Raw genomic sequence first — 71,694 nt, 5'->3', positions numbered from 1 at the left:
ACTAGAGCGTGTCCAAAGGATGGCAACTAAAATGGTGAAGGGTCTGGAAACCATGTCCTATGAGGAACGACTTAGGGAGCTGGGGATGTTTAGCCTGGAGAAGAGAAGGTTAAGAGGTGATATGATAGCCCTGTTTAAATACTTGAAGGGATGTCATGTTGAGGAGGGAGCAAGCTTGTTTTCTGCTGCTCCAGAGAACAGGACCCGGAACAATGGATGCAAGCTACAGGAAAAGAGATTCCACCTCAACATTAGGAGGAACTTCCTGACAGTAAGGGCTGTTCGACAGTGGAACACACTCCCTTGGAGTGCAGTGGAGTCTCCTTCCTTGGAGGTATTTAAACAGAGGCTGGATGGCCATCTGTTGGGGATGCTTTGATTGGGAGTTGCTGCATGGCAGAATGGGGTTGGACTGGATGGCCCTTGTGGTCTCTTCCAACTTTACAATTCTGTGATTCTATGAAAGCAGAGACTAGAGCAGGGTGATCAGATGTCATACAGTTGGCTCTTGCCATCTGTGGGCTTCCCATTTGTGGAACTGAGAATCCGCAGATGGCACTGCTCCATTCATCCCAATGATGGCGTGAGCACATGGCCTTGCGTGTGTGGCATACCATCATTACAAGCATTGGGACCTGAGGTCCCACATTTTTTGTTATCCGCAGGGAGAGAGGTATTTAAAAGAACCACTGCAGATATGAAGGGCTGACTTTAACCGCAAAGGAGGATAAGACACTCAAAATGTAGGACATTGAAGAAATACGCAGGACACTACAAAATAAAAGCTAGAAACTCAAATATAAAAATGTAAATGCATGCTTCTTGATGATGCTCAAAATGGAGGACATTTTGGAATCCCTGCTGGACCAGGATGGTCCTCCTTTTGCAGGATATGTCCTCCATTTCTGCCTTCTGTCCAGGAGGAACGCCCAAATGCCCTCCATTTTGAGAATCACGAAGAAGCAGGCATTTACAACTCTATGGGTGTTTTTAGCTTTTATTGGGTCATGCCCTCTATTTTTTTCCTTGAATCCCTTTCCTTTTGCAGCGCCATGTCCTCCTTTGCAATGAAGACACAGTTGGTCCCCCTGTCCTGGACAGAAGCTTGAAATGTAGGAGGAGAGGTCCTGGAAGAGGAGGATGTGCCTGGCCACCCTGTCCTGGACAAAAGGTTGAAATGTAGTAGGTCGGGTCCTGGAAAAGGAGGACGCCTGGTCCACCTGTCCTGGAGAAAAGGCTGGAATGCCCTAGGAAGCGGAGGAGGCCTGCGAGGGCTGCCTGGCTCCCTGCCCGGCTGCCCGTGGCCCCTTCTCCTCCTCCTTCCCATAATGACAGCCTCCCCGGAGGAGGGTTTTAAATAAGGGCCAAACTGGCGCGGCGGCGCTCCGTGCGGTTTGCTGCCTTTCCCTGGCTCGGGATCCTCCTTCCTTGCTCCCTTGCTGCCGGGAGCCCCATGCAGCCGGGCGGTGACTCAGCCTCGGCCGTGGCTCTCCCGGCCATGGCTCCCTCCGACGCTGCCTCAGTCCCTCAGGGCCTCCTAGACCCTCTGGCGCACCTGGGGACCGGAAGGGAGCCCAGCAGGGAGGCGGCAGGACACGGCGGGCGAAGGGCGCCCTCTAGTGGACGCCTGCCTCTGAGCCAGCTGAGCTGACTGAGGAGGAGGAGGAGGAGAACCTCTCGGGTGGGAAGCCGCCCCTCTCGCCATTTCCGCTGGGGTCAGGGGTCACTATTCTTTTTACCTGAGAGAACACCGCTCTAGGAATCTGCAGGTCCTCCAGGGCAACTCCATGGTCAACATCTGCCATAAGTTGATCATAGAGTCATGCTGGAGGGCCTACAAATGCCTAGAGATAGAAGGGTCTTCTCTAGGAACTTTTAGCTCCTCCAGCACAACTCTATGGTCAACTTTCATCAGAGCTGCACTAGAGGGATTCCTAGAGAGAACATATTAATCAAAACTGCAACTAATCAAAGCTGCAAATGTGGAGGGCAAACTGTATACTGTATACACTCATCCCTCCATATTTGCAGCTTTGATTATTCACAGATTTTATTGATATGTTCTTTCTAGGAATATCTAGGTCCTCCAGTATAACTCTATGGTCATCTTTAACCAAAAGTTGCACTGAAAGACCTAGACATTCCTAGAGAGAACACTCCACTAGGCCTTTGTAGTTCCTCCAGTATGGTTCTATGGCCAGTGTCTGTCAGACATTGACCTCAGAGTTGCACTGGAGGACGGACCTAGAGATTCCTAGGGAGGTCTCCTCTCAGGTAAAAACATGGTGTTTTTGTTATTTGCGGTTTTTCCATATTTACAGGGGTCTTGTGCCCCTAACCCTAGCGAATATGGAGGGACAAGTGTATATTTGTTTTATTTCTGTCCTGGCTTTCTCCCATGAATGGAGATCCAGGTGACTTACAATAGGGCATTATAAAGACAATTCAACTAGAAAATGAATTTAAAAGCACACACAAACTTTTTAAAAAAATTTAAATTTAAAAAAAAAATTATTCCACCTTTTTCCCAAAGTGGGACCCAAGGCAGCTAACAACATATATAAAACACATTAAAGACAACATTTTATTTTATTTGTGGTTCTTCTCCTAACTGAGATCCAAGGCTCCAAGTGACTTATAAGGACAATTCAAACAGAAAATTGATTTAAAAGCACTCACACATTTTATTTTATTTTATTTTATTTTATTTATACATCCACATTTCTCCCAGAATGGGATCCAATGCTCTAGGTGACTTACAAAAGAGTTTATCACACGTGAGGAATTTCTCTTAATTTCAAATAAAAAGAAAGTGGGGCCAGAACGCATTCACGTAAAGTCGCTAGTTTAGCGAAATTACGTGAATGCTCATTGCATTCGAACTGGCTCCCCATTGCCCAAAAATAGCATGCCATTGCCTGAATTTGCGTGTGGCAGTCTATCACGCAATAACGTGAAACCACATGATTGCACTCAGACTGACTTCCCATTGCCCAAATTTGTGTGTAGTGGGTTATCACGCAATAACATTAAACCCCATGATTGCGTTCAGATTGCCATTGGATTATACTTCCAATTTCCCTTGTCTGATAAACTCCGAAGACAATTCAACTAGGAAGTGGATTTAAAAGTACACACAACCATTTTATTTTATTTTATTTATATAAATATAAAACCCACCTTGAATTGTAGGGAAAAGACAGGATATAAATCCTTGAATTAAATAAATGAATGAATACATAAATGCTACTTTTTATCCCAAAGAGATCATTCAAATAGAAAATAGATTTAAAAGTGTACACATCCAATGCATTTTATTTTTTAAATTTTATTTATATGCTGCTTTTGGCCCATAGTGGGATCCAAGGCTGCAGTTGACTTATAAAGACAATTTTAATAGAAAATATATTTAAAAGCACACACACCCAATTTACTTTATTCTATTTTATTTTTATTTACATGTCGCTTTTCTCCCAGAATGGGATCCAAGGCTCCAGGTGACTTAGAAAGATAATTCAAATAGAAAACAGATTTAAAAGTGTAAATACCCATTTTATTTTATATTTATATGACAAGTCACACACTCTCAGCCTCAGAAAACCCCAAGATAGGGTTGCCTTAGGGTCTCTGGAAGTTGGAAATTACTCGAAAGCACAGATCAACAACAACAAAACAGGCACATAGCCAGACACTTTACTGCCGTTCCCCAGCTCTGCTCCAGCCACTAAAAGGCTGTGGAGGAGATGACAGCAGGAGACAGTTGGGTTTTGGTCAGTTAAGAGATTATTGCACAAAGGAGGTAACTAATCTCCAACAACAACACAGAATGTATGCCAATATACACAGAACAACATATGCCAACATTACATCGGCATAGTTGAGTAATAGGCTGTCAACCATAAATGCAACTGCAAGACATCCCAATGCCTGTTTGTGCAAACCCCACCATTTCAGAGATGAATTCGTCTTTGTGGGTGCTTGCAGTAGCAAGGTGTTGATTTGAGTAGGACAGGTAGTCATTCCAAAAAAGGAATTCATCTTTGATAAGTTGAGTCTTGCAGAGAAACAAGCAGGCACTTGAGTTCACTTTGGATTTTTGCAATTTTTTGTGCCTCCCCATCCATACGGCCGTACCATGAGGTCAGGCAAGATGGCTCCCACAAGTAGTGAATGTGGTATCTCACAATCATGGCAGACATAGTATCTCTGCATGGGATACATTTAACTAGAAAAATCAAGAACCTGTATGGCGTAGTGGTTTGAGTGTTGGACTATGACTCTAGAAATCAGGGTTCATGGCCATGAAACCCACTGGTGACCTTGGGCAAGTCACACCAGCCTCAGACAATGGCAAACCTTGTCTGAACAAACCTTGCCAAGAAAACTTGGAGATAGGTTCATGATAGGGTTGCCATAAGTCGGAAATGATTTGAAGGCATACAACAACATCAACAACAAGCTTGTAGATAAACCCAATTGGAAAAAAAATAAGTGGAAGTTGTGAAAGAAAATGACCCCCTGAATGGAGACAAAGGCCATTTAGGTTTTCCATTTGGATTCCACACAGTTTTAGGAGTTTATCACACTAGCAAAGGTTAGCAAAGCACAATCACAGGAAAACAATAGCATCTCCAACAGGTGCTTTTCACATGATAAGTCTGTCTTGCTGCTGCTTTGCTTTTCAATTGGTGAAGAAAGAACACCTTATCATTGATGTTTTTTCCCAGGCAATGCAAGGGTGTGCTCCACCAACATGTGAAATGAAAAGCAGTAACAGGAGAGACATGACATCAAAGTTGTGTAGTAAGTACCTGCCAAAGACATTGTTACCCTACTGTAATTGCATTTTACTAGCATCATATAATAATAGTCTCACCTCAGCCTATTTCGATTTAGTCACAATGACTAATGATTAATAGAGACTAGAATGAATTTGTTTCAGTGTGTCTTTATGACAGTTAAGAAAGAAGATAGGAACAAAATTAATTCATTCATGATGTGGAGCTGGAGGAGGGTGCTGAGGATCCTGTGGATAGCCAAAAAGACAAACAGATGGGTCCTAGGGCAGATCAAGCCAGAAATCTCCCTGGAAGCCAAGATGACAAAACTTAGGCTGTCATACTTTGGACACATCATGAGAAGGCATGAATCATTGGAAAAAACAATAATGCTGGGAAAAGTGGAGGGAAGTAGAAAGACAGGAAGGTCGCATACTAGATGGATGCATGGACTCTTAAAGAGATCTCAAGTATGGTATGTGTTTGCAGGAGCTGGGCAGAACAGTGGAAGACAGGGTGTCTTGAAGATGTCTCATCCACAAGGCTGCCATGGGTTGAGATTGATGCAAGGGCAGTTAACAACAACAACAACATGTCCCAATCCATGCTAGAATGGCAGCTGTGAGAGCCATTTGTGGAAAAACAGCTCTGCCTCCAAGGGCAAAACAACTACGTGATTAAAGTATAAAGCAGTCTGGACTTCAGAATTGCAGTGTCATATTAGCAGGGTCTGACTGTTGCCCTGCTTCATAGAATCGGGTAGTTTGCACTACATAATCCATCTTAATCCTGTTCTTTCTGTATCTGGGATTCACATTAAGCGCCCAATCCTGAATATAAAATGGAAGACAGTATACAACAGATGAGTTGATATGCATAGGGCTGGCATGGACAGCTGTGCCACCCCAGCTGTTGTTGGACAGCAGCTCCCATCCACCCTAGTCAGCATAGCCAATGATGAGGCATGCTGGGAACTGTAACCCAACATCATCTGGAGGTTCTAGTTTCCTATTTCACTCATAGTTCATATATCAAATTTAGGGAGATTGATGACAGCAGGCACACAGAAACAAACTAGGATGATAAAGGATCTGCTCAAAAGAAACAGCTTCAGAATTATTTGGGTATGATGCCAGATAGGTCGTGATCTGATTCCAGTCAAAAGTTCTGAATTTTTGTCATCAATTTTGTCTAGCCATTTTCTCAAAAGATATCAGCTATTTCTCTTCAAAAGGCAATCTACTCTCCTATCTTCTTCTGTGGGAGGGATCTCTTGTATTTGCAGTTTTGTAAGAATGTGGAGGCTAGAACAGCTGAGTCATAAGACTTCAACAAAAAAGGTTTCCTAAGTTTTTTAAAAGAATAACCAAAGAGCAATTAAAGAAAGAGAAGAACAGTTTAGATGAAAAGCCCTCCCCCTCCAAAATAAAAGTCTGTCACAATAAATACATCAAAGATAAAATTAAGAGAAAAGCAACATATTTTTTAACCAACAAAGAAACACAATTTGCCAAGTCCTTTAATTTCAATTGGGCAGACAAAGAGACTAAAGGCTAAAGTATTTTTTTAAAATATTTAAGCCAAGAACAGCCACAAAGGGATGTGTGTCCCAATTTTGGCAGAACAATGGTGTTGAGGGAGAGGAGGTTAATTATCAGTCCCATGCTATTTCCCTGATTTATATTGCCACTCCAGCTTCTTTTAGCCCCCAACCATAGCAGAAATGTGGGGCTAATGATAGCTTGAATGATAGGATCTTTACAGTTTGCTTTCTCTCATGTTCAACCTTTTTAAATCTGAAGTTCATTCTGTACTGAATATGAAGAAATTTGTGACTTATGTTATATTCTTCAATTATGAACAGAAATTAATATTTTCCAGATCTTCACTATGACTATTCCCAGCAGGAAGAAGGCCATGTTTGGCCCACCTGGCACATAGTTGTTAAAGGAATGGATATTTCCCAGATCTTCATCAGCCAAATTCAATAGGTAAGGCTATTCTTAGAAGGGAGAATACATGCAGCCTGGCATGTAGTTGTTAAAGATAAAGGAGTCTGTCAGGGGGAAAAAGTGGTAGCAACCTTATTTCAGCATCAAATTTGGTTGGATATACAGGGACTTGAACACCGACTTTTAAGACCTATGCACTCAAAGCTTTCTTTCTGATGGAACAAGTCTATGCATTTGGTTTTGTCCCAGATGTGAGTTTATAAAGTCTGACTTTTCTCCAGCACTATAATTGAAGAAATTTGCCAGTTTTGGAAAGCTCTGAAAAATTCTGCAAAATGGTTCAGTGGTTCCCAAACTTTGGTACTCCATTTGTTTTGGACTTCAGCTCCCAGAAGCCCCAGCCAACTTGGCCAACACTTAGAAATTATGAAAACATGTGGGGGTAGCTGTGTTGGCCATATAGCAAATCCAGTAACATCAAAAATCCAGTTTTTGATAATAAGTTGGAATAAGTTCCATAAATTGGAAATGACTTGAAGGTACACAACAAGAAGAATTCTTATATGAGGAACAAAGCTCTTATTCCCTCTCCCTCGCTCAATACCTACACCTTTGAACACACCTCCAAAGCTCTTTGGTAAAGATGACAATACAGTATTTTCCCTCTCAGCCTGTTCTCAGTCTGGCCAGCTGAACTGAAAGGACTTGGTGTTTTTCTGCTGATTGGAACACATTTTGTTTTCTATTTTAAATGTACTGGTCAATGTATTTGGTATGAACTACATGTGTCTCTTGAGGCTGTCCTTTTCCTCCCTTTCCTCTACTCTATTAACAGCATCATTCCTTGGCATTAGCCAAATAAGACCAAAGAAGAGCATGGGAGCAGGTCAGATTGTGCTTCTCTGACCACTTAGCATCTTTATACTTTTTCTTCCATATTTTGCTGTATTTATCCTAATCTATAGAGATTCAAATCTCTTTTTGAGTCCATGTGAATATACTATCTTCTCATCTTTCATGTTAATTGTTAGAATGCACCCTTTGTATTGAAAATCTTTCAATCACAATTTTGTTGCATTTACCCCCTGAATCCCACCTGCCTTTTTCTTCTTAGAATCATAGAATCATAGAGTTGGAAGAGACCACAGATGGCAAGAGCCAACCGTATGACATCTGATCGCCCTGCTCAAGTCTCTGCTTTCATAGAATCATAGAATTGTAAAGTTGGAAGAGACCACAAGGGCCATCCAGTCCAACCCCATTCTGCAATACAGGAAATCTCAATCAAAGCATCCCCGACAGATGGCCATATGGCCTCTGCTTAAATTCCTCCAAGGAAGGAGACTCCACTACACTCCAAGGGAGTTTGTTCCACTGTCGAACAGCCCTTACTGTCAGGAAGTTCCTCCTAATGTTGAGGTGGAATCTCTTTTCCTGTAGCTTGCATCCATTACTCTGGGTCCTAGTCTCTGGAGCAGCAGAAAACAAGCTAGCTCTCTCCTCAATATGACACACCTTCAAGTATTTAAATAGGGCTATCATATCACCCCTTAACCTTCTCTTCTCCAGGCTAAACATCCCCAGCTCCCTAAGTCGTTCCTCATAGGGCATGGTTTCCAGACCCTTCACCATTTTAGTCTTGTTTCTTAGTGGGTTGTGAGACTATTTTTCCCCACCAGAACTGAAGCCACATTCCTGATATATTCCTGACTGACTGAGAATGGAAGCTAACAACTCAGACTGGCTGTTCACATGAAAACTGGGAATCTCAGTGTTCCCAGAGACAAATGTCTTTCAACAGAGAACTTGAAGTTTGAACTTGGGGAAATGGTTGTGTGTCATACAGATGGAGGAAGGAACTGGCAACAACACCTCTGAGTATTCCTTGCCTAAGAAAACCCTATGAAATTGATGGAGTAGCCATGGGTCAACAGGCAACTTGAAGGAACATATATACACACACTATTTAAATAGTGGATGCAGAGCACCATCCAGTGGCTAAGGGGAAAGTGCACACTTTTCTCTGGATACAGTTTTTTTCTTGAGTGATCCTTGTGCCAGCAAAAAAAAAATGTTCAAATACTAGTTGACTGTGTTCTCTGATCATTCAAGATAAGTCTGTTAGTGCTTTGAAAAGGTAGTATTATTACAGTGGACACATTTTAAGGGAGCAGAGCTGGCCAAAGACATTTTTCTGACTGAGCAAATGATACCTGCCACCAGTTAAGTCAGAGCAACTAACACCAGTAGATTTATTTTAGTACCTGAGGTAAGCACTCCCATAACTGCTATTCCCCACCACGGGCACCGAGGAGAAAGATAGAAAACAATAACAAATTAATTATCTCACTCAAAGATGAGAATCATGCAGCTGTCCAGATGTTGAACTGCACCTCCCAGCATCCTTCACCATTGGCTATGAGGGTTAAGACTGTTGAGATTTTTAGCCCAGTAACCTTTGGAAAACCACATGATTTCTACCACTGATCTAACTATACGATTCCCCTTTGTGACACTCAATGGGGTGAAACAGACAGGCAAAATAAAGTGGTTTCCTGCCGCTTTGAAGGTGAGGCATATAGACAACACATGCCTCAAAGCGGCTGGGAACTGGACTGAAGCCACACTCCAGGGCTAAAAACTGGAACAAAAAGAAACCAGGATAGTCTGACTCAAGGCGGAAAAAAATGCACGTCTTTGTGCCTGCATATAAATGCCCCGGCACAAGTGCAAAGCAAAGAAATGAAAGTGCTACAACTCCAATGGATGTAATTGCAATATACACAAACCAGGCAGTCAAAAAGGGGGCATGAGGTGAAGGGGGTTGCAGGGGGCATGTATGGGGGCCTCCATGATGGTTGTGCTTTGCCAGTGTGTCACTTGCACACTGAGGAACTGATGCCCTGTTCCAGCGGAGCATTGCAGGTGAATGAACCTTTCAGCACAGACATCCAGACTACACAGAGCTGGCAAATACAAACATAACTGGAACTCTTCTTTTTAAAGGAATACAAATGACATCCTTTGTTCAGCATCTGTCCTAGGCCTCTATGCTGGGAGAGGCATAACACACAGGGCTTTCTGTAGACCTAAGCTTTTAGCAGAAAAGACAGACTGGGCTCCTCCACTCACCAACACTACTTTTTCTCAGGAAAGCAGCAGAAAGCAGATGGATATGTAAGAGACAGAGTGCCCCATCCAAATATCATAATTACCACCACTACCTCTGGGTCTGAGCTCTGATTCCACACAATCCTTCCACATCAGAAAGACATTCTTGCAAGTATCTGTTATATCAGGGTGGGAATCATACAGCCCTCCAGATGTTGTTAGACTGCAAGTCCCAGAAGCCCTTGCTAGCACAGCCAATGGTGAGTAATGCTGGGAGATGCAGTCCAGCAACTTCTGGAGGGTTGCATGATTTCCACTTGGAGGGTTGCCCTTTTTGGGGCCTTGCTATACTAAGTGTGGGTAAGTGTCCACTTTCAGGGTCAGCTCAAGACATTTTGTTATCTATGGCAAAGAACAAGATTCCATCCTCCTGATGTTTTATCATGGTAAACCATTTTACCATGGAAAACTTTGGCCCTCCAATTATTTCAGTCTAAAATCCTCATCAGGCCCACTCAGCATGGCCAATGTCTAATGAACTGTAGCTCAAAAACATCTGGAGGGACAAAGATTCTCTATCTCTGAAGTAAAGATTTCATGATGGCACACAGCAACTGGGAAGGTGGCATGTGTGTTTACCAAGCTATTTGGGCTGGTAGGATGAAAAAGGGCCTTGTGCCAGAAAAATACTTGAGTCGTGAGGATAGCCCCTTGGGATGTTATTAAGACCCAAGCATAGTTGCTCACAGATTGTCACTGAAACACACACACATGTTTTCCTGTCTGGAAATTAAAAGAGAAAGCATCACTAAATGGGCTGCTCTTAGATCAAAGTGAAATGAGGAGATTATTCTTTCTTGTCTGTTTAAAGAGATGGGATAAGGAACATTTAATCTAGTCAACCTATTATTAGGTTTTTATTTTGCAATTATTGCACTATTGCACAGCTGTGCAAAAACATTGAATGCTCTAGTGCTACTGCTGCGTTAGTTTTCACTACCGCGATTATTGCTGAATTGGCCCTGGTGTGATCATCTCCTTTGTCAGTGGCTGGAAGAGCATCTGCAGAAACTGGAGAGTCAGGGCCAGGCTCTGAGATCCAGGAACTCAACATAATACTAACACTAACACTATATAAATTCCAAACATGGGTTCTCTCTTAGGAAAAATGGAGAAAGTGTGCTAAAGAATAAATTCCAAACTCTATATTATGGTCACAGCTTTCAAAAACTTGCACAAAATTAAAAAAAAAAAGTGCCTTTTTGGTTGGCCTGTTACAGATATTATCTATCTTTTTTTACTTATTTTTGAGCCAGCGTGGTGTAGCGGTTTGAACGCTAAACTACGATTTTGCAGATGAGGATTCAAATCTCCACTCAGCTATGAAAACCCACTGGGTGATCTTGGGCAAATCACACTCTCAGCCTCAGAGGAAGGAAGGCAAAAGCAAAATGCCTCTGAACAAATATTGCCAAGAATAGCCTCACAGGTTTGCCATAAGTTGGAAATGACTTGAAAGCACAAGCAACAATAAAGATACTGTATTACCAAAGTTCCTTCACTTCTGGTGGAATTGGTCTTCTGGTCTAAATGGCCACCCCTGTATCTGTATATGATAGTTCGGATTCCCAAAATGGAGGTGGGAAACCAGCTGTCTCCCAGATGCTGGATTCCAACTAATTGTTTACTGGCCAAGTTGGCTAAGGCTGATAGGAACTGGTTTCTACAACTTCTGGAAGGCCTCATGTTTCACACTCTCACTTTAAAATAGATATTTCAAAGAGGCCTCTTTGTACTTCTGTGGTTTCTATGTTACTAATCTTCAGCAATCCAGCTAGTTTTGGGTGCTATGAACAAAATGATCATAAACTTTCCTTGGTATACCTTGCATATTGATCAGAGACAATACAGTATTTGCAAGCATACTTAATGCTCTTTATTTTCTTAGTCACCAGAGATGACTTTGTAATGTAAGGTTGAGAAACTTTTACCTCTCCAGATTAATTGACTACAGCTCCCACAGTCCCTTACCATTGGTGATGCTGGCTGGGCTGCTGTGAGATAAAGTCTAAAACATCTAGCAAAAGGTGCCCTGCGTCTGGCATCATGCAATAGGCCAGAATCAATTCAATCACTTTCTGACCTCATGTATAGCTTTTTAATCTCTCCCTGGGTACAACATTATTTTTGCTTAAACATCCTATCCTAAAGGGTTCTAGTGAGCTTAAAAACTTGCTTACTACCTTCTATAAATTTAATTAACTCTATTTGTTCTTTGTGCTTTTAAGTCATTTCTGTCTTATGGCACCCCTAAGGCAAATCTCATACGGGTTTTTCTTGGCAAGATCTGTTCAGAGAAGGTTTGTCATTGCCTTCCCCTAGGCCAGTGATGGCGAACCTATGGCACGCGTGCCAGAAGTGGCACTCAGAGCCCTCTCTGTGGGCACATGTGCCGTCGCCCCAGCACAAAGTTTGCCAGAGTTGGTTACTGGAAAGCCAGAGGGACACGGCACTTTGCAATAAATAAGTGGGTTTTGTGTTGCAATTTGGGCACTAGGCTTCTAAAAGGTTCACCATCACTGCCCTAGGCTGAGAGCATGTGACTTGCCCAAAGTCACCTAGTGGGTTTCATGACTAAGCTGGGAATCTCTATACAGGTATTTATTCATTTACTTTACATTATGTTTTTCTCCCATAGGAGACTCAAAACAGCTTACACACAGTACACTAAAACTGAATAATAAAATAATCTGTAATACAAAAAAATTTAAAAAGTATTTTAAAATCCATTTAAAATATTAATTTAGAATAATTAAAAACACATTTAAATAGCTATTACATATTAAGAACAAGCACACCTATTGCACTGCACCAAACAGTTAAAATCTAAAATCCTGTTCAGAGAAGAAAGTCCATGCCTGCCAAAGAAGAGAAAGCAAAGGGGGGGGGGGGGGGCAACCAAGAAGGATCCATAGCCTGGGAGCAGCCCCAAGAAAGTTCTGCAGTTTAGCAACAGCCCAAGAAAAAATCCCCCTCCCCAAGATCTTAAAACTCAGACAGGTATTAGGCTTCTATGGTTTCTTCTATGGTAAAGCTATAGAGAAATTTAAATTTTGAAAACAAAATAATAATAATAATAATAATAATAATAATAATAATAATATTTAAATTTTGAAAACAAAATAATAATAATAATAATAATAATAATAATAATAATAATAATAATAATAATGTAAAAACCAGAATCTTTTGCTGCAATTCTAGGAGCATGCCCAACGGTCTTACGTTTAAGTAGACATGCATATAATTGAACTTGTTAATTATTCACAGAACTAGAAAAATTATTATGCACACTACTCTAATCAAGTTGTATTTATCGTGCAATTCTATATGAGGCTTAGCAGCTTGGATCCTTGAACAGACTTTGAGAGAATGGACACGTACAACAACAAGCACTTTTGTACCTATGAGCATCTCTGATGCAAACATGAACAAACCAGGTAGCACAAATAGAAGATGAATAATTAAACGTAGACTCCATCTCTCAGCTTCTCAGATTCACATAACTTTATTATTATATTCAGAATGCATAACCTCGCCATTTCTGGATGCCCTGCACACATAGATTTTCTTAAAAGAACTGTACGGAAACAGAATCAGAAAAAATGTCTTGGCAGGTTTATTGTTCACTGCAAACATCCCTGCTATCTCAAAATTTGCAATCAGGATCAACCCAAAAGGAGTCCTTACTCTCATCAGGCAATACTAGTGTCTGCAGCTAAGGCCAGGCAGGGAGGCTTGCTATTGTAAGGTACTATGGTGATGGCAGATTGTCCCTAGCGTCTAATAATCAGAGGTTTATTGCCCTCTGACTGCATGTGGGATCCATTCTTAGCTATTTTACTACAAACACACAGACAGGACACTGATGTGAGAAGGCCAGGGATGTAGCTCTGAAGGGGGAGGTATTAATGAGGGTATTGCCCCCCGCAGCAAGAATTCTTCCTTCTAAAATGAAATTTTCCTTCCATACACATATTTTTAGCATTGTAGTAACTTAAACGTCAGCTGAGCAAACACAGCAAATATTCTAGGTGTGAATCATTACTCTGCAATGCTAGAAATTTGGGGATGGAAAGACAATTTAATTTGAAGGGGCAGAATTTCATACCCTCCAACCTTTTAAAGATAAAACTGGAACATATGTGGCCAAGCAACATCAGAGAGTAGTCAATATGGCAAAAGTTAATGTGGAAGAACACACAAACTAGGAGAGGCTGTAGCTATTTGCTTTTACCTGAGCCTACTGAGAAGGATAAGATACTACCCTCTCCTCTCCCCACTGCTGAGTTCATTGACTGAAAATTATTTTTGCACTTTGCACTCAGTTTGCAGCAATTGAAGCTGAGCACAAAAGGGGAAAGAGGAAAAACATTTTAAAAGCAGCTGAAACAGTGTTATAACAGAAGGGTAATCAGGACTGTCCCTGCCAAACTGGGACAGTTGAAGGGTATGGAATTATTGGGGTGGGGTGGGGTGGTGCAGTGCCTTCATTTTGCATGTCCCCCATGGTTACACCTCTGGAGAAGGCTTACCACTATATATATATATATATCTCCTTTCTAACCCTACAGCCCCAAACACCTCAGTGTCCCTGAGCTTCTAGCAAGGGGGAGTGGGGAGAGGCATGGGGATACCAGGCACTTGGGAGAGTGGGGTGGGTGAGGATTTCATATTATTTCACAGTCTTTTTTCACATCTGTCTTCATGGTTACGGCATCATCTGGATCAGGTCCCCCACGGGGAGCGGTGTGGGAGTGGAATTCCCTGGCACCACAGTGGCATTGGAACTGCTGCTGTCTAGGCTGCTGCTGCTGCAGGACAGAGCCCCTTCATTCAGCCCCCTTTTCCAGTCCACTGGTTGCCCACAGACTGGCTCACATTCTTTCTCTAGCTCCTCATCCGTATCCGAATCTGGAGCCGTGTGTCGGCGGATCCTTGACATGGCTTCCTTCAGCTCCAGGGCATACGACCTGCGCTGTGAGGGAAAGATGGGTTCTGGTTCTTCCTCTCGTTGTGGTAGGCCAGAGACACTTTCCTGGCATGGAACTGTTGATGCTCCTGTATCCTCAGGGCAAGGCAGTTCCTCCTGTGTATTCTCAACCTGGAAATTATTGGGAGTTGGGAGTGGCAAAGCTTTCCTAGGGCTGGCCAGAGATGAAGGAGCCCTTCTAGGCTGCCCTGTTCCATAGTTTTCCTCAGCCACGGCCACCTCAGCTGCAGAGCTTTCACTAACCGTTTGCCGAGGACTCCCTGGCCCCAATATTTTACTTTTTCCTGCCTCTGTGAACCCCAACTCACTCACTGATAGACCCAGGATGCGAGCAGCTCGCTCCTCCATCGAGACAGGGGCTGGAGAACCAGGGGAAACGGCAGCTTTGACCTTGTCCAGGCCCTCTTGGCCCAGGTAACGGACATGCTCTGTCCGGGGAGCCGGGATGTAATGGGCCTGGATGACCACACATGTGGCATCAATGACAAAGAGACCTCCACGCCGCCGTGGCGTCAGCTTTGACAATGATCCCTGGCTCCCCCCAGCCTCCCTAGTATGGCTTGGCTCCTTCCACTTGGGCATGAGGTCTCTGATGTACCTGTCTCCTGCTTTGTTCCCACCATTCCTTACAACTCCAGGGGGACAACCCACAGCATGGCTAAAGCCCCAGCCTGCAGGGAGTGTGTGTTGAGGGGGACAGGCCACGGGCACCCCCTTATTACTTTTACTTATCCGAGGGAGAGTATAACTACGGTCTTGGGGGCTCATGTCCCAGCTGGGCACCAAGCCATTGATGGACTCTGCACTTTCTGGCTGCCTCCGAGGGCCGCCCCACGTGCTTGCTCCAGAAAGGTAGCTCCAGCTACCTGGGATTTTAGCCTGGCGCCTCCCTGCCTTCCTCCCAGGACCGTGACTCTGTGGTCCCCTGGTCTCATAGGTCCCTGCTATTCTCTCCCCACATTTCTTGGGCCCCATTGTTTGGTGCTGCTTTCCTGTTAAAGCTTCTTTGCATGGACTCTGGCACATTGGTGGTGGCTGTTGAGGCTGGACTGTGCGGTGGGGTGCCTCATAAGATGGGGGAGCAACATAAGGTGGAGGATGGGGCCAGTTTTCTTTGCGGGGGCCCTGCCCAGCCCGGAGGCGCAACAGCATATGGGCTTCGTAGCTTGGAGGGGCCCGGACAGGGGGATCACACCGGCTTTTAGCAGAAGCTCCTCTGGGATACCACCAGCAGCTTGGAGTGGCAGTAAAAGAGCCTCCGGTGAGGAAGTCTGTGGGGCCATCCCTTCCCAGGTGGCTGACTGCTCCCCAGCTCCCATCCCTCCTATGGACTGGATGTAGGCCACCATAAGTAGGGCTACGTTGTGGTGGCAGTGGCAATGGTGGCTGCCATTGGGCCTTTGGGGAGGAGGTCACCCTGCTCAAGTCCTTCCCAGAAAACCACTGGCCCTCCTGCTTCAGCAGGCTCCAGCGTGATGGGAGCTGGGCATCGTGCCAGTTGGTGGAATCCTGGAGCACCCGGGGGACGAGGCGACGCCGGTAGGGGGACAAATCTGAGACAAGCTGTTTCTCCAAGAGCCTGGGAAAGACAGAGAGAGGAAAAGTCTGTGAGTTCAGCAGAAATGACACAGAAGTAAAATAAAGCCCATGCTGGACACTGGGATGCCAGCGTTGACCTGAGACTTTTTGTTGCCTAAACCACTAAGCAAGACAGCAACTCTTTCCCTCACCCACCCCCTTCAGAAGCAAACTAGATTGGCAATAGAATATTATTTCAACACTGGGAATGGGACAATATCTTTTACTGCCCATAAAGGCAGATATTGATAGAAGATTTGATTCACTGGTTTTGCAACTATTTGTAATTACCTGGGCCATCCGACGTCAGCTCAAAGTGAGGCAAATAGTTGCAAAACCAATGAATTGAATCTTCGATCAAGTGGCCTGGGCTGCCACTTATGTCACTGATGACGCACAGATGATTGACATGCATTTTGAAGCAGCACAATCTAGTGGGGATGACAATCATGCCAAAAAAGAAGTGATTATAGGGGGACAATGAAAAGATCCGCTTTCATAGTGGTCATGATGGACCTTTTGGAATTGATTCACCAACACAGAGCGAAGGCGAATCGCAAACCAGTTTAAAAGTAAGTGGGAATTAACCCTCTATGTCCCTCCCACACTTTCAGTAAAGCTGTGTGTACTGAAGTTCCCACTGCATTTAAAAAGAGAACCTTTTTCTGGTGTCACCTGTTTCTCCCTTGCAATATTGTTCTTGTGTGGCTGTTATTAAGGCTTTCCAACAGTCATTTCCATTCCCTCCAGACCCATTAACACTTCACCTAGCTTTAATTCAAAATGCACTGGGATTACTTGAGTACTGGCAGGCAGTGGAGTGATATTCTGTCTTTAGTTGCCAACTAGTATTGTTGTTGCTTTAATTTAAGGTAGGCTTCTTATAAAAGGGGAGAGTAAAGTGGTAGGAAAGTATAATCTAGTCCCTACAGCTTCTGTTCCTGACTGATAACAGCACATTGATAAGACTCATGGTAGACCTATACTCAAAAGTACACAGGGCCAACAAAGGTCCTAGTCTCCACTGAATAGGTTGAAGACTTCTAAATGCAGCACAACTGGCTTACTAAATACTTTAAAGGCACCAGATCCTATCTGATCTTGGAAGCTAAGCAGGGTCAGCCCTGGTGAGTACTTGGATCAGAGACTGACAACAAATCACAGGTGCTGTGGGCTATATTTCAGAGGCATTGACTGTCCAAACCACCTCTGAGTCTTCCTTGCCTAAGAAAATCCTCTGAAATCCATGGGTCGCCATATGCAGGGTGACTAGATGTCCTCCTTTCCCAGGACATGTCCTACAATTTTAAGCAGGGCTAAGAAGCATGGGTTTATATTTATACGAGTGCGTCTAGGTTTTATTTTGGAACACCCTCCTTTTTTCTTGAATGCCCTACATTTTATGGTACCTTGTCCTCCTTTGTGGTTATGACATCTGGTCACCCTGGCCATATGTCAACAGGTGACATACACACACACAAAGTGAAGGAATACACAATGCCACATACAGGGATGTGGGGAGGGGGACATAAAGCCATTATGGGGGAAAATGATCTAACTGCACCACAAGCACAACCCCCATTTTCTGTTAGCAATTAGGAAGCAATTAGCATTTGCTGAGCAGAATCCGAGGACAACACTGGCGTTAGGCAAGTGCCTTGGTGGCAGATACTGGGGGGACAGTAGTGGTATTACCCCTGAATGGTGTGGCTGTTCCCTTGTGGACCCTTCTGCACTGCATTATTACAGCACTATGATTCCACTTGTAACTGTCATGGCTGCATCCTATGAAATTCTGGGAGTTTTGGTGAGAGGCATCAGAGGAGCTTTCCGGATGAGACTAGTAAAGCCCTCTCCCTCAGCTGCCAGTCCCAGGGAGTTCCATAGGATGTTGCCATGGCAATTGAAGTGAAATCATACCACTATTGCAGTGTGAAAGGGCCCTTTGTTGGAGGGCACAGCTGCATGTGCCATACAAACTGTCATGGGTACCCTAAAATGCTCTAGAGACTCAAGTCTGTTGGGTTCAACTGTTAGTGCAGTCACCTTGCTTTGGCACTTGGGTAGGAGCACCATCTTGTTTTTTGCCTCATAGACCAGTCTTGGGGAAACTGATGGCCGTGGAAGGAGTTCAGCATCTCTCTTCCTGCTAATTCTTCTTTACACGTTAACTCTGCTGTTACCATAGCAAACACACGAGTTGGAGCTGCATGTTTGCTGAACTAACTTCTGGTTCATTGTGGAGAAATTATGTTTATGCTTGAAAATCATGATAACATGGAATATTGCCCCCCACAAACATGAATCTTATTTTACATTTTATGATGCTCATTGCTATTAAAATTGGTGTACTGTACAGAATGTGAATTGATCCCCCTACAGGATACTTTGAAGTCCTGCTATTTGCAGGGTAGGAATCATGAGTCTCAGCAGATGTTGTTGAACTACAGCTCCCATCAGTCCTAGCCAGTGTATCCAGCGTATCATTTCTTGGCCTTCAAAACACTTCACACCTCTCTTTAGAACCTGTAAATTATTTAATTATCATCATTATCTGACTTCTATCCTGGCTTTCCCCCAAAACTGTAACTTGAGATGGCTCACAATAAAATTTTAAAAACAAGTGAAAATAAACACATAAATAAAACAACAAAACTAATGATTATAGTTTTAAATTAATTGAATTAAAAGTGGTATACAGTGACATAAATAAGGAATAATATTAAATATTATTATTCACTGATCACAGTATGGACAGAATGGGCTTGATACAATTTTGGTTGATGCTAATGGCCATTAAGTCAGCTTCAAGTTATGGTGACCATATGAATGAAAGACCTCCTGCTCAGGTCTTCAGAAGTCAGGGCTGTGGCTTCCTTGATTAACTCAAACCACCTGTAATACACCTACTGCCTTCCACTTTACCTAATATTATTGTATTTTCTAATGAGTCTTCTCATTTCATGATATGTCCAAAGTATAACGGTCTCAATTAATCTTCTTAGGAGAATCTAGACTTGATTTGCTCTTTGACACATTTATTCATCTTTTTGTCAGTCCATGATAGCTGCAGAACTCTTCCCCCATCACCACATTTCAAATGAGATGATTCTTTTCCTATCAGCTTTTTGACACATTGACATAATAGTTCCCCATACTGTTAGCTAACACATCTGGACAGCTGGGGAAGGCAGCCATTGTGGCTTGCATCATGCAACCTAATGAGTTCAATGACTCCATTTGGTAAACTTTGAACCAAGAGATAGTCTTGAAGCCATATGCAATACCCATATGCATCCTCCTGACCAACACTAATCCAGCCTTTGATGCCTATTAATAGTAGTGCTGTATTGTGTGTATTCATAATTTGCTCTTCAGTATTTATAATTTGCCACTCTTCTTCCCACCATCTCTGGTGAGATCCATGTCCTCTGCTAGTCCAGCAATGGCAAATCACCAGCATCACTGATGCCCTTCTGTTCTTCCCTTTTGATTCCATTTCACTCCATGTCCATCCAGGACAGCTAGCACATTTCAGTAGCTTCTCTTCCTTCTTTACAACAATTTTTTAAAAGTATTTTTAAGTGTGCAGTTGGACACAAAATGTGCAGCTGAGAGGTGGAAATGTGCAGTTGACAAAGTGGGAGAAAAAAATTAGGCACATCTTATGCATGTAGATTATTTCTCTACATTGGAATAGAAGTTTATAGCTACATAAACTTGGGAAAACTCTTGCAGAAACTTGGAAAAAAAATAATCCAGAATTATTGTGAATCTAATGGTAGGAAATCAGTGTTTTAGTCAGACCTGTATCAGCAGTGTATATTAGATAAAATAGCTGGAATAACTTCATTATTGAATTAAGGCATCATGGAACTAAGACAGATTCACATATGGATTGTTGCAATGCAGCCAGTAAGAAATATGGCAAAAGCACCACTGACACAGGGTGCAAGCAAGGAGTCAAGCACTCCTTCTACTCAGATGTTTATTTATATTTTAGTGTGGGGTGAGTTAGAAAACCTGCTTTTAACTGCTTTATAGCCCTTTCCTCGTCAGGCAAGGTCTGTCAGCTGGACATTGGAAAGGCTCCATCTGTGTCACAGTCTGTCACGGCCCTATTTTCTTTCCTAAAAATATAAATATACAGTGATTTTTTGCCTTTCCAGTAAGTTGACATTAGTAGCAAGCAGTGCAAAAGAGGACCCAGCTAGGTGGAGGAACGAAGTATCCCTCTGGTTGATTTATTTCTCTTGCAGAACCTTCTGACTTTCATTTCTTACAGTTCAAGCCTTGAGCTGAACCCCAGTTATGCTGACAGATAAAAACAACATAAAACCCAACAACATTTAGATCCTATATGGGTCTCCTATAGCTAAACTTGTATATATTCCTTGAACTAGATTAGTCTTCAGATAAAGTGAAATGGAAAAGAAGAGTGCCTCTGAGCATGTGCACAAGAATGCCTATCTATCTGCCTGCTTGCCTTGAGTATACAGTCCATATGTTTTAAGGAAACAGAGTTTCCAGAATTGCATATATGACTTCCAGATATATTTGCATCTTAGTATTTATCTTTTTGGAAATTAAAATGCTGATCCAAACTCAGCCATCAGTCCAAGCCAATATACTGCCTCCAAAATAATGTAGTAGTTAAGAGCATGTGCAGTGAGCTGCCAAGTCCCTAGTTCAAATCTCAGGTCAATTATTAGCCAATGTCCAGCCACAGCCTTCTAGTCTATATTATGGGCATTATACTATACTACTTTGTTTTCCATTGCTGTTGTAAAGATGCCTTATACTAATGCCTTATAATAAAAAGATCATAACGGGAAAGAGCTTTAAAAATAGCAATTAAAAATATACTGTAAAAATGTTATTTAACTTCTAGCATTTTATCTTTTTAGAATGCAGTGCCTTCTATTACTTACAATGCACCCAAATCCTAAATTAAATTCCTTCCCCACCTCCTCCAACAATCCAGGGGTGACCTTTCACTTGATGCAGCCCAAGAACACTGTGATACCAACCCATACATTGCTCTCTATTGGTTCACCAGTGTCAGGAGTTTAATTTTGTCTCCCTTCTCTTCAAGCAGCACCCCCTGCAAAAGAGTATAGGACTCACGTGTACTGCCCGGCCACACTGTGGTGCATCCAGGGGGCATTGTAGCCTTGCCCAGTCCATGTCCCCCCTGCTTCCATGGTGCTCTGGCTGGAACAAAAGACTGTGTTAAATTCAACAAAGAGCAGGGTTGTTCTCTCGAAGCCCCGAAGGCACCTGAAATCACCTGGATTCAAACATTCAAAGATCATCCTGGTTGCCGGGACATCTAGCAGCTGCTGGAGCCAACCCAGCAGCACCAAGAGAGAAAGTCTGGGAGTGCATTACACCCACATGCAGCACACAACAAGCAAGTCCCTTGTGCAGGTGGAGAGGGTAAGGATTGCTGGCAGCAAGTAGCACAAGGTGAGGTTCACTCAGTTAAGCCCACTGCTCAGGGCCAGGTGGCTGCAAGTGACACCAATGGAGAAAAAGAGAGAGAGAGACTGAAAGAAACAGAGACACGTGGATATGCACACACGTGCATAGTGCAAAGGCACATCAGAAAAACAGCTACGCCCACTGAGACTCTCTCGCATTGCTACACACTCTGTTCTCTACATAGAGACTACATAGGCACACACACACATACAAAGCATCTCTGCCACCACAAGCTGCTGCAAGAACAGTTACACAGCTACAGCTATACAAGACACGTCAGCACACTAAGGACACACCACATCACACAGGCAAATGCTGCATTCTCTCAGTTTTTCACACACAGAACAAACACACATGGCTTCCACACATCACCTCATGCCCAGAACAGAACCTATCTCAGCCCATGTCCTCCCTTCTTTGCATTGTTCCCATGAAACCCTTTGTTGATAAATTATGATAAAGAAAAAACATGGGTTTTAATTCTTAAATGCTTTCTGCTTCTGTGTTACTGTCTGTTGTAGGTGTCACACCATCCTCCTGGGTATTAGAATGAATTGTGTCATTGTTGGTATAGTACTGAGAAAATTGTGTATGAAATATAGGAGATGTTGTTTTCACTTAGATTTCATTGCAGTATTTATCTCAATGGTTTAAACTCTTCTACTGTCTGTTTTTGTTTTAAATTTATCTTGGGATAAATAATGATAAAGAATGGTATGGAAATCCACTATATAAAATGAATAAATCTATAAAATTGAACTGTGTTCATGTAGGACAGGAGCATAGATTTGTTGCCTCTTTCCCTTATGACTTGCTGCATTGCTGTGGGCCACAGACATGCAAGAGTTTGTGTCATCCACAACACGCTGCTTTCTGCCAGGGCTCAGCTGTACTGTGTCACTAGAATCTACTTCCTGCAACATCCCTGTTAAGTGTATCCTTGCAGTATTTAGCCATCACTGAGATATAACATGTCATGTCACCTCACTGGGAAGGAATTATAACTTTGTGACAGAGCACATGTTTTCCAACAGAGGTCTCAAGTTCAATCCCCCGCATTTCCAGGTGTGTGTGTCTGTGTCTTCAAGTTACCTGTTGACTTATGACAACCCCATAAATTTCTTAGGGTTTCATTAGGCAAGGAATACTCAGAGTTTTTTCCAGCTCCTTCTTCTAAAATATAGCCTGCAGCACCTGGTATTCATTGGCAGTCTCCCATCCAAGTACTAAGCAGGCTGATCCTGCTTAGCTTCCAAGATCAGGCAAGATCTGCAGCCTTTATGGGACTTAGCCTTTAGCATCTCAAGGTAAGCCTGGGGAAATGCTCTTGTCTGAAATTTTGGAGAGCTGCTGCTAATCAGTGTAGAGGCAGCCCAATACTGAGCTAAATAAATAGACCAACAATCTGACTTGTTATAAGACAGTTCCCTGGCTCTCCATTTTGCTATGTGTCCAGGTCACAGTTCAGGTTTCTCATTTACAGGCACCAAATGGTTAATTCACTTTTTTCTGTCTTTTTAATCACCGCTTGGATCTTCTGCCAGAAGCAATGAAATACCTTGAGTTGCTGGCAATCACTTGGATCCAAAAGTGGGAACACGGCGCTACATGCCAAGCCCCAATAGACTTGGGAACACAGAATCTTGACAAGGCTAGCACTGTACATTGGAACCCTTGGGCACCTCCTCAGGCCCCAGTGGCAATAGAAGGCCCATCGCCAGTGCTTAGAGATTTGTGGCTCTGCTGTGGGTCTTCCCAGTTGTTCACTCTCTGACACAGCAAGGAAAGGAACAAATCTTTACAGAGCAAGAAAAGGAGCAGTAGCTGCCACATACCTTACCTCCCAACTTCCCCTCTCCTTCTTCCTCCCTCCCCTGAAAGGTGGTGGAGAGATTGGATTGAGTGAACAGGCAATGGAAACAGGGAGGTAAAGTGGGATGCCCTCTGAGATCACCATGCCGGGGTCTTCAAAACTTTGATCCTGGACTCCAGCACATTTAATGGCGCTGTAATAAGAGAAATGTTGGTGCCTAATCCGTCTCCCATTACTGTTGTGCAACAAGATGCAGTGGCCCAGATCCCATCGATTAAGGACATCCAAGAGCCTTTTAAGAACTTGACAACCGAGCATGGAATGGGAAGCGAGCATCACAGGCTTCAAATGGACCAAGAGACAGTTCAGATATTCTCTTCATGGGAGAGACAGTCCATTCCGCTAGAGCCCAGTGCCCCAGTCCCATTTTAGTGCTGGAAAGCAAGAAGCTTCCTCTAACTCCACACCTTCAGAAAAACCCATCCAAGCCCTCACCATGGGAAATGCAGTCTCTCCCTTCTTCTATTCCCTCCTTCCACAACACACACATACACACATTTCCCAGTAAATGAGAGAGTTCAGTACAACTCCCACGCCAGCTCTTATGAAGCCTAGCAACTGAAGCACCAGCATGGCAACTGCATTGGCAACGGCTGGCAACGATGGGGGTGGCTAGCCGAGTTGCGTGTGACACAGTTCCATTTGTTATTTGTGGGGTGGAGAGGAAGAAGAGGGGTAAGGTCTTGCAATTTTTTTGTTCCCATCCCATTGCTGTGGCAGCAGCAGCAGTAACCATAAGTTCCCAAAGGCCAGTGAGTGACTGGAAAGAAGGAAAAAGGGGTCCAGGTTATTCACACATCCCTATACATCACTTTAGTGTAACACAGTACTTAACAAATTCGACCAAATCAACCATAAAACAATCCTGCGACACATGCAATTTTTACATCACGATTCTCATTTGACAAACAAGAAACCCTTGAGATGTTGTTTTTTTCTTTTTTTAATGGCTCTTCTTTTTTTACCTTTAACAAGATCCTGATCACAGCATACATCAGCCTAGCCAGCCTCACACAGAGAGCTCACCTTTCCAATATTGGTGAGTGAGACTGTTACTCAATGCCCAGCAGCAGGTCTAGTAAGAAAAGAAAAAGTAGCAATGTCATATAGAAAAATACCCAAAAATTTCTCTCACTTCATCTCTCTCTCATACACACACACTCCTCCATCTCTCTGGTATATGCTAAATACAGCTCTCCTTGACATTAATACAAGATTCCTCAATGTAACCACATATGTATATAGCCAGTTCTGATCTCTGACAAGGATTTGTGCCAAAACGTGTCTGAAGCATAACATCATGCCCTTAGTTTAAATCACATAGTATATTGGTTATTTCATTGTCACATCTGTACTTCTATATATTTTTTATTATTAAAGTATTTTATTTATATTTACATTTATGTATACATGACATATTTCAAAACAAAAGAAAAATAAACATTCCATTTAAAAAAAGTCAAGCTTTCGAACTCTGACAAAGGAAACTAAATGTGGAAGCTTTTGCATGGAGAAGTTGTGGTGACAGGGCCAAAAGTATTTGCAAGCATGGAGGCAATGCATGGTCAAAGCACATCCGAAAGATGGCCATCCAGCCTCTGTTCAGAAAAAACCCACCATTCTCCAATGCAGCATATTCCACTGACAAGGAGCTCTTACCATCAGGCGGTTCCTCCTAATGTTTAGGTGGAATCTACAGATTCCACCTAAACATTAGGATGAACTTCTTGACAGGAAGAACTTCCTAATTGTAAACAGAGACTGGATGGCCCTCTGTCGGAAGTTCTTTGTGTGTTCCTGCATGGCAGGGGGTTGGACTGGATGGCCCTTGTGGCATCTTCCAACTCTATGATTCTATGAGGCAAGCAAACAAAACATGTGAGCCACTGCAGTTGCTTGCTTGCATGAGACCTAGTAGTATGCACCATCCAACAATATTATTGCTATTAACTACACCATGCATTCAGCTATTCAATGGCAAGCACATTTTCCACACAGAGAGTAAGAAACACTTGCATTTAAATAGCCATTCATTAATAGACCACATGTCTAGAACAGTGTTCAGAAGTATGTGCTTCACAAGCAAGAGTGTCAGTTTGGAAACAGACTATTTTACAAATCAGTTGGTAAGGCACTGCATTAATAGATATAATTTTCATATAACCAAGGTTGAGGAATTTTAAACCTTTTAGATGTTTTGGGTTCCAGCTCTCATAATCCCTTACCATTAACTGCTGGCAAGAGCTTTTGGAAGCTAAAGTCCCAAACATCTGAACAGCCAGAGATTCCCTACTTCTGTTATACGCCAACAACTGATTGTACTGAACATCTGCTGAAGAGGATTCAGTTTAGACTACTCTATTCATCCATCCATTCACACCACAATCCCACTTTCACAAATCACCAAGTGGAACCAAAATAATAGAGCACTGTACCTGTTAAACAGCCATGACTTTGTGCCTGTGAGGTTTGAAGTCCAGTCTTGACACATGTAATATTATGAACGCTCTACCCAGTCAACCCTCCATCTGCTCCCGGAGATGCTGATTTTGTCCACTGTCATCAGTTTCTTGATTCCTTCGTGTGTCCTTAGACAGAATAACATCAATAACCCAGAGATTTCAGGGCCTTTCCCTGTTTTATGTATCACCAACCAATGCCAGGTGCTGTAGGCAATGTTTCAGAGGCAAAACCACTTCTGAGTCTTCCTTGCCTAAGAAAACCCTATGAAATTCAAGTGGTTGCCATAAGGCAACTTGAAGTTGCACCCCCCCCCCAAAGTTCTATTAGCCTCAGACTCAAGACATTTAAAGCTGAAGTAGTCTTTCAACCAGTATGTGCAGCTTTAATAACCACTACCTTCTTGTCCTTCTCCCACCCTGCTAGGAATGTGCTGCATCAACAAAGGAGTGGGGGTGAATGGAAAGGGATTTTATGTAGGAGAGACTGCGTAAGGACAGGACAGAATCAGATACTTAGGTTATCAGTGCCATTTCTGTGCACCCTCACAAGATCAACCCAGTACATAAGCATTCGCTGCCCTTTTATGACAACCCAAATCTGTTGCCAAAGGCAGTTCCATAATCGTACCAAATGGTAGAACTGGCCCTGCAGGTACCATTATCACCTGTAGCATCCCTTCAGCACTTACCCCCTTCCCATAGCCAAAATTTAAAAGCAGCCTTCTACCAATTTCCCTCTATGCCTAGGAAAGCCCCAACTCAGATGCCTCTCCTTTACTCAGATAAACTACCAGTTGTTTGGAAAGTGCCGATGGATACAACTACCTTCTTGTCGTTCTGGTTCATTTTCACTCATTCTGGCTCTACGGCAGAGAACCCAATTTTGGGATAGCTGCCTTGTCCCAATGGCTTTCTCCTTTTCCTAGGGGATGCTATCACCACCCATGGCTCCAGCTGGATGCCAGGAGGGATTTCCGCCTTTTTAAAAGCCATGGGCAGAACAAACAGGGATTTGGTGTCTGGGCGGTGATGCTGGCTCAGCACATTCCTGGCCCTGAGGACACTAGTGAGGAAAGAGGAGCGACTAGTTCATGGACAAAGTAGGACTAGATTCAGGACAGGACAGGACAGTATGCGGTACTTTTGTATGACATAATGCCTGGAAGATACATAGAAATAGGGCTGGCCACTTAGGCCAGAAGAGCTTTGCAGTCTAACAGTTCCAGCAATAACAGTTTTGATTCTCATTTTACACTGCACCCAAATTGAATTGACATGCCCTTTAAGAAGTATGAAATCCTCTAACCATTTTACCTGAGTGCACAGGACTGCATCTTCCGATGAGAATTCAATAGGGATGCATCTGGCATTTTGTTTGCAAAGATGGAACTGTTCTAGTTTGCACTTAGTACTATTTTTTATGTCCATAGCTATAGATATATGCCTGAATGATGTTAAAATATACAGTCCGTCCTCGCCTTACGCGGGGGATCTGTTCCGGATCCCGCCGCATAAGGCAAATTCCGCCTATGCTCGAGCCCCACTGGAAACAATGGGGCTCGCGCGCGGGGCGCAACGGGCACACGCACCCATTAATTGAATGGGACCACCGCCCCTTCCGGCCCGCGCGCGCCCCACGGCTTGAGCGCGTATGCTCAAGGCTGCGTATGGCGCAGGCGCGCTGTATAATAGAATACAAATGGTGGCTCCTGCAATAGCGAAAGGTAATACAGATTGTACCGAAGATAGTTGCATAGATCTGTGGTTTTCAGTCTTGTCTTCAAAAGATCTTTTCTACATTGTCTTATCAGCTGAGAAAGCCATGCCTGTTAAAAAGAATTCTGAAGGAACTCTAGTGTTGGAACATACAACTGGCAAGGACCTCATAACTGCACGGAGTATACGCACTGAAACACCAATATTATGGCTATATGAAATCTACTTAATTTATGGCTATATTAAACCTTCCAGTGGGAGCAAGGGCTCCAAGTAATTTGATGGCAAAATGCTTTGGAGTAGCAACAGATGGGGGGGGGGGGAGAGATGGGTTGGACCATTGGGGGGGCATACTGTTGTCCTTTTCCTTTCTGAAAGGAAAAAGTGAGTTATGATTTTGTTCCTCAGTTTAATTCAAACTCGAGCTGATTCACACCTTCAACAGTTCTCATTTTTTCAGGGAACCATGCCCCTCCCAACATTGTTTACCAAAGTATATTCCTCCAAAAAACAACACAATAAAATGTGAAAATGTTTTTTATTAAGTACAGAATCTGAATAAAACAAGTAGTTAATTGACCCCACAAAGAAGGAAGGGCCTTAGAAGGGTTCCCTGTAAGGATGTGAAATAATTAAAAACACTCAAGTGAGGCAGAGCCTGAAGATTCAGCCCCACAATCAAAAAAAGAGTGTGGACGGAACATCAGAGATAAGAAATGTGGCTTTACAAAAATACAAGTTCTAAAATGTACATTGGGGAATGGGTTGTAGGCATGGGCAAAAGAGGTGGGATTTATGGCAAGAAAGACTCTTGTGAGGGCAAGATTATACTTCTGCCTCTGGCTCAGTAAGGACACCCAGATGCTGAGTCTCAAACCAGGATTTCTTTCATGCTACACAATTACACCACTTTGATACTATTTAAACTGCCATGTCTCTATCCCACAGAATTCTGGGATCTGCAGTTTCATGAAGTGTTTAGAATTCTTTGCCAGAGAGCTCTAGTACATCACTCAAAGTATAAATTCCAGGATTCCATAGGATGTTTCTGCAGCAGTTAAAGTGGAGTCATACTGTTATAATTGTGCAGTTTGAGAGACTGTGCTCATATTTCTATCTGAAATACAACCATGTATTTATGGACAAATGCGTCCTACTGACACCAGGCCACAAACAGACTACATCCCTCTACAATCCTCCTACTGCTTGTGGGCAGGCAGGACTGAAGCAAAGAACTCAGATCAAGGAAGGAAAGAAAGAAGATACCTGCCACCATACAAAGATAAACACAAAGTCAAGTGTTCTGGATAGTCAAAACATTATTCCATCAGATTGAGCCTGAAAACAATATTCAGCTTCTGAGAAGATCAAATTTGGGAGCTGATGGCTTTGCCTGCTGATAAAGAGAGGGCAGGTGATGTGAATTGACTATGGGATTATGGGAGCTGGAGACCAACCAATCCTTCTGGAAGGCTACCATAACAAGTAAAATAACCACCTAGGAGACTGTGAAGGAAAAGAGTATTTGGTGGAAGCTGCATTGGGACGGTGATTTCTCACTTGCTCACAAATACTTTGACTCATATATACACTGCTGGCAGAGAGGTATGTAAACACACAGATCCGCTGCACTGAGAGTTGACAGGTGCCTCTTTTTCTGTTTGAGCTGTAAAGCAGATTTCCTTCGAACACTGTATCTTAGGTTGTGTTTCTGGATTTTAATTTTTTTTAAAAAGTGGTCCTTTCTACAGATACTCCCTTCAACATCTTCTAGAAAAGCTGTCCCATCTCCCTCCCCATTCAAGGAAAGCCAGAGTCACCCCGTTTTGAATCTGCACCTTGGGCACTAAATAAACCTACTTAGCTCCAGGTGACCACAGGCCTCAGGGCTCTTTTGCAACCAAAATGGAGAAGGAGAAGACCTACAGCCCATTTTGATGGGAAAGAAAGACCAAAAGAATTAGTCCCAGAAGTGAAGGGAAGTTTGGCTTGCCTTGTAACTGGGCTGCACAGTCTCTCTCACACTGTGACTGATTGGCCCAAAAAGTGAAACAGAAAGGACAGCTGTGCTAGGCTCCAAGCCTATGACAGGGTTCATCTCTTCTACAGTCAGGGCTTCTGACCACCAGGAAGGACCAGGGCCTGCAGGATATCTGAGAGGGACACGATACCCTTCACCACATTGTTCTCATCAACCACGACCAACCGATGAACCTGTTAGTTAGAGAAAATGTTGGTGAGACCTTGTTTTAACATAACCAAAATTCAGTGGAGGCCGCCCCAAGCTAATCCCTGATGATGTGTGTGTTGTGTGCCTTCAACTTGTTTCTGACTTTCATGGGGTGTTCTTGGCAAGATTTGTTCCCAGTGGGTCTCATGGGCAGGCTGGGAATTGAACCCTGGTCTCCAGAGTCATAGTCCAACGATCAAACCACATATGCTGCTGACTGCCACTAATAAATTCCCACTCCTGAATCCAAGAGTTGTCAAAGTGATTGCTTAGGGAAGTCATATATCCTCCTGTTCCACTCATGGGTGGAGCCTGTCTTGTTCCCTGCTATTTTGTATTTATTATTATTATTATTATTATTATTATTATTATTATTATTATTTCTTCCCTGCCTCTCCCAACGTATCAAGGAAGGGAATATATGAGTAAACACAACACAGCTGTCAGACTCTGGACAGCACACTTTGGCTGCTGTAGGGACATCTTAATTTTAATAACCACCAAACAAAACAAGGACAACAGTAATACAGTACACTTGTCCCTCCCAATTCAGGGGGGATCTGTTCCAAACCGCCCCGCAAATCAGAAATATTGTGGCTATTCAGCCCCATTGGTTATAATTGCAGTGCACTCCTGCGCACACCATCTTATCCCTCCTAGCTTGCTGTCCATTAAGTACCAAAACCACGGACTCCGTCCACAAACGGGGAGGGATGAGTGTATATCAGGATTCTAGCATCCACTGACTGCATTACTGTTGTCCCTGTTTGTTTGGTGTTAATTTTATCATCTTTATAACAAGGACTAACAGTTGTTTAATTTGCAGTTTCCTTTTCGCAACTTCCCGGTGGACAAAAATCAGTCTGGACGTTTACATCTCTTTCCCTACTGAAATTCAGTGTCTAAGAAGGGTTGAAAGGACCACACATTACCTCTGCTTCCACCAGCCGGTTGATTATTGTCTCCAGAGTCTCATGCTTGTAACACTTCAGTACACCTTCAAAATAGTGTGAGCGATGCTGCAGTGCCTTGGTCACTGTCACATCCAGATTGTTGTACGTTTTTTCTGCTGCCAGGTTCTGACCACAGGAAGATAAGAAGATGAGAGAACCTGATGAGACAGGAGGTGAGAGGACTTGGCCCACACTGACTCCAACACCTTTCTCATTGCATGTTGTACACAAAAACAACCACAACCACCTTTTATTTTTATCCCACCTCTCCTGCAGGATTGTGTACATGCCCTAGGATATAAGGGGAAGAATATTTCTGCACAGCTGTTGAGTTTGAATCTCACCTACAACCTAGGCTACTTGCAGTGCACTGCAGCAGAAAACTAGCTTAGACACCTAAACTCCTTGACAGGAACTAGGACCATTCACACATCAAACATCACAAAGTAGGCTGTGGTGTAGACAAAACAAAGAAGACCACGTACTACTTGATCAGAGAGCCAATTCATAACAGAACAGTGTCAAAAAAGCAACCCCTATAGGGGACTCATGTTAGCGAGTGAGTCAAGCCATGTGCAACTGAAGTAGAAAGAAAAATTGCAAAGGCGTTAAGCCAGGAGAACCCAAGGAGAGTTTCCTTCCTGATTCCAAGCAAAAGTCCATCAACTAAATTGTGTTAGGTTCCATATGGTTCCATTCAGCACCTTGTCTCTGCTGCAGGACAACACACACATACAGGAGTAGTTCAGGCTATCTGATCCTATTTACATACTGGCTTAAACCATACCAGCCTAAATAAAAAGCTCAAGACATGCCAGTCTTGAGAGGAAGCCTAGTGTCTCTGCACACTATCTTGGCACCTGCCCTTCAGGGATGCTATCCTAACTCATATGCCTACTTCCTCCTCTTTTTCCTCCATGTACGAACAAAATGCATGTGCTAGAAATTACCAGGTATATTTCTTAGCTAGGCCATGAACTGACTGGACAGATGCTGTAATAGTGTTTCAACCAGCAATACCACCTGAAACACAATTTCCTCCTTGCATTTCCCCATTTTTCCTCCACTTTAACCTGATCTTAAAACCTTTGCTTCTCCTCCTCCTCCTTGCATTTCCTCTGACAACCAAACTTTTTTCCCCTCCACTTCCAACCCGATCTTAAAATCTTCTGTCTCCTAAATTCTACCCGACTTGTCACAACCTATGCTTTGACTATTTTGAGTACTAAAAAACAATTACATATTGACATATTATCTTTCTTCTATTAAAAAACTAGTAAATTAATTACAGTTTTATAAAAAAAACCATTATGTTCTTTAGCAAGTTTTTTTTACAGAGCTTTGGTTTTAATGTTTAAAAACATAATTTTTATATTGTTTGAATCAGTATTATCTGTCCTGTGAAGTCTTGAGTCAAGAAGACACCTCTCTCTCTCCCTCTCACAAACACAGAGATTACAAACAAAACTAAATATATTTCCATAACCTTGGAGGGAATGTATTGTTAAAAATCAGAAATATACTCACAATGACATCAAACTTGGAATAAATATCCACAACCCGACCTGAAAGACAGTCAGAAACAAGAACCGACTGTAAGGCAGGAACAACCACCTACATAATTCCTCACCCCAAGATCAGGGAATCTTCATAGTTTCCTCATTTCAGTAGTATAACTGGCAGAGAGGAATATCATTTTATATTATTTTTTTAAAATAGGGGGAGGCAGAAATTCTTGCTGTTCTGCTGCAAATCACCTGGAGGTCTACCAGTAAATCCAAATCTATTTTCTGCTCATCCCCAGTCTTTCTATGTCCCAAGTGATAAACCAGTAATGCTTGACACCTAACTGGATTAGAAGAGTTCCTGAATTTGCTCCACTCCCTCTACAACAGGAGTGGGCACAGGGGAAGAGCATTTTCCCTATTTTCTTCCACTGAAGAGACCCCTTTGGCCCACACCCATCCTTTTTTTATATAAAAGAGATCATTTTCCATTTTATAAAAATGCTATTTCAAGCTTAAATAAGATGCCATAGGACTGGGTAGCTTTTCAATGGAGACATCCATCCCAGGAGGATTCTTCATCTGGGGCCAATTTTATTTTTTATTTTTATGTTATTTATTTTTTTGTGGTGGTGACCACGGAGTAGCCTAGAGACTGAACAAAAAAGCCACATGAGTTGGCTATGGTCCTAGGCCTCACATGTTCCATCCTTGCCTTTTAACTCCACAACACTCACCTGACTCATCCACCACAGGCAATGCAGAGACTCGGTGTTGTACAAAAATGCCCAGTGCAACATAGATAGGGGTGTCAGTGTGGACCATGGCAATGTTTTCGTAGGTGCCAATCTTTAGCTCCTCCAGAGTTTTGGACATAAATTCTGGTTTAGGAAACTCTGCAATCTGTAGGGAAACAAAGGTTCTTAATATAATCTAGGGCTCTGTAGGCAAAAGAAACATAATGGCATCTCACAGCTACATCACAACCATCAGGGATGGCTGGGGTGGGGTGGACACTCACAAAGAGCTTGAGGAACTTCAAGATGCGTTTGTGCGTCAGGATGTACAGTGTGTTGCCTGAATCCGGATCAATGACTGGAAGTCGATGGATCTTGTTCCGGATCAAAGATGTAACGGCGTCATACAGGCTGGAAGTCACAAGAAGAGAGGAAGAGCACATTACAAATGCACAGCAACAAGAGCAATCTATCACCAAGTTTTTCTCTTAAGTCTATGAGGGATGTCTCTAAAGCAGAGAAAAGGTGTGTCTGGGTTTCCTGGAACCATTTCACAGGCTGGGTGAGGTTGGCTCCAGTGGTAGTGGGCAAGGATTTCTGGATTCAGATCTGTTTTAATACATTGCTTCTCCTATTCCAAAGATTCAGGACAGGACAATCAGCTGCATATTTGAAGGCAGGAAGAGAGAAGATTGCTATATTGTCAACCCAACAGCTGACTGTCTGAGAAGGGCAATAGGATAGTATTTTGACACCAACTGGTACTAAACACATTATGAATTGAATGCCTCCACCCTTATGTGCCCATCCATGTCCTAATATCATCTACACAAGCCCTCCTCTGTGTGTCCCCTGTTCTGAAGTTTGCAGGACAGCTACAAATGAGGGGTTTTCTTAGTGGTGGAACCCCCCCGCCACCCCCAGATATTCAATACTCTCCTTAGAGAAATTCTTTCCGTGCCAAAAATGTTCTTTTCAGGTCTAGATTAAACAGTTTTGTTTTAAAAAATCTCTCCTCTGTGCTTTTAACCTACTCCTTAAATCCCTAAGACACTTTGGTGACGTAACTCTTGTGTGGTTTTAAGTCTTTGCCTGTATTGCCTTCAGTTATATTGTTTTTTAATTGCTTTTTAATTTTGCAAGGCTTGCTTTTTATTCTGGCCAGTTTTATATCCACATTTGCTGGTTTCTGCTTGATTTTATTGCACAACTATTCTGGTTTTTAAATTATTCTATGATGCCTAGGAAATCTGACAGGCTAAAGAAAGAAAGAGAGGGAGGGAGGGATAGTAGGAGGGAGGGCAAGTGGACTGATGGACACATGCATGCAAGATAGAGTCATGGTCTCAAGGAAACATTCGGTATCCTCCAAGTATCCTCTAGTTTGTAAGTAAGTGGTCCCAGAAATGTGTGAGTATATGTATGTGTTTTGCCTTTTAAATTCATCACTTTACAGATTTGCCAGAGCCTATAATAAACTGGTTTACTAAGGGCTTCACAATTAGGGAGCATGTGGACTGAAACACAGCTGTGTCTTTATCTACAAAATCCAAAGGAGGCACATTGCACTGAAATGTGGATTCTCTTTCTTATATGAGAAAAGCATTTTTTTCTTTTTCAGTGTTAAGATGAAGCCAATCATATCACAACTGAAATCTGATATGGCCACCATGAGTCTGATAAAATAGCTTCAGACCTTAAATAATGGTCAAGTCTACACAAGGGGGGGACTCAAATCCCCCTCAAATCTGTTCTGATCCAGATACATAGTGCATAGCATTTCCCCTGAATCTGGCACAATCAGGACACACGGTGCAGGATCATATCAGCAGCAAACTGAAGAGTAAAATGCCTTGATGACGATTTTTTTAAAACTCAGAGTTTGCTGCAGAGTTTCTATGGAAGTCCAGTGTTTCCTCCACGTGTCCCATCAATTTGCACTGGATTTTTTTTTTTTTGGGGGGGGGGAAGGGCAGTCAGGACAGATCACCTGGCAGGTACTGCCATTTTCAGTCAACTCCTACTGCTGCTGTCAGCTCTCGGAGCCAGGACAGATCACTGGCATGTGCCACCATTTACATTTCTCACCAGAAACATTAAAATAAAGACTTCCTGCTTGTGAGGCACTTGGCACTTCATTGTACCTCAAAGCACATGTCAGGGGCAGAGGAAGAGAAAACTTCACTATGGGCATTTCCCCCCTCCTCCACACCATTCCCGGTGGCATCCTCTGAAGTGATAATGAGGCACTGGGTGCCTCACAAGCAGAAAAAATATTTATTGTAATGATGTTCCAGGTAAATAGTGGCCCCTGCCAGACAGCAATCAGTCCTGGCACTTAGAGCTGTGGGAAAGGTAGCAACAGCAGGAGCAGACAGCACACCAGAGCAACAGCAGTGTAGACAAATGCTGCAGATAAAATAGGTACAGGGCAGCTCTGGGGTGGGTTCAGGACAGAACAGATGGGAAATCTACTTGGATGTTTCTCCCAAGTATAGATGGGACCATAGCCTGCAGATCACAATTTGCCTATCTCTCTTCCTAACACAAGTCACATTTTTCAGCCTCAGTTCCTCATCTGTGAAGCAAAAGTAATAGCCCTCTCTGACAAGATTCTTGCGAAATGAATTCTAATAAAAATTGTGAACCAGTAATAATTATTCACTCATAATGATGATGATGATGATGTACTCATAATAATTGCAGAACATGTGGTCAGATAATTTCTAGTAAATTATTTGCTAATTTATCCTGGTTCCTTAGGATATGCTTTCAAAATGTTTTGAGGCAAGGAAAAGAATGAAAGAAAAGCATGAAGGTGGGGCTAGCATTAGTGGGATAAGAAGTAAAAATTATTTATTTATTATTACTTATATTGCATTTATACCTTGCGCTTCAGCCACAAAGACTCTCAGAGCTGCTTACAGATAGTTAATAAGACAGTTCCCTGCCCTCAGGCTTATAACTCAAAAAGACAACAGGACACAAAAGGAGAAAGGAATGGCAGTGGGGAAGGGTATCAAGTCCAGCGGTTCTTCTCTCCCTCTCAGGCCAGAATGATGGTAGTTGGAATGGAGGGAGGGCTCTTAACAGCTAGAGTAGAACTATGTGACACATTGAAGCCCTACTGTCAGTAAGCCTTCGCTAAAAATTACCTACTCATTTTTAAACCCTTCCCTACAACTATGACTGCATCCACATTGCAGAAATAATCAAGTTTGACACCATGTTAACTACCATGGCTCAGTACTATGGCATCTTGGGAATTGTAGTTTGTTGAGGAATCAAATGTCTTTGACAAAGATGTCTCACAAAACTACAGTTCCCAGAATTCCACAGCACTGAACCATGGCAGTTAAGGTGGTGTCAAATCGAATTATTTCTGCAATGCGGATGCAACCTAAAAGAGCTAAAAAATTGGCTTATGGAAAGAAAGTTAATCTTCTCAGATATCAAGATACTATAGTTCATTTGGATGCATACAAAATACAATGCCTTGATCAGATGGTCAACTATGCCTGCATGCTGAAGAATTGCCATCATGCTCTTTTCTGAGCTTTAGCTACACTGGATTCCTAACCAGAGCAGGTCAGGGAGATCAGAGTTAAGAAAAAAAGGTCAGTATGGGCCAGTGGAAGGGAGCAAGAAGGTACAAAAGAACTCACAGAACTGGTGTTGGGTTTGGCAAGGGGAAATGATTGGGAAGACTGTCAAGAAGCAGAAGTGCAGCAATATGGCAAAAGGGTAGGCACAGATCAACACACAGATCCACACTGGTGGCATCTCCTACCTGGCACTGGGCGAAATGCAGACTAGTGGCTTGAAGGAGTCCTGCAGGTAGACCTCTGTTGGGGACAGAACAGAATCAGTATCTCATTCAAATTGGAAAGAGAGGAACAAGTATACTGGTTATGCTGGTGAGGAAAGTGAGTGTACGGCTTCTCCTGCTGCATGCTCCCCCTTTCCCCACAAGCATAACTAGTCTAGGGCACTAGAAGAGTGTGTGGTCAGAAGCAAGGAAGGAGAAGTGGTTTGCCGGCATCTTCACTTGCTGACCTCTTAACCACCAAAAGCTAACACCCAACACTTTCTTTTACTGTCACCTCACTAGAAGCAACCTGTTTTCTGGGGATAGAAAACACAGAGCCCTCCGGACATTGCAGTTCCCATAGTTCCCCACCACTGGCTATGATGGTGAAGGCTGAAAGGCACTGTGGTTCAACACTAACCAGTAGACCAACTGCTGCCTCATTTGCCCCAACATCTACCTCCTCCTTACCTCGCCATGTTTCAATCTTGTGCTCCTCCAGCTCATAGATCTGCACCTGAACATGCAGGAAACAACACAAGGCATCAACCCAATGAAAGCCATCTTCCCTCCCATCTACCTCCTGCCTTTGACAGTGTAGACTGTAGCTGGCTCTGGGAAGTCACAATGGGATTTCATTACCCAGTTATGAGACGTCTTCCCCTGGCAATATCACAAGCATGATCCAGTTGACTAGAGTTTGGGGTTCCAAAGGATGAAGTGAGCATTCTTAGGACAGTTGACAGGGGAAGCAAATATTTATCCCAGCTCCTTCCAATTCCAGGTTTGGGTCCAGCTGGGCCAAGCCAGAAGGGTGCTCATCCAAACCAAACTATTTTGCTCCCAAATGACATTTAGAAAGACTTGTGAAGGCTTAAGAAATGTTATGAGTGTAGGATTCACTGCTGTACTTTGTTGGAATTCATTGTGTATTTTCGAGATGTTATTGCTGTCCTCTGTTTTGTGTAATTTCCTTGCTGGGAGTCACTCTTGTTCAAGGTACAGGACATAAATTTATTCAACAAACTACTACAGGCATATCTTACGGCCCGAACAGACAAACCAAAATAAAGCTGCTTTGGGTCATTTTTGGAGGTATACTGTTTAAATTGTGCACTGACCTAAGAGGCCAGACGCTACGCCAAAGCCATGCTCCAGTCCTAAGGTACTGCCAGCATGTTTAAAAAACCATAGATCTGGCCACTAAAATGGAAATCATAAGAAAAGTGGAGGCTGGTGCAAGAAAAAATCATCCCCAGATACACTCTGGAAGAAGCTTTCAAGTAGTTTCTGGAAGGTTTTGAGTAAGGCTCATATGACCAAGTTGTATAACTTCATATGCGCATATTGTTAGTTTTGAGTAATTATTTCTTAATTGTTTGGTTTGCTGAAATATGCTAAATTGCTGTTCTGTGACATAGGAACGTATCCCCATCTTTCCATGTTATTTCTGCTTCTGGTACCAAATTTTCTGTTAAATAAGGAATGCACAGGAACACTTCTACTATGCCTCTATTTCTAAACTTCCCAGAGTCTCAAGCAAAAACTTCATTCTCTAATCTGTATGCTTTACTCACACAATTTAAAGTTTCCCCCTACAAGTGTGGCTCAAAAATGCTCTTTAAAAAACTAATAAGGTCAGGACTTGATGGCAATGGATAAATCTGCATTCAAGATTATATCCAGCCAGAGACTGAAAAGGTTTTTTTTTTTTAAATAGGACAATTCCCAGAATTCCACAGCAAGAGTGACCAATGGCCATGTTGGTTGCAGGATTCTGAGAGTTATAATAAAAAACACATAAAACTTTTTCCAAGCTGTGTTCTAGAAAAAAGGAAACAGGAGCTCAGAGTTGGGGTGGTGGATGACAGGTTATTCCTCTCCCCCCCAAAAAAAACAGGTTTTTGTTTGTTTGTTTAAGTCAGGTTTTTTATTTGTTTCTTTAAATTAATTTTTCCATTAATGTGTAACACTACACCAATATAGAATTAAATCAGAAAATTACCATAAGTAGCAAAATGCAGTTCAGATGTTTTTTTTTAAAGTACTCTTTCAAAGCAAATTGTTTTAGTTAACCTTATGTTAATAAAGGATTTGTTTCTGAATGGCATTTCCTGCACTATAAAATAAAGTGATTAAAAAGAAGCAACTGATACTGGATACTGGTCTAACAATGAACAACTACCAAGAAACCATTAAAGTTAAAATGTTTAAATTCAATGTCATTGTTGTTCCAGTAGGAGTGTTGGAAAATAGTAATAGCCAGACATATTTGTGTGTGTGTGTGTGTGTGTGTGTGTGTAAATAATCAATTTAAAAAAACAAGGAGTATTGTGGGTTTTTAAAGACATTTAATTTAAAACCAACCTGGTTTAAACCAGCTATCTCTGCAGGAGTAACAGACTCCTTTAACACAGGAAGAAGGGGAAAACAATGCTGTATGTGTACTCACCATGGCTGATTTGTAGTAGCGATGCAAGATGTTGATGAAGTCTGTGATGGTGAGCATTCCTATGGAGGAAAGAAAAGGCAATTTGGGAAAGTGTAGAAGGAGAAAGGAAAGCAAGCAGAGGAAACAGCAGGCCCATCTTAAAACAGGCTGGGAACCTGATCCAGAGGTAGGAAAAGCGTGGCCTACCATCTTCATGAAGCCCATGGACCCCACTTAGGCAGTTCCTAAAGGTCTCAAATAATTAGAATACTGGGCCCTGTCCCCATGCAGTTGCCTAACCTTGCCCTAATAATCTGTGTCAGGTTTAAGAGGACCCACAGGAGTAGCTGCGGAAAGTGTACTGTTCCAGTGCCTGTGTAAAATTTGAAAATGTGTGTGTGTGTGTATTTACAACCACCATGTAAACTGAGGCCTTAATCTATAGCATGCTTAGGATATGTATGGATCCAGTAAAAGATACCTACCCACAAAGCTTTGGGTTTTGCTATCCCAGAGTGGAGCAGCCCGCACGCCATTGGTCACCAATGCAAAGAAAGCTTTCTTTACCTACAAGCCAGATAAAAAACAGTTCCTCAGTGAAGCTTTGATACAACACCAACACAGTGATTTCCATTCAACCTATCCTTAATGTGCTCTCAGCTTCTTTTCTTAGTGAGAAAAAGAGTTAATAGAAGCAACCAGAACATGAATGCCTCTTTTACATATGATTAAATTGAGATCCAATTTTTGCCTTTATAGTGGACCCTTGTTATCTGCTGGGGTTTGGTTCCAGGAACCCCCGTGAATAACAAAATCCGTGTATGCTCAAGTCCCATTAAATACAACGGCATAGCAAAATGGTGTTCCTTATATAAAATGGAAAAATCAAGGTTTGATACTGGAAATTTATACTTTTTTTGAATATTTTCAAGCCGTGTATGCTTGAATCCATGTATAAAAAATCCATGTATAAGAAGGGTCAACTGTATTTCCAACATCTGAGCTTATTTTATATTGGCTCTAATGTAGACTATTAACACACTTAATTTTACCAGGTTTAACCGCAAAAATTTCACACTCTGGCTTTAAGGTATTAGGCAGCAAAGCCTTGCAGTTTAAAAAGTTAACCCAGATTTGAGGAAGCTGCTCGTGCTGTAAGGCAACAGACTGCAACTGGTTAAAGACTGTGAAGGTGTGGCTGGGATGACAAAGATGAGGCCACAGGATGTGTGCCTGAAAGTAATAAGCAACACACCAACAGCTTTTTAAAATCCATTTATGGGTTATGCTGAGCACTTTGCCTCAGGCTTAAGGGATACCACAACAGCCTGAAAGAAACAAACACATACAACATCCCATTTTGACTCCAGCCTTCCAATTAATTAATACTTTGCACTTTACTACTACCTGGAGTTTCTCCAGATATAAAGAAATCTCCATCTGGTTTATGGGCATCCCCCTTGCTGTTTATAAGGAATCTCAGGACCTCTGGCTTACTGACGGCTAATCGTTCTCTGTGCTTCAAAAACAACAACAAAAACATAAACAGGTCACCACCCACCTGAAGAGAAGTGTCAAACACAACAAGCTTGGAACTTGTTGGGATGAGGTCATAGCAGCGATGAGACTTCATGAAGCATGTGTAGATGCCACTGCTGGAATCGCCATCTGCTGTAGGCAAGAGATTTGAGGGAACTATGAACACAGGTGGCCAATAGACACATCACCTCTCCAAATGCATGAAAAGCAAAGTAAGTAAATTAGGATTTTTAAGGAACAGTGGCTTATGAAGAGCAAGAGAAATCCACTGATTTTAGATCTACCAATGATCTGACAGTCAGAATAGTGAATTTAAGGCTCACTGGTACTTCCGATTCTTCTAGTTCCATTCCTTATAATGCAACATCACTGCTCACGACACTTTGTAGAATAAAATAAGTAACAAGGGAAGAAAGTTCCCTGTTCCAAGTACCTTAAAATACACCAGATACCATATTAATTGTGGAGCTGTGTACTTGATGCTTCCCCCCCCCCAAAAAAAAAAGATCTGCAGAAAGCAGAGAAATTGAGCAAATATGCCCTTTAATGTCTGAATGCCCTCCTTGGCTGTGGCACCCACAAAGAGAGCTCGCTGTTACTCTCATACCCAGAAAAACAGCTTATATTAAAACACCTGTGTGGCTGCTGCATTGGTTTTCTTTTACCACACATGCTGTGGTTTTCCACAGTCACTGTTAGCCCAACCATGAGGTGTCACCTGAAGGTGTTCAGTGCCTGTCCCCTTGCCTGGAGAAGCATTTCCCAACCTAGTCACTTGAAATTATTTTGGACTATAAATCCCAGCAAGGGCTGATGAGTGTTATAGTCCTAAATTATCTGAAGAGCACAATCTGGGAGAGAAGGCTGCTACTGGTTCAGATGGCACAAACCACTATGATGGAACTGTGCCCTAATTCCTCATCCACAGTCTGTTGAGACACTCACAAACAATGATCTGGACAGTGCCTTCTAAAAACTCCTCAGACAGACATTTTCACAATGTTACAGCATTGTACCACAACACAGTATGTAGTGTTGGACTACAAGTCTGGTGATCAAGGTTCAATTCCCCCAGTCAGTCATGGAAACTCACTGGATAACCCTGAGTAAGTCACACACACTCTTAGCCCCAGAAAACCCAGTGATGGAGTCACCTTAAGATCACCATAACTCAGAAACTTCTTGAAGGCACACAACAACAACAACAACAACCACACATATACAGACCTATGTAGCCTATCCTCTAATAAGTACTCCACAGAGCAGCCTCTGGAAATACTGAACTACAGGTCCTACTATCTATATGCATCACAGACTAGGAATGATGGGGTTGTTATGTCCAGTGTAGACCAAACTTGCAAAAGGCTATTCTGGTCATCCCACTCACCTTCTGATAAAATCAGGCTTTTCTCCAACCCACTCTCAGGTATGGTACCCTGCAAGAGAGAAGAAGGAGCAAGATCAAGTAATTCCTCTGACATCCTATGCAACGGACTTGGTTCCACAGAGCAGCTTCCTGAACTGCTAGCCAGAGCATAGTAGTAACCTGGGCCTCTACTGTCAAGCAAATGGCTTTTTGAATCTTTGTAATCATCAGGGCTTGCTGTCATGTTAACATCTGTCTAGTAGCATGAAAGAGTTAACTTGTTTTTTTGTATTCATTTTGCAGTTTGAAGCAGGGAAAAGAAATGAAGGCTAACAAACAAATGGGAGAGTGAATTTTACACTGTTGTTGCACTGCTCTTACTGCTGTTAGAAGGGAAACAAGACAGACTCCCTTCCAACTTTGGTTTTCTTTGTATGTTCCTGCACAATAAACCGTTGGGTGTTCGTCTTCTATTGGCCTCACCTTGGGGGTACACCCCAGCCCAAAGGCTCCATCCATGTATATCCAGCAATGGGGGTTTGATCAGATTGCCAGCCAAGGAATAAATTTGGGTAAAATTGATTTGGGGGCCAATTCTCTCGTTAGTTTTTTTTTTAATTTAGCATTTATTAAGACAAAAACATAACAAACACACACAACGTAGGAGATATATAACAAATGGATAAATGAAAAAGTATTAATTCTATCTATCTTACATCATTACTGCTATCTTCCCATAATTTTGAAATCTTTCCCCATTTCTCTTCGTATTGTTGTGAGGTTCTGTTGTTTTTAGACATTGATATCATATCCAAGATCGCTAATTCGTTCAGCTTCAAACACCATTCCCTTACTGTTGGGATACTGCTGGATTTCCAATATTTTGCCCAAATCAATCGAGCAGCCATAATCATATATAATGAAATACTTACTTCGTCCTGAACCAAGTTGTCCTGTATTACATCAGTTATGTTCAACAGAAACAATTATGGGATCAGTGGTATTTTTTTAGTGTACAAATTATATTTTTGTGTATCAATTTTCAAAATTTTTTAACTGCACTGCACTGTCACCAGAGATGGTATGAGGAACCACCTTTTTGGTTACATTCCCAGCAATTAGAATTACCATGTTTAGCTATTTTGGCAAGCCTAGCTGGGGTCATGTACCATCTGAAAAACAATTTATAATAATTCTCTTTTAAGTTGTTACATGTAGTGAAACAGAGATTTCTTTTCCAAACATTCTCCCAACTAGACATAGGTATTTCTTTTCCGATGTTTTGGGCCCATCTTATCATATTGGGTTTTCACTGTTTCTTCTAACATATCCATACTTAACAAAAAAAAATTAAATTTCTAAAATTAATTTGGTCATTCTCTCATTGGTTGTGACAAAGGGCCAGAATGCCTCTCTGTTCTGTACCACCTGCTGCATCATTCACCATCAATAAAGCGTCTGATATAACAGTAATATGGGTGAGTGTTCCACACTGGGGGGAAAATCCTTAGAGAGGCCTGGAACTATATCCAGCATACTTCTGCAAAGAGCACTCCCTGGGCTTTAAATAAACTTCCTATCAGGTTCAATTCCCCACTGGAGCATAGAAACCCATTAGGTGATCTTGAGTAAGGTCACAAAGGATGGCTGTGGCAAACCTCCACTGGATTGCTTTTAAAATATGCAGAAAACTCAGGTGCACTTAAGTTGAATCTACACTGCAGAATTCATTCAGTTTGACACCACTTTAACAGTCAAGGCTCCATGCTATGAAATCCTGGAATTTGTTGTGGCACCAGAGCTCTCTTAGAGAGAAGGCTAGCTATCTCACAAAACTACAAATCCCAGAATTCCATAGTACTGAGCCATGGCAGTTAAAGTGGTGTCAAACTGCATTAATTCTGCTGTGTAGACAGATGACAAGCTTTTTGGAAAACAGCAGGATATTCAACAGACAGGCCTCCAAGATCATGTGTGCCCATGAGAGGGGAGGGAGCTCTCCTTTGAGTCCAGGATAAAACTACATACCCCACTACGGGCCAAAACAGATGAACCAGAGCAATGTTCCTGGCTGCCCCATCACTGTCAAATCAGGAACTGAATTCAATTCAGGTGAGCCATCTCCTTGTAACACAGAGGGAGTTTCAACACTGGGAAATGCTGATGATAGCCCTTCTACCAGACCCTGCCTAACAGCTGGATGGATGAAATTGTGCCCTCTGTGGCTCCTGTCCCCTCTCCCACGAAAACTGCATAGTATTCCCACAACAGTCTGCATTCTTACCAGACAAAACCCAGCTGTTGGGGCTTCCAAGCTAGAAGGTTACTTAATGCCACTCAGAACCATGCTGGGAAATCTGGATAGAGTTGAACAGGAAAGAGCTTCAAGCCTGCGACAAAGGAGATGCCTGGAAAAGGCTAACCTAAGTCACCAGACAGAAAGCACTAGGGGATTTAAGCTAAACTCCAAGCAAAGATTCTAGTTGCATCTAATCTCCAGGAAGGATTTCGGTGTCTCATACCAACAGGGACAGCGGTGGCATTGTCGCCAGTAAACATGCAATGAAACCAGAAAAGCAGGGTCCCTAAACAAATTGCACCAGCTGAAACTAAAGCCATTGAGCCCTTGCTGTGCGGGTAACAAGTAGGCATCCAGAAAGGTATGAGTGCATGTGAAATTCCTGAACAGGATCAGCAGAAATATGAAGTGTGCAAAGTGTGTAGCTATAGCCTTTGTAAACTTTCTGGACTACAGATCCATCAGCCATAGACAGTATGCCAGGAACAACAGGAACTGCAGTCCAAAAACATCTGAGTGGCCATGGTTTTTAACTTCAATACGACCAATTCTACTAAAACTCCATGAACCTTTCATACATCCATGTCCAGCTCTTGAACTACTGCCTGCAATGCTGCCACTGGTATGCAAATTCTGCATTCACTGCTTGCTCATGTCCAGGACTCGCTAGCTGTCATTCTTACTACAGTGGCACACACTTCTATAGCATTCATAGGGAATAAAAATAAGAATGGGGATCAGAAAGGGGAAGGTCACAGACTCTGGAGGCAGCAGCCTCTGAAGCAATGAACAGCAGAAGTACAAAGTTACATGGAAGAAGTATCAGACAGGAGAAAGGGTCTCACAGGCAAAGTTAATTGAATTTTAAGAAGCTTTGTCCACCAGCAGGAAGTGGGGAGGGAATGATTTCCCAAAGGATGACAAAGAAGAAAACTACTGTTGTGCACCCTATTCCACCTCATCAAGCCACACAGTCCTCAGAAGCTGGCTTTGGAAAGAAGTTATTTGTGGTGGCAACAGCTGCTGTCAAGGTGGCTGTTGACACACTAGGTGACAAATAGCTTCTTTGCTGAGAGAGCCACAAATGCCAAGGCTCAGAAACACAGACACAGGAGTGGACAACAGCTACATCTGGACTGCAGAAACAATGCAGTTTGACACTGTTTTAACTGCCATGGGATTTGTAGTTTTGCAAACTATTACACCTGCTCTCTAAGAGTGCTCTGGTGCACAATAAATTATAAATTCCAGGATTCCATAGAATGGAGCCACGACAATTAAAGCAGTGTGTCAAAATGCATTAATTCTGCAGTGGCACAGCTTCCTCATCCCAGACAGGGCATGAGGCAAAAGAGCTAACCTGCAATTCATATCCCAGTTACACTGGAGTTGAACCCTGTTTCCCTTCCATCCTATGATAAGTGACTGTGACAGGATATCAGGGACTGCTGTGCTACCTACCTCCTTCTCTGCTGTTATTCCCAAACTGTGGGCACTCTCAGTTGCAAGAGGAGGTAGATATCTGCACTGAAGTGCAAGGGAACAGCAGAAGCTCAACAGACCAGAGGATGGGGCAACCCACCTATAAAAAGCAGCACTTTAGCCATGCTAAAGAGGTGCTGACTATTCTTAGGAAGGCGGATGGTCCTGGAAGAACACCAAGGCAGAGACAGAAGGAACAACCCATTATCTCCCCTGGAAGGTACAATCTTGCCCAGGGAAATGGGGAGCTAGAAAACATTCAAGAGACCGATGCTGAAACAGTTTACCCTATAGTCACGGAAAGGTCCCCATGTAATCTAATGCTTGTTGGGCTATCTGAGTACTGGAATAGATTACAGTATGTTTTTGTTAAGCACTGGAGCAAATAAACTGCTTTATGTGATTCTTTGGCTTGAGGGTTAAAGGAGTCAAAGGCCTATGATGTGCTGCTCCCCAGAGAGGGAGTTGGCTGAGTCACAGTGACCATGTGCCCAACAGCAGGGCTCTTGCCTTTGGTGAGATCACTGCAAATCTGTCACAACAGGCTAAATTTGCACTGCAAAAATAATGCAGTTTGACACTGATTTAATTGCTCTAAGCTATGGAAATCCTAGACTTTTTAGTTTGTTGGGGCACCAGAGCTCTCTGACAGAGAAGACTAAATAGCTCAGAAAACTACAAATCCCAGCATTCCATAACATTGACCCATGGCAGTTAATACAGGATCCAACTGCATTATTTCTTTAAGGGAGATTTGGCCACAGTGACTTAATGAATTATTCTAATTGCTGTTTTGTTTGCCCAAAATAAATCTTCCTGAAGAGGAGAGCCCCTTCTACCCATGGTCATTCTCCACATTGAACAAGAACCTGGATTTCTGTGTTCTTACTGATGTAAACAGCCTATGTAGGTAGAAGGGTCAAAGCAACAAATAGTGAGGGGGGGCACTAGTGCATTCCCACCCTCATATATTTCAATAACATGCTCTACAAACACCAAGGTATGGCTTTTGTGAAAGCACCCCCTGAAGGCAGGGAGTCTGGAAGATTTTCTCTTATCTGAACTTTGGCTGTATATAAAAGAGGTCCAGGTATGCAACAGGTTTTTTACATTAAAAAGATAAATAAATGATAGATCCAACAATAAGAAGCATCTTGGCATAGAAGGCAGAATTGCTCTGGTACAAAACTTGGGGCTATTTATCTCAACATCATTGAGAAAGTCATGCTGAGATGGAAATAGAGGGAGAAGCAATTGTTTTCAGAGGGCTGCTTTACAAAGGAGGGCACCACCTTCTTTGGCTGATGATTGCTCACTTGTAAAATGTAGGATGAAGTTACACCCAAAATTGACACAACCAAGCAGCATCATGTTACAGTGCAATCTGCCTCAGAATGGACTGTGAAAAAGAAAACAGACATGAGAAACTTGACTCCAATGTAGCATACGTCAGGAGGTCCCTAATTCCAATGCAGTTTAAGCCATGAATTTGTTCTCTGGGCTACCTTAGTCAAGGCCTTCAGCTTTGTGATTATCTACACAATATATTTAATTTAAACAAATTTCCCCACCTCTATTCTGTGGGGGTTTTTTCCAATTATGCAAATTGTTGCAAGTTTTTCATTTTAAAATCTATGCATTGTTTTGGTCACACTTTATTTCTTAAAAAGATCCTGTAAGCCTCACAGATGTCTGAAGCCTCAAGTCTGGAGCACATTTTCTCACAAGACTCAGGAGGTGCAAAAACACTGGTCCAGACAGTTCAGCTAAGGAAATTTCTTTCCATCCCTAACTGCACTGCCCAGGAGGCAATAGGTGAGCTAGCAGGCAGAGGTGTGCATTTACTTGTTCTTTCTGTCTGCTCAGTATTATGGACCCAGTCCTGTCTTCACTAATGCCTAGAAATACTCCAAAAGCACCAGATCCCATCTGATCCTGGAAGCTAACCAGGGTCAGCCTTGGTTAGTACTTGGATGGAAGACCACCAATTAATATCAGGCGCATTAGGCTATACAGTATCTCATAGGAAGGAACTGACAAAACCAACTCTGAGTCTTTCCTGACCATGAAAACCCTATGAAATGAACTTATGAACAAACTAAATCAAGGCCTTCAGTTCCATTTTCCCCATCTGTAATATGGGGATAAGAGCTCTGATCAACCTCACATTGTAGTAAGAATTACTAGAATAAGTGCACATTAAACATTTTACACTCTTAAGGACAGAGGAGTAAAAATATTAATGGGCACACATATATGCATATTAATACTTTTACAGCCCAATATGTACTTATTCTAGTTTGCTTGTAGCAAACATGGTTACCATAAAGCAGTGGTCCCCAAACTGTGCCCTTTAAGGGATTTTGTGACTTCAGCTCCCTGAACACCAGGCTATTGACCAACATGGCTGTGGCTTTTGAGAGCTGAAGTCCAAAATCTCTTAAAGTGCACAGTTTGGAGACTACTGCCCTAAAGAAACTCAGGACAGTCATAAGCCATTTCAAAATGATCGAGCACTGTCAAACAGAAAGCAAAACAGAATGTTTCCATGTAATTGATCCCTTTGCTAGAAGAGAGGAGAGGCAGCTGTTGGAGTGACAAGTAACTGCTGCATCACAATGATTCCAAAATGGTTTGCAAGTTCCCCCAATAGTGGAGATGTACTATTCTCAAAAATCAGACAGAACATCATACTATGGGCTATCTCCGTGAGAGGAGATCCCAACAGAAGAGAGCCACAGGTCCTCCTCCACCGAGGCCTAAGTTCAAATCCTCATTCAGCAAACATGGTTCCCCTGTCAGTAAATACCTTCTATATTTATCAAATATTACACCATATCTGTCTTATTTTTTCCCTTAGCTATTGGAAGATTAACCTCAATTTTTATTTACATGATAAATGTCTTCTTTCTTGTGTGTCTTATTTCTACATACATTTAATACTTTCCTATTCCCACAATGCTTGCTTTTTTAGTCCCACCTTATTTTGCAATTTTTTAATAGAGACCATTCTTCCTTTGCCTTGTCTATATCTTTTTGATGCAGCCAAGAAATTCATCCGTCCATTTCTATCACGTCAGATAATTTCATAAGTCTCTCATCAACTGTTGGCAATTCTTGTCTCTTCCAAACTTGAGCCAGTAATACTCTAGCTGCCGAAATCATAGATAGCAAGACTCTCCAGTACTTCCTTTCTATTTGAGTTTCTTCAGAGGGGGTTTCCCATTGCTCCTCTGAGGCTGAGAGAGAGTGACTTGCCCTTGTCACCCACTGGGTTTCTATATCTGTATCGTAAATGGGTGTACTTTGAACAACCTAAAGTGCTACAAAATGCCATCTTGGGAGACAGGCATATACATTCATTACATAAATAAATAGAAATGCTACCAATAGCGGTCATAGGCATGTACCCAAAGTCCAAAGGTGTATCTACACAGGAGAAATAATGTAGTTTGACACCACTTTAACCACCGTAGCTTCCTCCTACATAAATCCTGGGATCTGTTGTTTTGTGAGGAGGCACCGGTACTCTTGAGCTTGTTGCTTTTGTTGTTGTTGTTATTGTGTGCCTTCAAATCATTTCTGATTTATGGCAACCCTTAGGTGAATTTATGGGGTTTTCTTGGCAAAGTTTGTTCAGAGGGTGTTTGCCATTGCCTTCCTCTGAGGAGGCTGAGACAATGTGACTTATTGCCCAAGGTCACCCAGTGGGTTTTTACATGGCTGAGCTGGGATTCGAACCCTGGTCTCCAAAGTCATAATAATAATAATAATAATAATAATAATAAAATGTATTTATATCCCACCCCTCTAAGAAATGTAATCGGGGCGGCTTCCAACATTAAAATTGTACCTTCCCAAGACCATCCAATCCCCCCCACCCTTGAAACACAATTAAACAATATCAAGGTCAAAGCATCCTTAAAAACCTATTATCAGGACCAAAGAAGAGTGGCTGCTCATCCCAGTCCCTTGGGCAGAGAAGGCTAAAGAACCTTGCAAAACTGCAAATCCCATAGGACTGCATAGGATGGAAGCACAACACTTAAAGTGGTGTCAAACTGCATTGTTTCTGCCGTGTGGCTGCAGCCCAAGGCACTTGGGAGGGACAGAAAGAGCCCCCATTTGGGGAGGAGAGGAGAGGCACTGCTCCCCACTGAAGCTGCGGAGGAGGAGGAGGAGGAGGAAGCCCCAGGGTCGCCTTCACTCACCGCCTCCATGATCCCGGTCCCTCTTACAGAAGGGGAGGCATTGCCAGCCACTCTGGCCGCCCCAGCCTCACCTCACTTCCGGTTTGACGCACCTCTGCCCTCACTTCCGCCAGTAAGGAAGGACACGTGGCCGGAAGTGGGTTGGAAAATAAAACATTTAAGTTTCCTGCCCCGCCCCCCCTCCATTGCTTCCCTTGCTGCTGCCATTGCAGGTCCAAAACACACTGCAGAAATAATCCAGTTAGGAGATTCTGGGAACTGTAGTTTGTGAGACATTCATCCTTCTCTGACAGAGAGCTCAGTGCTACAATAAACTACAGTTCCCAAGATTCCCTAGCACTCAACCAGGATCCAGAATACACTGCAGAAATAATCCAGTCTGAGACTGCTTTAACTGCCCTGGCTCAATGCTAGGGAATTCTGGGAAATGTAGTTTTGTGAGACATTGAGCCTTCTCTGCAGGGAACCCCAGGTGCCACAATAAACTACAATTCCCAGGAGTCTCTAGCACTGAGCCAGGGCAGTTAAAGCGGTCTCAGACTGGATTATTTCTAGTGCAAAGATCTAGGCTGCATCCACACTGCAGAAATAATCCAGTTTCACACCGCTTTAACTGCCAACGCTTGATGCTATGGAATGCTGGAGATTGCACCTCCACTCTGGTGCCACTACACTTCCCAGAATTCCATAGCACTTACAGACCAGATTATTTCTGCAGTGTGGATGGGCTCATAGCTTATATTCATAAAGGGAAGGCATACATTGCATTGGGGGAAAAACAAGTTGGTCAACTGTTACTATAGTCTAATCCACACTACAGAAATAATCCAGTTTGAGATCGCTTTAACTGCCCTGGCTCTATGCTATGGAATCCTGGGTATTGTAGTTTATTGTGGCCCCAGAGCTCTCTGACAGAGAAGGTTAAATGGCTCACAAAACTACAGTTCCCAGGATTCCCTAGCATTGAGCCAGGGCAGTTGAAGTGGTCTCAAACTGTATTATTTCTGCAGTCTGGACTGGACCTGTGTTATTTATCTCTTTCACACAATGTAAGAAGACTTGCATTAGTATTCGCTCCTTTGTTTTCAGGGTCATCTTGAGCATTTATACTCAGAAATGAGATCTGTCTAGGGTTGTAGCATTAACTTTGCTACACCATTTTTAAGGGCTGTAGCTCCATCCTATGGATTCCTGGGATTTGAAGCTTTTACAAGGTTCTTCTACATTACAAATCCCAGGATTCTGTAGGATGGCGCCTGGGCAGTTAAAGGGGTGTCAAATTGCATTATTTCTACAGTGTAGATGACAAAGAAGGGATCCTGTTGTTTAATCACATATGCTCAAACCAATAAACTTGTTGGAGACTTGGCCACATCATGGGAAGGTATGAAACATTAGAAAAGACAATAATGCTAGGAAAGGCTGAGGGCAGTAGAAAGGGGGGAGTCCACACACCAGACGGCTAGGCTCAATAGGAAGGTCATCAGGGAGTTTGCAGGACCTAAGCAGAGCAGTGGGGGGCAGGGCTCTCTTATCCACAGAGTCACCATGAGTCAAAGTCAACTCAAGCGCACCTAACAACTGCAATTTTATTAAAGCATAAAACTTCATGGACTGGAGCCAAATACTTCACTATATGCATCACAACTACACTATCTGTATAATGCTTGATTTCTCCTGTGTTTCTTACCAACTGTTATATGGTTGCCTTTTGTTAACTGCCTTTACATCAGCCTCGACTCATTACACTGGTCAATGACCAAATATACAACTTACTACTACTACCTCGACTCATGGTCACTCTACAGATGAGATATCTCCAGACCCCTGTCCTCCACTGCTCTGCTTAGGTATTCTAGATTCAGGCAATTGACCTCTCAATCGTCTATCCTAGTGATCCACAAACTGTGCCCTTTAAGAGATTTTGGACTTCAGCTCCCAGAAGCCTCAACCATGTTGGCCAATAGTCTGGGATTCTGGGAGCTGAAATCCAAAATCCCTTAAAGAGCACAGTTTGGGGACCTCGGGTCTATCCATCTGGCATGTGGTCTTCCTCTGTTTCTGCTTCCCTCCACCTTTCATAGTATTATTGTTTTTTTCCAGTTATTCATGCCTTCTCATGATGTGGCCAAAGTACAACAGCCTCACTTTTGTCATCTTTGCCTCCAGGGAGAATTCAGCCTTGATCTGTTCAAGGGCCCATTTGTTTGTATTTTTAACTGTCCACAGGATCCTGAGCAGTCCTCTCCAGCGCCACATCAAAAATGAGCTGATTTTCTTTTTATCCACTGTTTACTTTTTTCACTGTCCAGTTCTCACATCCGTACATGGTGAGAGGGAGTACCATAGCTTGGACAATTTTAACTTCAGTGCTCTTATGCATTTCTTGATACTTCATGATCTTACCTAGTTTTTTCATGGCTGCTCTTCCCATTTCTAGTTTTCTTCTGATTTCTTGACTGCAGTCTTCATTCTGAATGATGTTTGGCCCAAGGTATGGGAAATCTTTAACTATTTTGATTTGTATCTTTTGGTGGGAGTAATGCAAATTGGTACCAAAAAGTAACCTGAAAGTCCCAGTTTCAGACAATGGAGATGTATCTCTCGCTAACCTGACAGATAATGCTAATCAGATCCTATAACAGTTAAATAAGTGGCGGTTTGTATAATCAAACTTCTTATACTATAACACTTATAGAAACATTGGAGTTACACATAATCCCAGTCTTGAGTCACATCATGGTCTACTGGCTTTCCACTCTTAAAATCCAGCCAAATTATATGAGATTTTCAACATGGTGAGGCTGCAGCTAGCCAGTTCTGTAGAATCAGAGACAGTTAAGGTATATACGAAATCCTTCACTGAATTATGCTTTTCCCTTGTCTATGGACAGTCCCTGCAAACAATCAGCAGAGGACAGTATGGTCTGAGATTCAGAAGCGCAATGACTCACTACTATCACTGCACAAAAAGAAGTGTTTGGATGGAAAATGGAAAGCAGGGCTATGTATAACTCTTGTTTTCCTGACCGCAAGGCACAAATGAAGCCTAGACTTAAATGCCAAAGCACACATTTTCCAACACAAAACACAAAAAAGATACCCATCTCATAGAAGGGAACTGGAGCTGCTCAAAGTAATTTCCACATACAGTATATGCATACCTGCTTCTAAAACATTGAAAAACCAAACAAGCTATTTTGTTCTTATTTCTGGATGGCTTCCAGAATGAGGCACCAAGTTGCAACTGCCTGCCCTTTCTATTTACTGTACTAGCCATTTTCAGAGAAATAGCCACGTTAGTCTGTCACAGCATGAAAAGGGGGGGGTGTGTGGAAGAGAATTTCAGACTGATTTACTTTTTGTGAACATCAGCCCACTAATTTTCAATATCAATCCACTAATTAATTGTGAGTACCAAGCCACTGGTTTCCAGGAAAGAAACAGTTATAGCCAGTGGGCCTAACTAAATATGTTGGCAGTCCCTAGCACATTAAAAAACAAGAATGCCTTCATGTTGGATAGCTTTAGAAGAGGGTGACCAGGCATCCTGCTTTTCCAGGACATGGCCTACATTGTATCCTTCTGTCCAGGAGGAATTTCCAAAATTGTCCTCTATTCTGAGCCTGACCAAGAAGTGTGAATGTATATATTTACAGAAATGTTTTCAGCTCTTTAGTTGGTTATGTTCCCCCGTCCCTTTTCCTCTGGAAGGTCCTCCATTCTGCGGTACCTTGTCCTCCTTTGCCCTTCAGTCACCCTGGCCAGAGCAGTGAAAGCGATATGGAACCTGGATCACTCCTGCAGTGCGGATGCAAACTTTGATGTGCTCTAGCTTGAAGGTACAAAAACAAAGCGAGACCCTAACCTCAAAGGGTTTTTTTGTGGGGTTTTCAGGCTATGTGACCGTGTTCTGGAAATGTTTATTCCTGACATTTTGCCAGCATCTGTGGCTGGCTTTTCAGAGAATGCTGGCATGGAAGAGAGTGGGGTGTGCGCACACACATACACACACACACACACACACACTGGGTGAGTTGGAAGGAGTGATTTACATGCATGAAGTCGAAGGCTTTCATGGCTGGCATCCACAGTTTTTTTGTGGATTTTTGGGGCTATGTTGCCATGTTCTAGTAGTTTGTTTCTGACGTTTTGTCAGCATCTGTGGCTGGCATCTTCAGATTAACACGGAAATCACTCCTCCCAACCTAGGGTCACACAGTATGTATGTGTGTGTATATATACATACATACACACACACACCCCACTCACTTCCATGCCAGCCTATCTCTGAAGATGCCAGCCACAGTATTTTCAAACAGCATTTTATGCTCAGGATGCTTTGTAACCTGCTCTGCTACTGCTGATGTCTTTGCTAAACCTGGGAGTGGGGGAGAGGGAGAGACTAGAGAAGCCCATTCCAGGGCCAGGCTTTGGAGGTTTCCCCGCCCAGCGAAGGGGCTGAGCAGCCTGGCATCATCACATGCTCCAGGGCTGGAGGACTCCTCCTCCTCCATTGGAAGGAACTGGGGCTGCTCAACCTAGGCATTCACCAGCATCCAGGAGCCCAAGAAGCCGGGGAGAGGCGGAGGTGAGCTGGGAAGGGAAGGGAACTTTGCATCCCCTAAAAGGCACCAGGGATCCCCGCTCATCCCGGATGCTAAGCAGGGCCAGTCCTGGATAGCCCTCGGATGGGGGACCGCCGAGGAATCACCCCCCTCCTCAAGTCCTCTGGGAAGCAACCGGCAAAACCACTTCTGAATCTTCGAAGCTCCAAAACACACTGCAGAAATAATTCATTTTGAGGCCCTGGCTCAGTGCTAGGGGGAATCCTGGGAATTGTAGTTCCTTGTGGCACCAGAGCTCTCTCTCTGACAGAGAAGGCTCAATGTCTGACAAAACTACACTTCCCAGAATCCCCTAGTCCTGAGTCAGGGCAGTTAAAGCAGTCTCAAACCGGATTATTTCAGCAGTGTGTTTGGGAGCTTCCTTCCCTACGAAGGCCCTATGGAAACTCATGGCTTGAAGCTTTTGGCAGCTTAATGGAGGCCACTCTCCCTGCCTGCTCTGTGTGTTGTGTGTGTGTGTGTTGTGTGCCTTCTAGTTCTCTCATGGGGTTTTCTTGGCCAGATTGGTTCAGAAGGGGGGTTGCCATTGCCTTCCTCTGAGGAGGCTGGGAGAGTGTGACTTGCCAAAGGTCACCCAGTGGCTCCTATTGGCTGAGTCAGGATTCGAACTCAGGTCTCCAGAGTCATAGTCCAGCGCTCAAAGCACTAGGCCAGGCTGGCTCTGCTGCTGTTCCCTGGCTTCTCTGGGGCCAAGAGGGAAAGGACCAAAGGGGAGGCTTCTGGTCCAGCATCAGTGCCATGAAGGTGAGACGTGGCACAAGGGAGGGCACCGGGAGCCTCTTTGGGGCCAAGCCAGGGATGTGGGTCCCCAGTCCTCCTGACCCCTGGCCTCAGTGGCATCACTGACCACACCAGGTGACACCACTGCTCCTCAGACACCTACCTTTTGGTAGAAGGAGACCCTGGCATTCACCTGCTTCCCTTTAAAACGCATTAAGAGATGATGGAAGTGGGGTGAAGCTCAGTGGAAGGAGAAAGGAGAGGATCCAGAAGTTTTTAAAATTAAAATCTCAAATTTCAAAATTTTTAATTAAAAAAAACTAAATTAAAGTTTTATTTTTTTTAAATCCTTTTAATTTTTTTTAAAAAAAACCATCACATTTTAACCAAATTGTCACTACACATATGTAAATGCATTTAGGTTGTGCGTATGATATTGTAATCTGAAGGTATAATTTTAATTTTGCTAGTTGTTTTAAGTCACAGCTATTAGCAGTACGTACAGCAATATATGGGAATTACGATTTATGAGTAACGTTAGTGCATGAAAGCATTACTAAAGGTTCTATATGGTGTGAAGTGGGAGGAGGAGGTCAATGGAGGGGGTGATCCATGAGTTCCCGCATCAGGTGACACCAACCCTAGGGAGGCCACTGCGCCTTCAAGTCCTTTCTGACCTATCATAGGGTTTTCTTGACAAGGTTTGCTCAAGAAGGGGTTTTCCATGACCTGCTTTTAAGGATGAGAGAGTGTGTTTTGCCCAAAGTCACCCAGGGGGGTTTGTGTGGGTTTGCCTCACCAAACTACAAACTCCAGGACCCTATAGGACAGAGTCAGGTGGCTAAAATTAAAAAGTTAACTTCTATAAACTAAGGGTGCCTCCACACTGCAGAATTAAAGCATCTTGACACCACCTTAACTGCCATGGCAGAATCTTGGGATTTGTAGTCTGGGGAGGAATTCAGCCTGTTGGAGAGTTCTGGTGCCTCGTTGTTGATGTTGCCTGCCTTCAGAGAGAGGTTTGCCCTGGCCATCTTCTGGGGCTGAGAGAGTGAGATTTGCTCAAGGTCACCCCCAGGATTCGAACCCTAGTCTCCCAAAGTCCTAGAGGGAGCCCCATGCTGACAAGTTTCTTGAGAGGGAGTTTGCCATTGCCTTCCCCTGAGGCTGAGAGCATGTGACTTACCCAGTGGGTTTCATGGCCAAAATCAAACCCTGGACTTCAGAGTCAGAAGGCACAGTGGGGTTTCTTTTCCAATTAACTGCTATTAAGAGGAATCCTAGTAGCAATTGGAGTGTGGTGGGGTCTCCTTCCTTGGAGGTCTTTAAACAGAGGCTGGATGGCTATCTGTCAGGGATGCTTAGATTGTGATTTCCTGCATGGCAGGAGGTTGGACTGGATGGCCTTTGGGGTCTCTTCCAACTCTACAATTCTATGATTCTATGATTGGGAAAGAAACTACACTGTGCCTTCTTGCCACATTTGTTTTCTCTGCATGACCCCATATTAACACCACCAAAGAGAGGACCCAATTTCCTTTTCATCAGTGAATCTTTTTCTTACTCTTCTTCTCTTTCTCTTGCCTCCGTTCCCAGGATTGCCATGGTTTCATGTCTCGATGGCACATCTTTTCTCCCCTTAATATTTGCCATTTTAGCTTTTATATGATAAAAGCAAATATTCGTGCCCCTTCCCTACAGTTGTTTTTTTTTTCTTCCCAGGGACTGACAGCCAACTGCTCAGGGACCAGCACTGGTCCAGAGACCACCCATTTGAGTAGCACTATCTTACACCATGGCTGCTCTTCTGAAGAGCCTACTTGCTGCTTCAGAGAAGGCTGCCCGCATTGCCCAGCTGTGTCGCCAGGAGGAAGCACTCTTCAGCTTGCTCATTGAGGAGAAGCGAGGGGCAGAAAAGAACAAGAAGTTTGTGCAGGACTTCAAGACCTTGGCGGATGTGCTAATCCAAGAGGTCATCAAGCATGATGTGGGAAAGGAGGTACATGCTGGGCAAAGAGCCCTTGATCCCTGAAGGAAATGTCACAATGGGTTATCTAGCAATTCTGAGTCAAGGTTGGGGTGGCTGTTAGTGCAAGAGGAACAGTGCCCTCTGCCTCTTGGTGGTGATCGTATAATTCTCTTCCCCTTTTCCACTGACTAAATTGAGTGGATGCACCACTTGTCCAATGATGGGTGGTGAATTCCTTGTTAATTGGGCAGTGAATCTGCTTGGTTTTATTCTGAACTGTGATGATGCTATCCCATGGTGACAACCTCCAAATCCTCAAAGCAGGGGACAGCTCCTTTAAAGTTCAAACTAAAGCCCAGAGCCCAATCACCACCTCACTGACATGGCTGCCACCAGCCACCACTTATCACAGCATGCTTAGGATGTGGGACTGAGCTACACCTTGTGATGGAAAACAAGGGGCTTTACCAGCAATGGTTCCAACACCTGTGCACTTAGGACAGGGGTGGGGATGGTGTGGTTCTCCAAATGGTACTGGACTACATCTGCCAGCATCTCTAGCAAGCATTGCCAAGTGGTGATGGGCAATAGAAGATATTGTCACATTCCCCCTCAACAGACTGGGATGTTCCTTCATCCATAGAGTTGTACAGTGTGTTGCATGTATTCTAGGCTCTTCACACAATTATCTTAATAATCCTCAAAATAAGCCTGTACAATAACATCCAAAATCCACAAAACAGCAATATCTTTATTGGATCATCCAAAATGTATAAAATGCATGATGTATGCCTTCAGTGCTCCACTAGCTTATTCATTAGGCAAAAGTGTTAAAATCATACAGGAGAAAGAAAAATATGATGATGCTAGAGTCATAGACCTATATTTTGACAAGATGATTGTGTTATTGTTCTCAAAATAATATGTTCTCTGCTATGTAAGCAGAGGCCATTCCTCCCTTTCTTGGAGACAAAAAGTCTTAAAGTCTAGGAAATAAAAGTTAAACTCCATTAGCAACACAAAAAGGTATGTCCTTTGAGATCTGGGCTGCCTCTTTCCTTTATGAGGTTACCTTATTAGGCAGAGAACATTTAATTTCTCGAGAAGCCTCTACTGTTGCATTTGGAAAACTAACCCTGTGACTATGCCAGTAATTAACCCACATTTCAGGTGGGCTGGTGGGGATGGGTCAGGGCTAAAGCTGAAAGAGATACTGCCTTGCCAGAGATAATGTAATCATTCATGGTTGAAATGAGATTTGAAATGGTTAAGGGGGGGTATTCTGAGTCACACCTCCCTTGGTTGGCCTCAAGGAAGTGGCTGTGAATTTCCTCCCCCCCCCCCCCTCCTGTGCACACCCACACACTGGGGTTGGGGAAGAACTGAAGAACTGCAAAGCCAAGTAGTTTAAGTGAATGGAGGTGGTTACAGAAGTCAGGGTGGTATTTTACAGCAAGACCAGTTATTTGACTACTGCTGTATTAGGGCAAATATGCATATGCACACATCACACACAGGCCTATATTTAGGAGGGAACGGGTGGACCAGCAATCAACCCTCTGTCTGGTTTCTGGGGCTGCTGTCTGGCCACTAACATAAATATCCTTATCCCAAAGGCCTCCCTTGGTTTGAGACTCAGCCATTTTTATTGGTAAAGGGCTCTTTGGCTCATTCATTCCTGTGTCACCAGAGATTCTCTCTGAGAGTTTGCCTCCCCTCCTCTGCTCATCCTAGTGTGTATGTGAAGCTATTGCTTCCCGCAAGCTATTGAAGTACATAAAGGGAGATTATCCCTAAGAGCCTCTCTCGCAGGGCTGAGGACAGTTCAGAATCCTTGGTTGTCCTTTTGGACAGCAAAGATACAGGCAGAGACCATGGCCACCTTTGTATCCCACTGGAAATGATGAGCTTAAAAAGCTTTTTGCAGGCAGTCTTGGGGTGTGTATGGGTGGAGCTGTCTCCACTCTCAGACTCAATCTTGGCCTTTCAGCATTTGCTCACTTCAGAATGCAGGGAGTAGGGTGAGTCAGCTAGAGCTTCCTGGTTGAGGAATTTGGACTCATTAGTATGACAAAGTAACTTTCACTTTCTTCCTGTTCAGTTCAATTTCACTCTTCCTTCCTTCAATTTTTCCATTGTTTCTGCCACCAGTTCCCAGAGCTGCAAGATCATATTCTTGGTGAAGAGTCCAACAAATTTGAAAATGGCCTTGGTGAGTAATGATAGCCTTGAGCACTGAAAGGGAAGGAAAACTATGTCTGTCCTCTCCTGGATCCTTGATCTTCTCTCTCAACATTATCTCGCTGGATCAGTTATTGATTCTCGTGTCCTACAACTCAGCCTAAAACTCAAGCTTAATGCTTGAAACTGGTCCCTCTGCTCTATGAAGTTTGCCACTTCTCTCACTTCTAAGCTCTATTTCTTCAGTAAAAAACTCTTCTAAAAAAACTGACATTTCCTGTTCTGTTTGGATTTCTTGTTCCAGTGTATTTGCACTGGTATGTTACAGTTAATATAAAGGTACAAGAAGCTGAAAACATGAATAATAAAACAATGTACCCGTTATGGATATCTATGTTCTTCCCTCCATAACAAATCATGTGGGTTATTGAATGGGATAATGCTGATCTTTAAAAAGTGAGCAATCATATCCCATCAAAACAACATGGAGTAGAGAAATGGCTTAATGTAGTGACAAAGAGATTAGGGTGTAAAGGCCAAGGGGAATGGCGTTTACACCCTAATCCCTCACTCTTACCACCAACCTCCAAACTTCTGTCGAAGGAGATGCTTTGAGGAAGGGATCAGATTTTGATCTCAGGTTATGAGCAGGTTCATGATCTTACTTACTCAGGACTTACAATCAGTATGTTGTAATTTGAGAAAATGAATAAAAATGCTTGGGATCAGGCTGTTAATATCACTTGAAGTTGCAGTGCTGAAAATGAGTGCACATATGAAGATCTTTCTACTGCTGTCCATCATAGCATATCTGGGCTACTAACCATCACTGGTAAAAGAAGACACTGACTCCACCTGTGCCTCAACTGACAGTATTGGGTCTAAAACCTCTAGGCTGCAGATCTGTTCCTTATTCAGTCCACTGTTTAAGCCAGGCACCAATGCAGTACATCCACTGCCTTACTCTCTGCAGATGTGCATATGAAGTAGATATGTTAATTAGCATACTGAGGAGAACATACTCAAAAACTCCAGATGAACCCATTCAGTGGCTTTGTGTAGCTCTTAAATAGTATCCCTCAAGAGCCAGGTCTGAAATATTTCTCCCAGAAATGCCTGAAAACAATTTTTCATATGGTGTATGTTATAAAAAAAACACAAAGGCAATCATTGAATCCTTTTCCACAGAGGTAGACTCGCCAGACCAAATAGGGTTTTAGTCCAGCCTGCAGGTTACCAGTTGCCTATTTTTACCCTACAATTGAGGACATCATCTGTTTGCCCAGGCTGGAGTCTAAGGAAGAGCTGTCTAGTCTACTGAACTTTATGTGTCTTGTAGGGGAGACTGTGGTGGTCCAGGTTTGTCCCGCCCAAAAGGACACGGCTGCCTTGCTGCAAAAAATTCTGGATCGGAACCTGACAGCTGCCGAGCTGTTAGCTGCTGCTGTTCATCAGGAGGTAGTGCTTTCAGACCCAGTCCTGGATGATGTGGCTGTGACAATCTCCACAGAAAACATGGCTGTGTGGATTGACCCCATAGGTAAGTCACCTGGTGAGCAGAGCTGCTATACGAGGCACTAGAAAGTACCAGGAAATGTGGCTTCAGGTTGCAACATGGATGGGGAACATCTGACCTGGCATGGCAGTGGTGAGCTACCATGGGAGAGAGTTCAGTAACATCTAGAAAGCTACATGTTCCTCACTCCTGTCCCAGAGAATGCATTCTGAACCTGAAAACTCAGATTATATAAGAGAGGGGCTGTTTTTACATTAAATTAGATCATTGGTCTATAAAGTCCAGTATTGTCTGCTTTCATGGTAGCACTTCTATATCACAGTCAGATGTTTTCTCCCAACCTTGCTGCCTTAGTTTCCTATGGGTTTCTTCATGCATTGTATTTGTTTGCATGTTGCATTAGATAGGAATAGAGTATGACCCCCATATCCGTGGATTCAGTATCTACAGTTTCACTCATCCATGTCTGAAAAAAAAATGTTCTCTCTATGCATTTCTAGATCCCCTAGTGTGATTCTATGGTATGTGAGCCAGATGTCATTTGTCTAATTTAAAATAGTAGGGCTGGTTTCAGGTATCTATTGGGGGGGGGGGGGGGGGGGCTTGGAATGTAACCCCTGAAGATATGGGAGTCATACAATATATCTAAAATTTTAAGAATAATATTTAAATTGTGTTTTGAAAAAGTCTCAACCCTACAAATATAGCTGGTGAATGTAGTGAAAAGATGTTTGGAGAAGCATATCATACAAGTTCACTTGTCAGGGATTTGTGATTACTTGAAACCACATGTCAGTTGTGCATTCACTGGTCAGATGGTCCTTTCATTGGAGAGAATGACCATGGGTCTTCTATATCAGGGATGAGAACCATGTAGCCCTCCCTGTTATTACACTACAAGTTTCACCATTCCTCAGCATTGACTTTCGTGGCTAGGGCTGTTGGGAGGTGCAGTCCATAAACATGTGGAGGGCTGCACTCTTATCCCTACCACTCGTATTCTATATGCAAAGCAAATGCTCTAGCACTTTACTCTGGTTTTGCACGATTAGGAGCCTTGGGTACAAAGCTTTTCCCTTTTATCTTTGACTGATCCAATAGTGTGGGGTGGAGAATTAATGAAATCAATTCATCAGTGGCCTCCATATCACTTCTTGCTGACTGTGGGAAACTGCCTTGTACCAGATCCATTCACCTGCCTCTCTGCTCTAGTATTGTCTACTCTAACTGAAAGTGGCTTTCAGGCAGAGGTGTTTCCCATCATCCCTTGCCTTTTCTTTAAATTAAAGATGCCTAAGATTGACTCCAGGATTTTTTGTATGTGAGGTGTAAGCTCTACTAAGTCAAAGAACTTTAATCTCATGGGTTCTCTCTCTTTAGATTCCACCAATCAGTACATCCGTGGACGAGGCAATGTAATGCCAGTGGATGGTATCTTCCCATCTGGGCTTCGCTCAGCACTGGTGCTTATTGGAGTGTACAACCGTCATTCAGGAGAACCTGTCCTGGGCATCATCAATGAGCCCTTCTTCCACGAAGAGCTTCAAACACACAGGTAATGACAGCTGTTGTTGTGTGTGTGATCAAGTCATTTGCAACTTATGGTGACCCTAAGGCAAACCAATCATGGGGTTTTCTTGGCAGGATTTGTTCAGAGCAGGTTTGCCATTGCCTTCCCCTGAGGCTGGGAGAATGTGACTTGCCCAAGGTCACCCAGTGGGTTTCATGGCCAAGATGAGAATCAAACTCGTCTCCAGAGTCATAGTCCAGCACTCAAACCACTATGCCACACATCACAGGATTTCTCTCTTTTTTTCCACAAACACTTTGCAATGCACACAAGAGAGATTAGTTAGTTAGTTAGTTAGTTAGTTAGTTAGTTACATTTATTTATTTCATTTATATATGAGTGGGACCCAGGATGGCTCACAAGACAGGACAGGCTTTGCACATTCTGATTCAGGGCCAGCTCTGCCACTGGACAGAATGCATCAAGTGCTCAGGCAGGTATCAGTAGCAGCCACCCAGCCATTCCTCTTGAGTCCTCTGATTGTCTCCTGTTGTTGGAGGACAGAACAGTATGTGGGCCTCATGGCAAGACTTGTGCCCCTGAACTAACTTGTTGACCTCCAGAGTGATGGAGGACAATATCATGGTTGCTGAAAAATTATTTGTATATGTGGAGGGGGGCGGGGAGACTAACACTGTGTCCTTTACCTCAGGCAGTGAAATATCTTGGCCTGGCCCAAACCTTAATACTGTCAAATTTTCTATTTATTTATTAATTTATTTATTTTATATGCCACTTTTCTCCTGGATTAAAACCCATGGAAACTCACAGAAGGAAATAAATTAAAATCTACTAATGCAATTTTTAAAAACAATTAAAATAGTCACAATTAAAACAATATTTTAAAACTTGCAAAAATTAACAAATAAATAAAACACACAATTAAAAAAGGCTCCCTGGCACAATTACATATTAAAATCCTGCTTAGTTTTTGCTTGCCGGCAAAATGCAAGTAGGGAGGGGACCTCCCTAGCCTCCTGTGAATGGGAATTCAAGAGGGTGAGAGTAACCAGTGAGAAGGCACTCTCTCATGTCCTCACCAAGTGACCTTGTGATGATGCCTGACCAAGAGAAAGTTTGTTTTTAAGAAGTTGTTCCTTTCTCACCTGGGATTCTCTGAATTATCTCCTGCACTAGCACAGGGAGCCCATACAGACCAAATCCAGTCTCACCAAGTACATCAGAGCACACATTGGTGTTACATCCAAGAATGATATACTTTGCTACACACAAACAGTCCAGTTCTTAAACAGAAACTGTTTTAAAAAGCCCATGGACCTGGTCCCTGAACATGATTCTCATTTGCTACTCATTTCTTTATTCTCCTCCTCTCCTCCTGTTACCCAGGCTCCTTTTCCATGTTGGTTTTTTGGCTGCATCAAATGATGGGATGGCTCTGCCTCACATGGCTGATAGCAAGAATGGCAGCTCAGTTGCTATCCTATCCATTGATTACAGTTGGCTCTCCCATTCCCCCGGCTTGCCATCCACAGGCTGGAGCATCCTTAAAAGGCCTACCCCATTGTTCCCAATGGCAGCCCGTGCACATGGCTGTGCCAACACAGTCACATACCATTGAGAAGAATGGGACTTCAAGTCCCATAGATTTTGCTATCCATGGGGATGGGGGGGTCCAGAACTGAATCCCAGCAGATAGAAAGTGCCAACTGTATTAATTTCATGAATTGTGAGTATTTTTCAAAGTTTGGAAAAGAGACTGCTTTGGATTACAATTCCTGAAACCTCAAAGCAAGGGGGAGTCTGGTAGTCCAAAAAACTTTGCCAAAGCTTTGTTGCATTTCCTCAGAAGTATTCACTGACTGTTTTTCCCCCTCCTTTGCAGGTGGCAGAGCAAATATCACTGGGGCATCTCCTATGAAGGCACCAACTTGAGCTCTCTCAGCCAGCCCCTGCTACAACCTTCCCCCCGTGTGGTGCTAAGCAGCAATGAGAAACCAGCACTGCAGAAGACTCTGGCCCCTCTCTATGGAGAGCGGCTCTGCTTTGCCTCGGGGGCTGGATACAAGATGCTGTGCGTAGCTCTGGGCCTTGCAGATGCATACGTGCTCTCAGAAGGCAGCACCTTCAAATGGGACTCTTGTGGGCCCCATGCCATTTTGAGAGCCCTTGGCGGAGGCATTGTGGATCTTAGACAGGCCTTGCAGGCATGGCAGGCTGGACAACACAAACAGCTTCCTGAACTGACCTACAACAAACCAGTGGAGGGCTCTGTGGGTGCTGAGCGCTGGGCCAACCAAGGAGGTCTTGTGGCCTACGTCTACCAAGAGCACCTGGAGGCTGTGATGGTCACTCTCGTAGCAGCCATGGACACTTTCTGAAGCTTCTTCTCCGGGTGGGCATGAGTTGGTCAGGGCTCCTCATCTCTGCATGAAGGGGAAGAAACCAAACACCAGGCAAGGAACTTTATGACTCCAAATTCCTTAGATCCCACAGGACCAATTCATTCTATTTATGGATAGAGATGAGATGTCACCATGGGGTAGTGGTTGGCATGAACCAAATGCCTGTGCCATTTGCCTTTTCTGTGCTGTTGGAAACAGTGAAAACATTGCTTCCAATGCAGGCTAGGCAGTGAGATGGAATTTCAGTTGCCCAACCATCTTTGTTGATATATTAGTCCTCTTGTGTGTGAGTAATACACATTATGAATAACAGAGGAAGGATGCACTGGTACTATTACAGGATTTCCATTAATATTTACTTTAGCCCTCACTGTCTCTAGAATCTTGACAGTATGCTACTATTCCAATTTCATATTATATGAAATTCATTTTACACCGTTTGCTAAAGAAGCAAAGTTTCTGTGGTGCTTTTGCCTTCTATGCTGTGACACACAGTAACTGGATTATGTAGCTTTTTTCTTTTAGAGGTTCATAAATGGATAGACCTGCTTTGTGCTAGAAAGAAAGACTAGATGGCTTTTAGGTCCTTTCCTCTATGTAGGGAGTATCTAAACCACAGCTCTATTTAGCTGGTTTAAGACCTCCTTTCTAACAGGAAACCCTGGAGATGGTATTTCTTCATTGTTATTATTTGTTTGTTTATATTCTGCCTTTTTCCCAATCCTGGGACTCAAGGCAGCTTGCAAAAATTAAGTCAAATACAGATTAAAGTAAATGCAGGTATATCAATAAACATATAAAAGTTATTTTTTAAAATGTAATTAAGGAGAATTAAGCTAACTACAATGGAATTAAAAGTATTTAAAACTTAATGAAGAAGATAAAAATCAACAAATCAGCACACCATTAGAATCCCATTTAGGTCAACTCCTAAATGTCTGTTGGAATACAACAGTTTTCACTTGCTGGCAGAAGGACAGAAGAAAGGAGTTTTCTCCTAGAGAAGGAGTCCCAAACCTGGGAGCAGTCACCAAGCTGCCCTTTCCATTGTTCCCACTACATGTCCCTGGGAAGGTAAGTAGGACTGAGGGAATGGCCTCCCTCAAAGATCTTAAGAGTACTGACAAGCTTATATAGGAAGATACTGTCATCCAAATAGCCTGATCTCCAACCATATAGATAGGTTCTTGGGTGGAGCACTAGGCTAATAGAAAATCCCTGAGGACTCTTTGGAACAAAAGAAATATAAATATACTGTGTGAATGTGTACTGTGATTCTGGACATATGGTTCCAGAAAATTGCAATCTTACAGTTGATCTTTTGCAATTCTTTATTTCTGGAGTTATATGCAGATTAATTAGAGCAGATTCCTGGAGAGCACTGTATTCTTTTTAAAGCAGCCCTTGTGGTTTCGAAATATATCTTCAAAACAGGCAAGCAGCATCAGGAAAAGCATTCCATTAGGAGGGACAAAGCCATAATCTGTCCAGCTTTTGTCCCCATGGGTCGGTAATTATCATGACTCCAATTTTCTTCTCTTGGAAACTTCTGAGAGCTCCGTGGACTGCCAAAATTGCAAAATAAATGAATAAATAACCACTTCTGGTTTTGCAAAGCAGGGGGGTTATATTAATTTCTGCAATCTATTTAAAAGGTCAGCAGAGGCTATTCACCCCTTTTTGGCCACAGATGGGGTTGTCTAGGGAGTCTAGAATGACAATATCATTAAGCATGTCACATTAAGCATCAACCATAACTGCATGGAGTATGCCATTAGAATAAAAAAAATACCAAGGGCCCTTTTACATTACAGAATTATAGTATTGTAGCTCTACTTGAACTGCAATGGTTCCGTCCTATGAAATTTTGGGATTTGCAGTTGGGGAATAATAATAATAAAAATTAATAAAATTTATTTATATCCTGCCTCATCTGCACTCAGGAAATTGGAGCAGCAATAGAATGGAACTTAGGATTCTCAGGCAGAGAACTCCAGTGCTTTCCCAGACTACAAATGTCAGGATCCCACAGGATGCTCCCATGGAAGTTAAAGAGTAATCATAGTGGTACTGTATAATAATATAGTGTTGAAAGGATCCCAAGTCTAACAAATCAGGGAAAATTATATATACAACATTTTCAAGGCAGTGCTCTTCCCCTGAGATTCCTCATCCTGAGGACTGGAGAAGAAGCTCCAGTCTTGAGATTCTAATTTAAAGATGAAGAATTGTAAGAAAAGGGTAAAGAAGCAATCTGGACATTACCCATTCACAGTGAGCCCCTGAACAGAAGACTCAGCAGACACCCAAACCACTAAACCACAGTCTTCCCCACTTGAGTAAGATGCATTGTAATTCTGTTCAAATTATTAAAACTCATTTCTAATTTTCCATCTGTATACATAAATGTTGTTGTTGTTGTTGTTGTTGTGAGCCTTCAAATAATTTCTGACTTATACTTGCAACCCTAAGGTCATTATGGGGTTTTCCTGGCAGAATTTGTTTGGAGGGGTTTGCCCTTGCCTTCCTCTAAGGCTGAGAGAGTATGACTTGTCCAAGGTCACCTAAAGGAGAGACTTGAACCCTGGTTTCCTAGAGTCCTAATCCAACACTCAAGCTACTAAACCACAGTGCTGGCTCTGACATATACAAGAATGAGCATATGCAATATCACACAAATTTGTGCTCTTTTTTGATGTGTAAATGGCCACCTTTCTTGGACCTCTAACGAAAGGGGAGTCACATAGCAGGCTGGTAGGATATATTTGAAGTTTTGGGTTTGCGGGAAGGCTAGAGCTGCTGCTAAACCCTTCCCCACAAATTACCATAAGAATTGGATGCTTCTTCAACTAGGTGTTCTAGTGGTTAGATCAGAACCAGGGAGAGAGGGAGACCCACATGGACACCCCAACTCAGTTATGGGGTGAAGCTCCACATAGGGCCCTTGGTAATAATAATAATAATAAATAATAATAATTTATTTATACCCCGCCTCTCCAATTAGATCGAGGCGGCTGACAACATTAAAAGAACATTAAAATACAATAAAACACAATATCCCACAAACCCACCAATTGCAATAAAAACAATACAATTAAATTATTAAAATAAATTATTAAAAGAAAGCAGGCAGTCGATGGGAGGAGACCAAGATGCTAATCTGGGAAGGCCTGCTGGAAGATATCCATCTTGACTGCTTTTTTAAAGCAGTCTAGATTAGCAATATTCCAAATCTCTTCCACAGGCCATACCATAACTTGAGAACGGCAAAGGAGAAGGTCCTCCGGGTAACTGCAGCCAGCCAAGTTTGTGATGGTTGTAGTAAATTTTTCCCAGAGGACCTGAGTGTGCAGGGCAGATTGTATGTTACCCCTAACTGTGTCCTTAGAAACTATTTTTAAAATTTGGGGCTGATTTTGAGGCAATATTTTCTCTTAAAATCCAGAAAAAAGCCACTCAAATGGCCTGCAAATGCAATACTTTGTTTCCAACAACCCTCCAGAACTCCCCAAACCCACAAAAATCCCTACAAAAGGGGAAAAAAGTTCAAACATTGGCCAAAAGGGCAGGCAGAAGTGAAGCTGTGTTACTTTCAGCACTGAAAGATGCTTTTTCAACATAAAATAAGGAATGGGTAGATTCAAATATTTGAGATAAGAACATGAAAGTGCAGTTGTTCAACTTTATGCATTTCATAAAATGTCCATAAATATGAGTTGCCTTGGGGCACAATATGTACTTTTTAAAAGTCTTGTTTTTTATTTGTGTTTTTTATAGTAGTATTATAACAATAACATGTACCTAAAATTGGAATTGCATAGAATATTTGCTGGTTTTATTTTGTTTTCAATCAGTATATCTGGAATACAGTTTTAAATATAACATAATATGCTGACTAATAAACGATATATTTGGAAAACTACTGTAAATGCCAGTTTTTTGTCTGTTATGGAAATTTATCTACAGTAGTTTTTTGTGGTTTTTTTCGGGCTATGTTTAGGAAAAGTTTATTCCTGACGTTTCGCCAGCATCTATGGCTGGCAAAAAACTGTGGATGCCGGCCGTGAAAGCCTTCAGCTTCACATTACCTACAATAATTTTTTTCTACATTTTCATAACGTTCTCAAAGGAATTTTACAACCATCACCGAACCAAATATAAATGTAATGTTTTAAATAATAGGATGGCAAACTAAAACTACAATAGCCACGTTATCTAAGAAATATGGGGATTTAGCCCCAAAAGTAACATTCCCATGTCTTGGTTTAGTGTACAGTTTGAGGCAACCCTTGGAAATGTTATTTTTTGGACAATAGCACCCAGGATTTTCCAGCATGTATGGTTACAATGCAAACATATACATGTCCACTCAGATGTAAATGCTTTTGTGTTTAGTGAAACTAGGGCTGCATCTGCACTAAAAAAAATTAAAGCAGGTTTACGCTGTTTAAAATGACTCAATGCTATATAATTCTGGGATTTGTAGTTAGCGGTCTCTGTCAGAGCTCTGGTGCCACAACAAATTACAAATCCCAGGATTCCATAATATGGAGCCATGCCAGTTAAAGCAGTGTCAGACTGCATTAATTCGGCAGTGTGGCAGCAGCATTCCCAGGTAGATGTGCAAAGAATATTGGTCTTTGCAGCTTGATTCCAAACATAACTGAACAGACAATGCCAATGGAAAGGAACAGGCAGTGTCCAGTGCTATACGACCTTGACAATGACCTTCAAAGTCTCTTTCCATTCTTGGAGAAAAGCACTCTGGCATTGTGCCTAGTTTTCTAAAAATGCCAAGGACAGTAGAAGTAGATGCTGACTTTGTGCCTGGCTTACTAACAACAATCACCCTCTCTGAGCAAAAGAAACAGGATTGTTTGGAACCCTTACGTTAGGTCACTTATTTCCTATTCTGAATTCCTGCTAATCTACACTAATGCCACCAGATGGAGCAATGGCTCTTACAATGCTGATACCTTATTGCCATCTGGGTAGCTTTCACCCATGATGACTGAGTGTTTAATAATATGAAAAGCCCAGCCAGCCTGTTTCTTTTTTTAACTTGATGTATTTTCTCTTTAAACTGTGAGGCTAGTAACAAAAAAGTGGGTATAGTTTTTTTGTGGGTTTTTTGGGCTATGCGGCCATGTTCAAGAAGAGTTTATTCCTGATGTTTCGCCAGCATCTGTGGCTGGCATCTGGTGAAACATCAGGAATAAACTCATCTCGAACATGGCAACATAGCCCGAAAAACCCATAAAAAACTATGGATGCCGGCTATGAAAGCCTTTGACTTCACAAAAAGGTGGGTGTCATCAGATCTGTCATAAGTTTCCTTTACAAAAAAGAGAACAGAACTTCTATAGAAACACACTTATGGATAGCATGATAAGGGACAACTTGGGTTTTATTTCTTTTCCTGCTAATGATGTTGGGGAAATTGTATGTATGCCATGCAAGCACACAATTCAGCATTGACATTATTTAGTTCCTGATACTCTTCTTTTCTTTTTCTTTGAAATATATTTTACAAAACGGGATGTTTGCTCCTCGTGGCTCTGGAGACTGTCCATATGTCACAAATCATAAGAGGTTCTGTTCTTCAATCGAAAAGATCTTGGAACAATGTACATGTGATCTATAAAATCAAGGTGCTGATCTGAATGGCATGGCACAAAAGGAAAGGGGGATGGGAAGGGAAGGGAAGAGGAAAAGGCAAACTCATGTATCTGTTTTTATTTAACAGCAGCTATTATTGTAATCAGCAGCTATGCTGGAAGCCATTCTGGGAGAAATGAAGCTGCATCCCTTTCGTGCTGCTACACAATTATAGCACTATGATTCTACTTTAACTGGAATCCTGAAACTTGTAATTTAGCTTGAAGCACCAGAGAATTGTAAGTACTCCTCCCTGAACTGTAAATCCTAGGATTCCATAAAATGGAACTAAGGTAGTTGTGTATTGTAGGGCCCCGTCTCTACACAGAGTCCATAGAAAGGCCCTGATCCCAACCTCACCCGCTTCTGTAGCTAAATATGGCTTGAATAGGGAGGAAGATTCAGAACATTCAGAACAGATTTGTATCTATCTACAAACACACCCTTTGGGATACTACTTTTTAAAAAGGGGAGGACAAAAATAACACAAGCACATGTTGACTATAGGGTTGCATGAGAAG

At 42.7% G+C, this 71,694-nt stretch overlaps 3 protein-coding genes across 5 annotated transcripts; 1 reads left to right on the top strand and 2 right to left on the bottom strand.

The window, feature by feature from the left end:
• Positions 1-14,447: 14,447 nt before the first annotated feature.
• Positions 14,448-21,971, bottom strand: DDN (dendrin). The gene is made up of 2 exons (XM_089508373.1): positions 21,600-21,971; positions 14,448-16,473 (listed from the first exon to the last, which is right to left on the bottom strand). The coding sequence occupies exons 1-2, from the start codon at positions 21,785-21,787 to the stop codon at positions 14,613-14,615; spliced, it is 2,049 nt and encodes a 682-aa protein (XP_089364499.1). The 5' UTR covers positions 21,788-21,971; the 3' UTR covers positions 14,448-14,612.
• A 6,557-nt stretch (positions 21,972-28,528) lies between these two features.
• On the bottom strand, positions 28,529-50,652 carry LOC149322556 (5'-AMP-activated protein kinase subunit gamma-1). 2 transcript variants are annotated; one of them, XM_089479704.1, is made up of 12 exons: positions 50,569-50,652; positions 42,598-42,646; positions 41,233-41,342; positions 40,157-40,238; positions 39,693-39,751; positions 37,712-37,757; positions 37,223-37,277; positions 33,717-33,843; positions 33,433-33,598; positions 32,718-32,755; positions 31,170-31,316; positions 28,529-30,221 (listed from the first exon to the last, which is right to left on the bottom strand). In XM_089479704.1, the coding sequence occupies exons 1-12, from the start codon at positions 50,575-50,577 to the stop codon at positions 30,117-30,119; spliced, it is 993 nt and encodes a 330-aa protein (XP_089335830.1). In that variant the 5' UTR covers positions 50,578-50,652; the 3' UTR covers positions 28,529-30,116. The 2 variants fall into 2 exon arrangements, with proteins under 2 accessions (XP_089335830.1, XP_089335836.1); XM_089479710.1 differs by having other exon boundaries at positions 41,233-41,339.
• A 4,436-nt stretch (positions 50,653-55,088) lies between these two features.
• On the top strand, positions 55,089-69,434 carry LOC149322555 (inositol polyphosphate 1-phosphatase-like). Of its 2 annotated transcripts, none has more exons than XM_089479688.1 (6): positions 55,089-55,159; positions 57,639-57,915; positions 60,037-60,097; positions 61,406-61,606; positions 62,963-63,137; positions 64,996-69,434. In XM_089479688.1, exons 2-6 carry the CDS (start codon positions 57,712-57,714, stop codon positions 65,489-65,491), a joined length of 1,137 nt encoding a protein of 378 aa, XP_089335814.1. In that variant the 5' UTR covers positions 55,089-55,159; positions 57,639-57,711; the 3' UTR covers positions 65,492-69,434. The 2 variants fall into 2 exon arrangements, with proteins under 2 accessions (XP_089335814.1, XP_089335821.1); XM_089479695.1 differs by lacking the exon at positions 55,089-55,159 and adding an exon at positions 55,902-55,940.
• The last annotated feature ends 2,260 nt before the right edge of the window (positions 69,435-71,694 follow it).

The sequence above is a fragment of the Sceloporus occidentalis genome, unplaced genomic scaffold (genome assembly GCF_023333645.1).
Source record: "Sceloporus occidentalis isolate IW3139 unplaced genomic scaffold, rSceOcc1.0.p SCAF_1, whole genome shotgun sequence".
NCBI classification, from domain to species: domain Eukaryota; kingdom Metazoa; phylum Chordata; class Lepidosauria; order Squamata; family Phrynosomatidae; genus Sceloporus; species Sceloporus occidentalis.
Note: the sequence above shows the minus strand (reverse complement) of the source record. Positions and strands in the feature narration are given on the sequence as shown.

Coding starts and splice junctions, on each gene's coding strand:
- DDN (XM_089508373.1), bottom strand. CDS start 21,787: ATGATCTTTGAATGTTTGAATCCAGGTGATTTCAGGTGCCTTCGGGGC. Junction 16,474..21,599: donor AGTGTGGCCGGGCAGTACAC/GTGAGTCCTATA, acceptor TGTCTTTCCCAG/GCTCTTGGAGAAACAGCTTG.
- LOC149322556 (XM_089479704.1), bottom strand. Junction 41,343..42,597: donor AAGCCTGATTTTATCAGAAG/GTGAGTGGGATG, acceptor TCTTGCCTACAG/CAGATGGCGATTCCAGCAGT. Junction 39,752..40,156: donor CAAAACCCAAAGCTTTGTGG/GTAGGTATCTTT, acceptor TTTCCTCCATAG/GAATGCTCACCATCACAGAC.
- LOC149322555 (XM_089479688.1), top strand. CDS start 57,712: ATGGCTGCTCTTCTGAAGAGCCTACTTGCTGCTTCAGAGAAGGCTGCC. Junction 57,916..60,036: donor AGCATGATGTGGGAAAGGAG/GTACATGCTGGG, acceptor TTCTGCCACCAG/TTCCCAGAGCTGCAAGATCA. Junction 61,607..62,962: donor TGTGTGGATTGACCCCATAG/GTAAGTCACCTG, acceptor CTCTCTCTTTAG/ATTCCACCAATCAGTACATC.